At 36.5% G+C, this 60,544-nt stretch overlaps 3 protein-coding genes and 1 pseudogene across 8 annotated transcripts; 2 read left to right on the top strand and 2 right to left on the bottom strand.

Moving 5' to 3' along the window:
• Window positions 1-3,933: 3,933 nt before the first annotated feature.
• On the bottom strand, window positions 3,934-10,270 carry LOC136070322 (FT-interacting protein 3-like; annotated as a pseudogene).
• Window positions 10,271-16,657: 6,387 nt separating this feature from the next.
• LOC112012536 (ubiquitin carboxyl-terminal hydrolase 8-like) lies at window positions 16,658-45,551 on the top strand. Of its 3 annotated transcripts, XM_065780115.1 has the most exons (14): window positions 17,140-17,446; window positions 17,564-17,657; window positions 17,877-18,059; window positions 29,128-29,266; window positions 30,998-31,057; window positions 31,167-31,262; window positions 33,609-33,965; window positions 34,087-34,227; window positions 34,315-34,485; window positions 35,439-35,696; window positions 35,986-36,143; window positions 37,080-37,607; window positions 37,840-38,113; window positions 45,086-45,551. In XM_065780115.1, exons 3-14 carry the CDS (start codon window positions 18,037-18,039, stop codon window positions 45,200-45,202), a joined length of 2,322 nt encoding a protein of 773 aa, XP_065636187.1. In that variant the 5' UTR covers window positions 17,140-17,446; window positions 17,564-17,657; window positions 17,877-18,036; the 3' UTR covers window positions 45,203-45,551. The 3 variants fall into 3 exon arrangements, with proteins under 3 accessions (XP_065636184.1, XP_065636187.1, XP_065636186.1); XM_065780112.1 differs by lacking the exons at window positions 17,140-17,446; window positions 17,564-17,657 and adding an exon at window positions 16,658-17,110; XM_065780114.1 differs by lacking the exons at window positions 17,140-17,446; window positions 17,564-17,657; window positions 17,877-18,059 and adding an exon at window positions 26,548-26,600.
• Window positions 45,552-45,675: 124 nt separating this feature from the next.
• LOC112012018 (dihydroneopterin aldolase 2) lies at window positions 45,676-51,082 on the top strand. Of its 2 annotated transcripts, XM_065780116.1 has the most exons (6): window positions 45,676-46,025; window positions 46,438-46,708; window positions 46,833-46,915; window positions 48,935-49,007; window positions 49,969-50,173; window positions 50,730-51,082. In XM_065780116.1, exons 4-6 carry the CDS (start codon window positions 48,989-48,991, stop codon window positions 50,932-50,934), a joined length of 429 nt encoding a protein of 142 aa, XP_065636188.1. In that variant the 5' UTR covers window positions 45,676-46,025; window positions 46,438-46,708; window positions 46,833-46,915; window positions 48,935-48,988; the 3' UTR covers window positions 50,935-51,082. The 2 variants fall into 2 exon arrangements, with proteins under 2 accessions (XP_065636188.1, XP_023900144.2); XM_024044376.2 differs by lacking the exons at window positions 45,676-46,025; window positions 46,438-46,708; window positions 46,833-46,915 and having other exon boundaries at window positions 48,802-49,007.
• A 1,064-nt stretch (window positions 51,083-52,146) lies between these two features.
• Window positions 52,147-56,252, bottom strand: LOC111990977 (uncharacterized). Of its 3 annotated transcripts, none has more exons than XM_065780110.1 (7): window positions 56,153-56,252; window positions 55,415-55,591; window positions 55,064-55,155; window positions 54,452-54,619; window positions 53,395-53,505; window positions 52,728-52,794; window positions 52,147-52,655 (listed from the first exon to the last, which is right to left on the bottom strand). In XM_065780110.1, the coding sequence occupies exons 2-7, from the start codon at window positions 55,533-55,535 to the stop codon at window positions 52,363-52,365; spliced, it is 852 nt and encodes a 283-aa protein (XP_065636182.1). In that variant the 5' UTR covers window positions 55,536-55,591; window positions 56,153-56,252; the 3' UTR covers window positions 52,147-52,362. The 3 variants fall into 3 exon arrangements, with proteins under 3 accessions (XP_065636182.1, XP_023878523.2, XP_065636183.1); XM_024022755.2 differs by having other exon boundaries at window positions 55,064-55,146; XM_065780111.1 differs by lacking the exon at window positions 56,153-56,252 and adding an exon at window positions 56,080-56,094.
• Between the last annotated feature and the right edge of the window lie 4,292 nt (window positions 56,253-60,544).

Genomic DNA, 60,544 nt, shown 5'->3' with positions numbered 1-60,544 from the left:
GACGTAGTAAATTGGAAGTTTCTTCCCAAAACTCTGACTAAAGTTGGCATCCCACAAAATTTATTGAATGGATTGAGGCTTGCATTACCTCTCCCCATTTTCCAGTTGTCATTAATTTCTCTCTGGTGGGCTACATAAAAGGGAGAAGAGGCTTGAGGCAAGGTGATCCATTGTCACCATATCTTTTTTTATCATAGCTATGCAAGTATTTTAAAACTGATGAGCAAGGTGGCTGAAATGAAGGTTCCATCCTAGATGTGAGAAAGTAGCCCTATCTCACTTGTGTTCTGCAAAAGATTTGATGTTTTTTGCAGTTGCTAAAGAAGGAACTGTTCAAGCTATTTAGCAAAGTCGAATTTGATTTTCATGTCATTGAAGACCAAATCAAGACATTGATTTTCAAAGAAAATCATAGGAATACGTCAAGGTATAGATTGCTAGAAAAAAAATTGTGGGTTTGACTTTGAAGCAATTAATATGGAATTCAAATTCAAATTCTGACTTCTTGTGTAATCTGCATTATAAATATAGTTTCTATTGTAATGTATTATCAAGAAAAGTGAACAAGAAAATGTAGCCATTTTTGGCTCTTGTTTCACGGTTGTGGGCCACAGGGCCGAACCACGTGAACTATCTTGTTTCCTCTTTCTTTTTTCTCTATCACTTTATCAAAAAATTTTACATATTATTAGAGTGGGTCGATCTTACTTGAATCTTGTCAATTACATTGTCAATCTTCCTTTATTTTTCTACCTCCCCTTTCTTCCTAATTTTAATAGGAAATAGTTTTGCTTCCTTGTGCATATTAGTAATTTTATCTATACATTTCTTTTTTCTTTTTTTGTTTTTTTGTAAACCGGAATTTCATTAAAAACTAAGAATTACAAAGTCTAGGGTGTACAACACTCCAAGCATCAGCTAAAAGCTGGTACAAAATACAAGGAGGAGGACTAGGTTGCAAAACAAGGGAATTTGAATTATGAGTTCCTTCCTTGGCCAAAATATCTGCACAATGATTCCCCTCACGGTGAATGTGGTCAATACGGTGACGAGACTGATTGCTAGAGAAAATCATTAGATTAGTTAATAAGTCAAGCAATTGGTTGCAAAAGATAATTTTGGGATTGAAGCAATCAATATGTAATTCAGATTCAAAGTATTGCTAACTTTTGTATGTAATTTCTATAATAAATATAAATTCCACATTAATGTATTATTAAGAAAATTGAATCAGAAAATGTAACCATTTGAGCTTGTCCCAATGGATGGAGCCATGCAAGCCACAAGGCTGAAACATGTAAAATGCTAAGGGTAAAGTGTCGTTCTCTAATGTGCCCAAGGTGCTGAAGACTAATTTTGGGAATTTTAAAGTTGGGTAAATTATAAGTTTGGTCCTTAACCTTTACACCAAATGCCAATTTAGTTCCTAACGTTTTAAATGTGTCAGTCTAGTCCCTAATCTTTTGGTATTGTGTCAAAATAGTCCTTAACATTAAATGATTAATGGAAAATGCTTACATGACTAACGGTTAAAATAAAAAAATTATTTTTATGCCAAATCAGATGATGCCATTTTGAATATTTTTAAAGAACAGTTTATGTTAAAATTGGGATTTCAAAACTAGTTTATGTTAATAAATCATTCACTCAAATCTTTACTTGAGCCTTGTGAAGAAATCGCAACTTTTTATGGACATCTATTTGGTTGCTGAGAAACTTAAGAAAAACAATGGAAACTACGATCTTGAATATTTGTTTTGTGATTTTTCCATGTTTTCAAAAATTGAAGGTTTTCTTCTACTGTGCCGGAGATAACTGAGCTATAGATCTAGAATATGATTGCATTAGGTTCAAATTGAAGTAATATTGTTCAGTCAATTTAATGATAGGGTTAAATGTATGGAATAAATCTATTAATTATAATCATTTTTCATTGTTGATTAACCAAACCCCAACTCCCAAGTGTTCTACACTCAAAAGGAGAAAATCAAGCCAAAGAAAGTGAAGCACAAAACCTTGCTGATTCCTTCTTTTCTTACAAGTTTGATTGCCAAAACCAGCAAGAACCAACAAGTTATTCCAAAGCTTGAAGAATTTCTTGGTGACTCATAGTCTAATTGGAAAGCAATTGAGAGGTCCACATTCTCGACATTGATGCTTTAGAATTCAGATGATCATAGGTCGCTTGTATGGAGTACAACGATTTTGAGACCCCAATTTTAACAAAAACTTTTTTTTTTAAATAAAATTTTATTCCAAGTAACTGTACGCATGTCATCTAATGTGGCATAATAATAATTTTATTATTTTGACTGTTAGTCATCTCAATATTTTCCATTCATCACTTAATGACATTGTTCAGTTAGTTTAATGATAGGGATAAATGTATGGAATAAATCTATTAATTATAATCATTTTTCATTGTTGATTAACCAAACCCCAACTCCCAAGTGTTCTACACTCAGAAGGAGAAAATCAAGCCAAAGAAAGGGAAGCACAAAACCTTGCCGATTCCTTCTTTTCTTACAAGTTTGATTGCCAAAACCAACAAGAACCAACAAGTTATTCCAAAGCTTGGAGACTTTCTTGGTGACTCATAGTCTAATTGGAAAGCAATTGAGAGGTCCTCATTCTTGACATTGATGCTTTAGAATTCAGATGATCATAGGTCGCTTGTATGGAGTACAACGATTTTGAGACCCCAATTTTAACAAAAACTTTTTTTTTTTTTTAAATAAAATTTTATTCCAAGTAACTGTACGCATGTCATCTAATGTAGCATAATAATAATTTTATTATTTTGACTGTTAGTCATCTCAGTATTTTCCATTAATCACTTAATGACAAGAACTATTTTGACACAACACTAAAATGTTAAGGATTAAATTGACGCATTTAAAACATTAGGGACCAAATTGACATTCGATGTAAAGGTTAAGGACCAAACTTATAATTTACCCTTTAAAGTTTAAAGCTGGCTCTATTCTTGCGAAATAATTAGGATGGCCCCTTATCTCTAGTAAATTGACTAATAAAGATTGCAAGTTGTTGATAAATGAGATAACTGCCAAAATCAATTCTTGGCTTGCTAATAAATTATCATTTACTGGCAAATTACAGCTTAATCACTCTGTTTACCATCAATTTTATCATATGTTGCATAGTTGCGCTCACTGTTTTGTCATTTGCTGGCATTAATCGTGAATGATTCATAAGGCCTTTCAAAACTGGCTTCTCAAAATGTTACAAAGTGGTCGTACCTTGCAACTGTATTTATTACAAGAATGAAAATCAAATGAATAGATGACAGATGAAGTGAGGACAAGAAAATTGTGAGCTTAAAGGTCATATATTGCAAAGAGCATCTTTCATGTTTCTTTTTATTGATTATTCCATGCTCAAATTACAAGAGAATTAAGTACTAATAATGCCATTCGTGGCTTTGCAATGCAAATGCATCAACCAGATTGGTTTGGTGCTGAAAACGTTATAAAGCTTTTTATCAAACGAATTATTCAATTGTCACAAATAAAACACCTAAAAACTACATTGAACACCTACAAACATGCATTCTCCCTGAAATTTTCCATTTAATAGCATCTTTATTTTCCTCTGGATTGAGAAGTTGTGGAAGGACATCTAACTACAGATGGATAAACTAATAGAAGCCAGGGGAAGATCTTGCAACTTGGATAGCGAACTGCTAACAAGGACTCAGTATGCCATCTCTCTCCGCAATATTCAGGTCCATTTTTACCTGCNATTCAAGCAGCAGCCCACATTAGTTAAATACTACACTCAAAATGAATAAACAATAGCATGACTATTTAAAGCATAATATTTGGAAGTGCAATACAAAATCCATAAAAAAATAAAAGAAAGCACAATACCCACCACCAAAGAAAGAACATAATATTTCCATAAATCGTGCTTACTCCAATACTAAATCCATTAAAAATAAAGTGAAATGGAACATCCCAACATTAGTAGAAAATATTTGAGTTCTCAAAACATGCTACCAGTTTTTGCAGACATCCTCCTCAAGAAGTTTTGGGGAACTGGAGGAAAGTTGACATGAAGTCTTGGATGCATTAGCACATGAGTACCTGTAAGAACAATCATATAGTGGAATGGAGTCATATATGTCACTCTGCAAACAATCAAAGAGAAACACACAAAGGTAGCTGTAGCTCTAGGATCTCACAAACTCAACAGAGACTGCAACCTCTCCCCTTGAGTTGCCAAGTCACCCAGCACTGTTTGCATCCTCACAGCAATGATCCTCAATCGATCATATCTCCCTTTAAGAACTTCACCTGTCTTCCTAGATGGTAATGGATCAAACTCTTCATCCAGTTCATCTTCATTTGTTGTATTAGCATGCATCCACATGAGGAGGAAGTCTTGGTCTCTTTCTATAACGCCAACGCCCAGTTAAGAAAAGGCAGATAAATATTCCAGGTAATATTACTTATGAAAAGCAAACCACTAATAGGAATATTATGTAAATCAAAATAGTAGTAGCAGGATTTGCCCAATTGCGTATCTTTTTAAACCAATTGATTATAGCAAGAAAACTAGTCAAGAATGTTATGACTCTATCATAATTTGCTTTGCTTCTCCTAGGAATGGCAACGGGTCGGGTTTAGGCCGGGTTTTTGTATACCCAGACCCAACCCGCAGGCCAAGACTCGTGGCTCGGATTCGGCCCGTTTAGTAAACGGATTTTTTTCCGAGGCCCAGACCCGCCCCCGCAGGCCCCCGTTAAGCCTAACCAGAAAGAAAGCTTTTTTGAAACAAGCCCCAAACTCAACATCAAACCCACGGCCAAACAAACAATCCCAAAAATCCCTTCTTTTCAAATCTCCACACTCACACCGAAATAATTTTTTTTTAAAAAAAAAATCCCATTTTTCAATCCTCAAACCTAGAAATAACCAAACCAGCGGAGGAGATTTCAGATCAAACAAAAAATAAATATAAAGAAAAAGATTAAAAAAAAAAGAAAGAAATGGAGAGAGAAGAGAGTCTTAGCCCTAAGTTGGAGATCAGAGAGAGAGAGAGAGCTGAAGGTCTTTAGCCTTGGGTTTTAGAGGCGTGGCTCAGAGTGAGGTCGAGGAGTGACTGTGAGGCTGAGGCATGGCTCAGAGTGACTATGAGGCCGAGGCATGGCTCAGAGTGAGGCCGAGGAGTGACTCAAAGTGAGGCCGAGGCGTGGTTGCATGCTCGTGCGTGGTTGCGTGAGTGACAGAGAGATTAAGGGCGTGCGTGAATGACAGAGAGAGAGATTGAGGGTTAGGGAGATGCAAATGGGTACTGGGTTAGTGAATTAAGGAGTTAGGGTTTACAAGTTACAACTACATATATATATATATATATATATTAGGGGTGGTTTTAGTAATTGCATGGTAACTGGGTCATATCCGAGTTGGGTTTCGGGTTTTTTTTATAAAACCCAGACCTAACCCGGACCTACTTTGGTTTTTTTTTTTTAAAAACCCATACTCGACCCTATTCTTTATCGGGCCGGGTCGGGCCGGGTATCCACGGGTCGGATCTAAATTGTCATTCCTAGCTTCTCCTTATGCTACACGTTTGTGATCCAACATCTAGCATGTATTCAATGACCTCCTTCTTTAATGGTGGCTCAGAATTGCTTAACGTCAAAGAGATCAAGTAAACAACTTGTCGCCTAAAAGCGTTAAGTTGATATATTGATAGTGGGCTTAAGTAGTGCATCTTAGGAAGCAGTGGTTGCAAATAAGTATTAATTGTATTAATCAAAGAAAATCTTACAGCCAATTAAACTTCTCCCATCTTTTTTTAACCTAGAAGCTTGTATGACTACAAGTGGATAAGAAAGTGTATAAACACAATTCATCTCAAGTGTGGATAGGCGAATCCTTACCCTCCCAATCCTTTGATGCCATGGCCCTCGAACAAAATCCACTCCTTGTAAATGACCATTATCAAAAACTCCAATTGAAATGACAGTACATGGATCATAAACATCCGAGTGTCTGCACCCACCGTGAGCCATATTTAGCCACACAATATGCATTTATGCGATTCTCCATTGGCTTCATTACTGACAACCCAAATAGCTTTCAAGATGCCCAAATGGTAAACACTAATGATAGGTCTCCATAATGGTTTTGCGGTTGGCCTAAGGTCATTGCTATATTAGGTGCACTCATCAAGAACTCAACTGGATACTAGTGATCCCTTTTGAACAGAGGTCGCAGAAGGCCCTTATTACACTAGGCACTCTCCACACTTTTTGTGGTTGGCTCGAACCTTCGCTAGAAGCCTGGCGACTCAATTCCTTCTCTTGAACTTGTAAGTTTCATCTTTCATCGGTTTTCTATTTAGTAGTTTGGTATGGAAACTTAATATCATTTCTCCCGTTAATATTTAGGTTTTAGAGATGGAGGCTAGGAGAAGAAGCAAGTTGAGATTAGAAAAGCTGCTACTCTTCGTGCTCAACAGTTAGGTGGGTTGTTGGTTTCTCTTGCGATAGTTGGCCAGAAAAGGAAACAACCGATGGACAAGGGCCAATCTAGTAAGAAGGTCCAAGGTCCTTATGACCGTCTGGATCAGGAGGAGATGTTNAAAAGGGATCACTAGTATCCAGTTGAGGAAGTCTTCTTGTTCAGGGGTAATCATCAGGCGAGCTTGGGCTAAAAAAAAAAAAAAAAAAAAACCAAGTTAACTTAGCAATGATGTAGCAAAACCGACGGTTAAAGTAACATGGCAAACAATTGGGAAACCGACGACTCACCAGACTTATCCATAATCCCCTAAGCATGGCCATAAGCCTCACCTATACTCTCCTACTCGTCGAGTTTACATACCCAATTAACCCCCTGGACAAAGAAAAACCTACTCTTCCATAGACGGTTAGAATCGGCCATGTCTGATACTCGCCTTAGTGGTGCCCAACAACACACGAAGTTATAAAATCCCTTCGATGCCAATATCTCTTGAGGCTTGTAGCAATAAAAAACTCCTCAAGAGAGAGGGCCCGACGGCCTCCACCCATCTGTCCCTACAACACTTCAGCCCCTATGAATATTCTCCAAGCATTGGGGGTTATCTGACAAACGGATATACCCAAGTGATCCGTTAACTTGCAATGAAGATAACCAAGAGACAACCTTAGCCCTGCAATGAAAGTTACCTCATAAAAACTGATGTCACTCAATTCCTCTATGTAACACCCCCCCCCCCTCCCTAAAAGCCTTCTAAATGGGGATGTCGTTGAGAATCTAGAAATGAGGGCAAAGTTTATCAAAAACCTCCTTCGTCATTTTTGGAGGAAAACCGTTTACTGACCAAATTCGAGGAAGGACAATTTTCCTATAGCCCCACCCTGATGGATTGGCAATACCCTCTTCCTCAAGGGGTGAATCTGCCAACAACTCTTTCTCAGAGCTAGATTGGTTATCTAATACAAATACGTATCCCTATGGGTAGACCTCATCATCGCTCGATTCCAAATGGACTGACAATAAACGCTTACTCGTCACTTTACTACTTCCTAACATTCCCTCACCTACAAGCGACAAATGGAAACTAAGATTCCACTCACACGTCTCCCAAACATAGAACTGACGACTACTTATCAAAATAAGGTAAGTAAAGTATATCAAAAAAGAAAACTTAGGTGATAGTAACAATGGCGGAGTGAGCGACTAATGGTAGGAACCAACGGTTCTTTAAGGCGACCAATGATAAACTAGTTGGGCCCAAAGATAAACTAACTAGACAATGTCAATACCGAAGGGTGAAGGTACCGATGGGATGACAAGGACGAACACTGACGAGGGTGACGAGCATGCCGTTAGGATGACAAGCATACCGACGAGTGAAGGTACCGATGGATAACAAGCACATCGACAGGTAAGGACGAACACCGACGAGGGTGACGAGCATGCCGATAGGATGACAAGCACACCAACGGGTAAAGACGAACATCGACTAGGAATGACAATGGGCCGGGTTCGAGGCAAGTTTCTTTATGCTCGAACTCGCCCTATAGGTCCATACTCGTTACCTGAATCTGGCCCGTACAACAAACATGTGTTTTTATGCCTACCCCGACATGACTAGTTAGGGCTCAATCCGTTGCCCAAATCATGGCCCAATAATATATATATATATATATATATATATATTGAAACCTATATTGTGGCCCAAACTAGAAAAAAAAATCATTTTTGCCTAGATTCAAGCCCTATGACGTCTAAATTCAAGCCCATATAATGTGGCATAAATGTCAAATCAGTCCAAATACCATTACAAACCTATTAATTATAAATCAATAAATCACCTATTAATTTTAAATCTATAAATCAATAAATCATAGCTAAGATCATCTGCTAAACATAAAAATAAAATAAATCCAACAAGTCCAATAAATAAGTCCAACATGTCCAAGAAGTTAATCGAACAAGTCCAACAAGTCCAAGAAATTAAAAAGCTATAAAATAAATCCCACAAGTTTAGGATAATTACAAACCAACAAGTTAATCCAACAAGTCCATGAAATTAAAAAGCTACTAAATTAATACAACAAGTCTAATCCTCTACAACTGTAACAAACTCCCATCCTCTTCATTAGGCTCCCCATTATCAAGAATTGATTGAAGTGTACAATCTCCCAGCATAGTTGAAGAACCTACAACAACAATGAATTAAAAAATGAAGTAAACTTCATCAAATAATAACTAGCAAATATGAAAATACAATTTTGATTTCATTTTATAAATACAAATTATACAATTGCTAACCTTTGATTTTACTACGTAACCAATTTTGAGCACACATCATTGCCTCTATAATTTTGGGATGAAGCTAACTATGGTGTGGACTTAACAGTCTCCCATTAGTGCTAAAGGCAGATTCTGAAACAACAATTGTGATATAAATGACTAAAATATTTCTTGCAATCCTATGTAAAGTAGGATACTTGAGACCATTATTTTTCCACCATGCCAAAATATTAAAGCCCTCATTCCTCTTCAACACTCCCTCATCAATAAAATGATCAAATTCCATTCTAGCACTCTCATGTTTCTTTGAAGTACTTGAACTATTGTTGACAAACAAATCAAAAGATGACATTGCCCCACTCAACCTATGTTTAATTTGTGCCACATCAATTGAAGTACTTGTAGGCATATGAGAACTTCTTTCGTTATCTACAGGGGACTCATCTACATCTTCATACTCATCAAGCAATTCATAATAAAGGTTCTTAATTTTTTTCAATCTCCTAATTAGAATTATTACCATAAATGTTAGGATAATAAAACTCCAACTACATCATCTTATATCTTGGATCCAAGATGGCAGCAATAACCATAACAATATTAACATTAGCCCAATAAGAATTAAATTTAGCAAGTATGCTTTCTACCATCCTACTTATCATCTTATTTAAAGACAAACTCCATTCATTCAATGCTATTTTCAATTCACACACCAAAGTAAAATATATATTAGTTGCAGGGCACTTACAACCAGAGAATAACTAAGTCACACTATAAAACAACTCCAATCTCCCACAAATGTCATTAGCTACCTCCCAATCATAATCATGTGATAAACAAATATAAGATGCTTCACATTTAGCCAAACGAGAGAAAACGTCTTTATAAATCAATGCAGTAGAAAGCATTAAGTAAGTTGAATTCCAGCGTGTCTTACAATCTAAGATCAACTCTTTGACGTGTATTTTCATCAAATTTCTACCTCCTTTTTGGTGAAATAGCCCAGTAAATCACACTATCACGAATCCTTTCAATACCATCACCAATAAGAGACAACTCAACTTTAACAATCAAATTCAAAATATGTGTAGCATACCTCATATGCAACATAGATCCACTTAACATAAAAGAACTAGTATCAAACTTGTTCAATAGAAGTCTTATCATGACATCATTAGTACTACAATTATTGTGGACAAGTTCCTATCAATGTTTCACTCTAAAAAACAATTAACAAGGACATCAGCAAAAACATTTTTTGNCTAAAAAAAAAAAAAAAAAAAAACCAAGTTAACTTAGCAATGATGTAGCAAAACCGACGGTTAAAGTAACATGGCAAACAATTGGGAAACCGACGACTCACCAGACTTATCCATAATCCCCTAAGCATGGCCATAAGCCTCACCTATACTCTCCTACTCGTCGAGTTTACATACCCAATTAACCCCCTGGACAAAGAAAAACCTACTCTTCCATAGACGGTTAGAATCGGCCATGTCTGATACTCGCCTTAGTGGTGCCCAACAACACACGAAGTTATAAAATCCCTTCGATGCCAATATCTCTTGAGGCTTGTAGCAATAAAAAACTCCTCAAGAGAGAGGGCCCGACGGCCTCCACCCATCTGTCCCTACAACACTTCAGCCCCTATGAATATTCTCCAAGCATTGGGGGTTATCTGACAAACGGATATACCCAAGTGATCCGTTAACTTGCAATGAAGATAACCAAGAGACAACCTTAGCCCTGCAATGAAAGTTACCTCATAAAAACTGATGTCACTCAATTCCTCTATGTAACACCCCCCCCCCTCCCTAAAAGCCTTCTAAATGGGGATGTCGTTGAGAATCTAGAAATGAGGGCAAAGTTTATCAAAAACCTCCTTCGTCATTTTTGGAGGAAAACCGTTTACTGACCAAATTCGAGGAAGGACAATTTTCCTATAGCCCCACCCTGATGGATTGGCAATACCCTCTTCCTCAAGGGGTGAATCTGCCAACAACTCTTTCTCAGAGCTAGATTGGTTATCTAATACAAATACGTATCCCTATGGGTAGACCTCATCATCGCTCGATTCCAAATGGACTGACAATAAACGCTTACTCGTCACTTTACTACTTCCTAACATTCCCTCACCTACAAGCGACAAATGGAAACTAAGATTCCACTCACACGTCTCCCAAACATAGAACTGACGACTACTTATCAAAATAAGGTAAGTAAAGTATATCAAAAAAGAAAACTTAGGTGATAGTAACAATGGCGGAGTGAGCGACTAATGGTAGGAACCAACGGTTCTTTAAGGCGACCAATGATAAACTAGTTGGGCCCAAAGATAAACTAACTAGACAATGTCAATACCGAAGGGTGAAGGTACCGATGGGATGACAAGGACGAACACTGACGAGGGTGACGAGCATGCCGTTAGGATGACAAGCATACCGACGAGTGAAGGTACCGATGGATAACAAGCACATCGACAGGTAAGGACGAACACCGACGAGGGTGACGAGCATGCCGATAGGATGACAAGCACACCAACGGGTAAAGACGAACATCGACTAGGAATGACAATGGGCCGGGTTCGAGGCAAGTTTCTTTATGCTCGAACTCGCCCTATAGGTCCATACTCGTTACCTGAATCTGGCCCGTACAACAAACATGTGTTTTTATGCCTACCCCGACATGACTAGTTAGGGCTCAATCCGTTGCCCAAATCATGGCCCAATAATATATATATATATATATATATATATATTGAAACCTATATTGTGGCCCAAACTAGAAAAAAAAATCATTTTTGCCTAGATTCAAGCCCTATGACGTCTAAATTCAAGCCCATATAATGTGGCATAAATGTCAAATCAGTCCAAATACCATTACAAACCTATTAATTATAAATCAATAAATCACCTATTAATTTAAATCTATAAATCAATAAATCATAGCTAAGATCATCTCAACGATGTCATTAACAAACCCAAAGTTATTAAAAAAAAAAAAAAATTGGACTAAAACAATGTGATAGGTGACCTAATCCCTCAGTTTTTAACACTGAATCGCGTTTAATCACAAGTTATTTTACTAAAAATAACATTTTATAAATTATTAAAAAATAAATAAATAACTAAGAAGCCCTTTTCATGCAATAAAATATAAATCGTAAACATAGAGCTTAAGGGATTAGATTGAGAGTTGTGAGCAACGAACCTGTGACGAACTTGAGGTTGGCGGTGACAAAGCTTAAGGGCTAACAGTGAGATTGAGTGATGGTTGGTGTTGACAAAGCTTGAGGGTGAGACTTAAGAGTGAGTGAGAGGGCGGCTGGGTTGGCTGAGTGAAATGAAAGGGAATTAGGGTTTATAAGTTTATATATGTATGTGTGTGTGTGTGTGGTTTTTTTTGGTAATTTACATTTAAGCGGGTCAGGTCTGGGTTCGAGTTTGGGCCAGGTATTACCAAAACCTAGACTGGACTCGGACCCACTTCAGGTTTTATTTTAAAAACCCAGACTCGACCCTATTGTTTATCGGGTCAGTAAGACCCGACCCATTAGGGTTGAGTGGGTACCCGTAGGTCAGGTAACAATTGTCATCCTTAACACCGACGAGGACGACGAATATATCGACGGGTAAGAACACTTGTCCTCCACGGTATATGTGTGTTCCCCACTCATGTATCTCAATATGGAAAGAATTTGCACTTCACATCTAAAGAGCTTACTACACGGTCGTATCTTCCCCGTATGGGAAAAAAAACCCTAAGATCTTGAGGCTTTAACCCCAAATCTTCTTTATAAGGAAAGATCCTACATTCAAGGGATCTTGGTGTGCCGTACACCACTATATAAGTACCAAGCTTCCTCTCCCTCAAGGTATGTGAAATTTCCTAACTTTCACACTATTTAGTTTTTGGAGATCCTTCTATCACTAACTTAACCATTGGATGGTCTTTGGTCGACATCCCACCAGTGCTATCTGTTGGTTCTTTGTTCTCTTATTCTTCAAGTACTATAATTAAAACGTGTGTGACGATCAACTCACTGGCGATTTTTGTGCTTCATTAATACCTACTAAAGATATCCTCATATTAATCTTACTAGCAAACTTGACTTGCTTTTGTTTAGCTTTTAATTCTTCAGGCATTTCAAGATTTTACCACTTATAATCTACTCCTTATAATCTTTTATCCATCATATGAGAAGGAAGGAAGTTTAAGAATCACATGAATAGGTATTGAGGTTCATTAACTCTCAATAGATAGATAGGTATTAAGAAGGTATTAGGACTTGTAGTTTCAATTTTTATTGAGCAGTCTTGTATCTTCAATAATACCACTTGTTATTCAAATCAAGGTCTTATTGAACACACTTAAAAACTAACACTTAGGCTGTGTTTGTTTCGGGTGAAAATCACTTTCGAAAATGCTTTTCTGTAAATGCGGTTATTTGGTTGCACATGGAAAATAAATTTTCCGGAAATGCTTTTCAGTTGACCGTGAGTCAAAGTGAAAATCACTTCCGTTTTTATTTTACCTTCAAATATCATTTTTCGAAACAACAGAGAGAGAGAGAGAGAGAGAGAGAGAGAGAGAGAGAGAGAGAGAGAGAGAGAGAGAGAGAGAGAGAGAGAGAGAGCGCGAGTCGCGAGCTCGAATCGCCGCCCCAAGCCCAGAGCAACTGCACGAGCACCCCTCCACGCGACAGTGAGAGAAAGCCCATCGCCGGCGACCCACGAGCCTTCGACTTCGTCGGCGACCCAGAGCCGTCGACCTTCGACCCAGACCCATCGCCACGAACCCATGAACCCATCGCCTTCGACCTTCGACCTAGACCCATCGCCACNTGTGGTGGTGGTGGAAAATAGTATTTCGAATGTTACCAAACACATGAAAATATTTTCTAGAACAATTTTCATAATGCAACTAAACACTTGAAAATATCCTTTCCGAAAATAGCATTTTTGGAAAATAAATATTTTCTGGAAAATATTTTATGGGAACCAAACACAGCCTTAAGTACATAAAAAGTGCGTTTTGCCTATAGGATATGTCAATCACATAAAATGATACCTTACAAATCTCAACTTAATATCAAACAATGGTTAACGACATGGATGGACCTTTTAACACAAATTGTATTATAAAGTTTTGCTCCAAACATGTTCAAAGCTTTTGGCTTCAATCCCCAATAAATAACATGTGCTCCTATCATGTACATTGCATATGATTCATTTGGTTGGTTGGGTTAAGTGAGTCATGTGTATTATACATGATAATGACTCATATTATCTTCCTATTAGGAGTTGAAATCAATGGCTTTAAACATGTTTAGAGCCAAACTTTTTTCAACTTATGATGAGTATGGTTACAACTTTGTGCTTTTTGCCTTTTGTCTTAACTTGATTTTCATAATATAATTTTAATTCTTTTTAGAAATAAGTTAACTTTTAACTTTTTTTTTTGTCTCACATTATGTAAATAAGTTACTGGAAATAAGCTGTTCTCAAATGGACACTTATTAATATAAAGATTAAAGTTTTTTTTTTGGGCTAGAAAATTATTTCTATATCTAAAGTTTGCATGAAGTTTGGTTTTCATCTCTAAATTTTAAAACATTTATTTTTCATCCTTAAACTATTCAAAGATTTCACCATTCATTCTTTAACTATTGTGTCATTCATATTTTAGCCCCTAAACTATTAAAAACAGCTCTTTAAAAAGTTTAGGAACTAAAAAACAAAATTTATAAAATTTTAGAGATGAAATGAAATACGGAATATTTTGTTTTTTTTTTAAAGAGAAAAAAAATTAGGGACAAAAATAATTCTTTAGCAAAAAAAAAAAAAAAAAATCTATAATTAAACATATAAACCTTCTATTTATTTATTTTTCCTCCAGGGACAATTAAGCTTGAAAGGCTGTACGACGCTTGGGTTTGTACTTGGCCACGACTACTAAATCAGAAGGTGGATCCAACAAATCTGGGACCCTCCTGCAATTCCATAACGGATACCGGTAATCCGACCCACCAAGAAGAACCATTTAGATCATCTCACCCTACTCTCTTCCCAAACGCGTGCACACTACCCCTTCTCCCTGTATCACCAATCAAAATGCAAAATCTATATTTTATTTTATTTTTTAATGGAAAAGTAAAATTTACACCCCTTAAAATTTTGAATTTGGAAGTATCAGGATCCGAATTTTACCATTTGAAATTTTATTTTGTTTGCATCAGCCATCAATAATCATTCCATTCATATTTTTCGTTAAGTGCCACATAAATTTACCTTGTATGTTTAGTTTTTTAAAAAAAAAAATTAGAATGATGTTATATCATTTTTGTATCCTAAAAAAAATTTAAAAGTTATTAAGTGGTAAAAGAGAAGTGTTACGTCTACAATATTTTTACAACAAACCATAAATGATAAGTTATTATTAGTTTTAATTTGAATTCACAACTTAAATTACTTTTTGCTCACCGATAACAATCTGTCACTTAAGATTTGTTGTGAAAATGTTGTAAAAATATTGCGGACATTTTATTTTTCTAATTAAAAATAACATGGCATAATGATATTATTTTATTAAATGAACTAAACACGCGTGATAAACTTATGCAACACTTAATCAAAAATATAGATGAAGGGTTTGCAGATGCAAATAGAATAAAACTTCAATGATGAAATTTATTTTGTTTGCATCAGCCATCAATAATCATTCCATTCATATTTTTCGTTAAGTGCCACATAAATTTACCTTGTATGTTTAGTTTTTTAAAAAAAAAAATTAGAATGATGTTATATCATTTTTGTATCCTAAAAAAAATTTAAAAGTTATTAAGTGGTAAAAGAGAAGTGTTACGTCTACAATATTTTTACAACAAACCATAAATGATAAGTTATTATTAGTTTTAATTTGAATTCACAACTTAAATTACTTTTTGCTCACCGATAACAATCTGTCACTTAAGATTTGTTGTGAAAATGTTGTAAAAATATTGCGGACATTTTATTTTTCTAATTAAAAATAACATGGCATAATGATATTATTTTATTAAATGAACTAAACACGCGTGATAAACTTATGCAACACTTAATCAAAAATATAGATGAAGGGTTTGCAGATGCAAATAGAATAAAACTTCAATGATGAAATTTATTTTGTTTGCATCAGCCATCAATAATCATTCCATTCATATTTTTCGTTAAGTGCCACATAAATTTACCTTGTATGTTTAGTTTTTTAAAAAAAAAAATTAGAATGATGTTATATCATTTTTGTATCCTAAAAAAAATTTAAAAGTTATTAAGTGGTAAAAGAGAAGTGTTACGTCTACAATATTTTTACAACAAACCATAAATGATAAGTTATTATTAGTTTTAATTTGAATTCACAACTTAAATTACTTTTTGCTCACCGATAACAATCTGTCACTTAAGATTTGTTGTGAAAATGTTGTAAAAATATTGCGGACATTTTATTTTTCTAATTAAAAATAACATGGCATAATGATATTATTTTATTAAATGAACTAAACACGCGTGATAAACTTATGCAACACTTAATCAAAAATATAGATGAAGGGTTTGCAGATGCAAATAGAATAAAACTTCAATGATGAAATTTAAATTCTAAAACTTCATGGTGTAGTTTGCAATTTAACATTTTATTAAATATAGATAAGATAGAATTTTAATCTCCATGATTCTCTCTAACTAAATTAACACACTAATCCAACTTTATACGAATCCTAAAATTCTTTATTTACTGACAAAAATTTTACTGGATAAGTTTACTAGAAGATACCGCATCCAATTTCCAACGCCAAAGTAAGTTAAATTTTAACGTACACCCCCCCCCAAAAAAAAAAAAAAAAAAAAGGGAACATTTTTGTGGGTGGGTGAGTGTGTGACTGGTGTGGCGTGGGGGTAAAAAGCAATAACGCATCGGTCACATAATGAGGCTATGACTCGTCGTCTCTACGAAAAGCTCCGACTCTTGTCATCGCATTCGCAGCGACTCTTCTTTTCATCCAGACCCACTCGCTTCCTCTCTTTAAAACTCCCTCACTTCTTCTCTCTCTCCTCCACGCTCCAACTCTGCAAGTCCCTCGCACGCGCCTTCGCTTCCAAAACCCTAGCTTTCTTCTCCTCCATGGACGACCCCTTCCTCTCCTCCCTCGACGATGACCCCTGGTCCGATGACTACCGCTTCCGCCCCCTCCGCACTCTTCCCGACGGCGACGACGACGACTACGACTTCGGCGCCTCCGCCTCCGCCTCCGCCTCCGATTCCGATTCCGCCATTGACAAGCTATACTTGGTTCCCTACAGGTATATTCTCTACTCGCTCGCCGAAAATGAAAGTCTCAAGGGTAGGTTTTGGATTCAGGATTTTGCTGAATTAGGGGGAATGATTGCTTCGTTTTCTTGTGCTTTAAGCAATGCAATTTGAGTATTACTGTTACTGCTTTTGCATTTGTACTCTCTCTATGTTGCTTTTTTTTTTTTTTTTGGGTCAATTTTGTGAAGGAAATTTAACTACTTTATATTATGGTGTATAAGCTCTACTTGGTTCCCCATAGGTTAGCTTTTGGATTTAGGAATTTGCTGAATTAGAGAAAAGAAAATGTTAGAGCTACAAACTTTTTTAGCGGTGAGTGGTTATCGGTAAGTAAATTTGTCTGTGGTGTGTTTTCTTATGGTTTTTGGTTTCTTGTGCTTTAAGCAATGAAATTTGAGTTGCTATTGATTGCTTTTGCATTTATAATTGTTTATGCTTTATAGGTTTACTCTCTAGGAGTAGCTTTTTATGTTAATTTGGTGAAGGAAATTCAACTGCTTGGTAATTGTGGTGTAGATGTATAAACTCTTTGAAAAGGTAATCAATAAACCAAGATTAATCTAAAAATTGTTCTTTTAATTATATATATATAGTCTTTATGCAATGTTCTTCTATTTTATTTCATTGTAATATTAAGAGAGAGCCTCCAGTGAAATAATGCATTTTGGAAAAGTTTTTGTTTTAACAATGCATTTAAGTAGGGAGCATGGCTTATTTATGTGGCCTCCTCAATTCAATTGTGTATTGAATATTCAGGTGGTGGAAGGAGGCTCAACGTGATGATGATAATGAAATAGGAGGTGTTTTATACTCTGCGTTATTGAATGATGATATTGAGTCAGAAATTGTACTGGATTTGAGGAAGAAAGAGGATTCTAGGAATGCTAAAAAGGAGTATGCCTTGCTCCCTCAACCAATGTGGTTATGGGCCCTCAAACGGTGAGCGTGCAAACATTTGCTTCTACATCCCTTTGATTTGTTCTTTTTCCAAAATGCATGTGGTCAAGAACTTGGTCTAATAATAAATAGCAATCATCAGGAGTGGACGCTATAGGTTGAAACTATTTCTTAAAAAAAAAAAAAAAAAACTTCATAGAATCTTTGGAAATTGTCTAAAAATCAAATTGAATTAACCAATTTTTAAACTTATCCCAAAAAAAAAAAAAAAAAAAAAAAAAAACTCACAAGAGATAATGCATTATGAGAATTTGATTTCTTTTGTTTCTGAAGTTCTTTATGAGCAGCTATCACGTGATTAAAATGGTTCTTACAGTATGGAATAATAATTTACAAGAAGATTGGGTGGAAAGTATTTGTTTAGATTTTAGATAGCTTTAATATATGTTGTAACTAAGTTGCAGAGTTGAAGTATTTTTTTTTGATGTCCCTCTATTCTTCCCCTTAAGAGTTCTGTTTAGTTTTTCTCCTTGTTTATTTTCTGAGAGGTTGGTATATTTTAAGTCTTGGTAGTTAATTAAGTGCCTAGAGTAAAGGTTTATTTTTGTAATTCAATAATGGAAAATTTTTGGCTCTAAACGTGCTTGTAACTATCTTGTTTCAACCTACTATGTGATAATTGAAGATACAATTAATATTTAGTTTTAGTCACATGACTTTTTTAATGTCATGACTTGTTTAAATAATACTCATGGATATTCTTATAATTTTCCACGTAGTGGGATGGAAAAGATAGCCCCAAACATGGTTGGAGCTAAAGCTTTCTCAATATCCAGTTTGCACAACACCCCTGGAACCCCTGCCTTCAGTCTACTGTCTAAACACTCAAAAGTAATAAGGACAGAATCCAAAATCCGATGACTTTTCAGAAAGGCATTCTGAGATTCTGAGATAAAACTGTGAACCACCCTTCGCATTCGATTAGCTAACACCTTAGCAATAATCTTGTACAACCCTCCCACCAAACTAATAGGCCGAAAGTCTTTGACATCAAGAGCATCATTTTTCTTAGGAATGAGAGCAAGGAAAGTAGCATTGAGACTCTTTTCAAACACTGCGTGAGCATGAAAATTATGAAACACATTCATAATATCAGTTTTCATCAAGCTCCAACAAGACTGAAAAAATGCCATTGTAAAACCATTCGGACCTGGCGCTTTATCACCATTGAAATCATGGACCACTCTAAAAACTTCATCCTCATCATAGGGTCTGTCCAGCCAACTGGCATCTTCCTCAGATAAGCTAGAAAAAACAACCTCATCCAAAAGAGGTCTGTGTACCTCATTTTCCGAGTATAACTGTCTATAAAAATGAGAGATTTACCCTCAATGATCCCCTGATCCGTGGATAACTCTCCATCCGCCATAAGTCTATCGATGGTATTGCTTATTCTATGAGAATTTGCAATACGGTGAAAAAATTTTGTGTTCCTGTCTCTCTCTTTAAGGAAAAGAGCCGTAGATTTCTGCTTCCAGCAGATTTCTTCCAACAAGGTTGTTTTTTCTAACTCTTGACGAATCCGATCATTTTCCAAACTCTCCTCCGCTGAAAGAACACGATCTTCCTCCATAACTTCCAACACATTGAGATCCTTCCACAAATTCTGCACCCTGAGACCTATATTACCAAACTCCTTCACATTCCATCTCTTCAAATCCAATTTCAACATCTTTAGTTTGTTTGCCAAAATAAAACTAGGAGAACCTTGGAAACGGTAGGAGTCCGACCAAGAACACACCCTTTCCAAAAAGCCCTCATCCTTTAACCCCATGTTCTTGAACCTAAAAGGTTTATTACCTCCAAGAAGATTCCCACCCTCCAGAAGAATAGGAAAATGATCTGAAAGCAACCTAGATAGTTGGCGTTGACAAACAGATGGAAATTTCTCCTCCCAATCAGCTGATAGAAGAAACCTGTCCAATCTAGAACTTGAAGCAACCTCTCTAGAATTAGACCAAGTGAAGTTCCCCCAACCAGAGGCAGATCAATAAGGCTAAGCTCTAAAATAAAAGCTGAAAACCTATGCACAGCTGAAGTAAAATTTGCGGAACCAGAATGTTCAAAAGGAAACCGCACCACATTAAAATCACCTCCCATACACCAAGGCACTTCCCACCAACTACAAACGCCAGATAACTCCTCCCATAAGAGACATCTGTCTCTATCACAATTGGGCCCATAAACACCAGAGAAAGCCCAAACAAACTGATCCACCACATTTTTTAATTTACAAGAGATTGAGAAGTGGCCCACCGCTTCCTCCAACTTCTCCACAACCCTATTGTCCCACATCAATAACACCCCACCTAAAGCACCCATAGAGCCTAAATAGAGCCAATCCACATGTTGACCTCCCCACAAACTGCAAATGACACCCCTATTAATTAACTCTATCTTAGTTTCTTGCAGGCAAACAATATCTGCTTTCCACTTATGGATCGAATTGCTAACCCGAAGCCGCTTCTCTTGCTCATTCAACCCTCCCACATTCCAAGAAACAATCTTAAATTCATTGATGCACAACAATAGCCCGATCCCTAATTACGCTCCTGCTCCTTTTTGACTCATTCTCCTCACCCCAAGAACTCAATAAATTCTTTAATTCACGATGCCCTTTATGCCCAGCCTTAACCATCTTCCTCTAAGAGGCTACATCCAACATCTTTTTTCTTCGAGCTTCTAAAGCTAAGAGCAAACTTGTAACTTGTTTTTCGAACCCCTCCAGTGAGGTCCCAACAGATTTCTGGAAAAGCTTTTATTCTATTAGTTACCCAAAGTGACAACTTGGAGTTGTCGACATCCACCGTACACCCTATCTCCTCAACCGTAGGTTTCTCCATAACCACTGAGTTATCCACTGCCAGATGTGCCACTTCAAGTGATTCACCTAAATGATCCCAATTCAACAAACCCACCTCAGAGTCCCAAGCTTCACCCTCTGACCCAAACTCAGGGGCAATAGAACCAATAACACTATCATACTCAGAAACCTAACTACTAATTTGTCCCTCGTTAACAAGAGAATCCATACCTGGATTAACTACACCCTCCGAAACAATTTGGTTTGACATGGAATTTGGAGAACAATATGCTGAGAGCGAGATAACAATTTTCCCCCCATCTCGAAATTCAATTATCCAATCATTGGACTTACCCCATGTTCTGCTCAAATCACCCACAAAATCACTAAGAGTAGGACCAAAATCTTGGAGTGCTTTGGTGAAAATCTGATTTGACTTCTCCAATCCCTCTGCTTGCTAAGAAGACCTTGTCGAATCAGTCTCAAAATTCCCCTCCTCCGACCCCATTCCTACCTCGTCACTCGTCGGTAAGCTACTACCCACCTTTTGATTGTAGAGTGGCGGCAAAACTGGCGGCTTGCTTGAGAGCATCTACAGAAGCCCAAAAACTGAGTCACATGTAGAGAAAGTGGGAGCCGCCGAAGACCCCATGCCAGGAACCACCTGGAGAGGCATCGAGAGAGGAGAGTCACATGCAATAGTAGTGTTCGCACAAGCAGAAATCGAAGACCTGATCCCTGAAACATGGCAATCCGATACGCTAGGTTGAGGAGAAGACTCACACAATTGGACATCGGTGTTGCAAGCAAGAGAGGACAGCGTAAATGAAGCCACTTTTGACTGAGTTTCACCGGATTTAAAGAAGGTGGGTTTAGAGCTAACACGTAGTGACTTAGGCTTAAGAGACAAAAGGGTCTGTTTGGATTAAACTTATTGTTGTTGAAACTGAAAACATTGTAGAAAAATAATTTTAAAATGTGTGAATAGTACCGTGGGACCCATTTTTAATATTTTTAAATGCATGAACAGTGCTGCTACAGTGAAAATTGTCTCTCGCACAGTACATCCATGTGATTGTACTATTCGTGCGCTGGAAAAAAAAAAAAAAAGGGACAGAAACACAGACGTGGGTTTGGAAAGCGTGGTATCCAAACTCACACAAAGCATTATGAAGCCCAGCTTGGGCTTTGGGTTTCCAAGCAGCGTGGGGCCTTGGCTCACTTCCTTTTGTTAACACAGTTTTAAAACTATGTAGCTTATTGTTACCACTGGGCTTCGCAGCAACCAGGCCCACCTCAATAACCTTAGAAGAAATAACCTGCCACTGCCCATCATTCCCATGTTCCACGTGCAAGGAGATATCCAAGGTCAACGAAATATAACCACTGTTACATGTAGTGCCGTTAATGACTGATGTGACAATTGCCCCATCACTATCCTTTTCAATCCCGGAATTCCCTCCCCAAGAAAAATCTGGATTCAAATTTTGAAAACCTGACATCATCTCCTTCCCTTTGTAAACAACACCTTTTGGGTTTTGCCAGAAATTCTCCAACACCCCCACCCAAGGTAGTCGAAGGCGTTAGGCAACCTTGAAGCGCTAAGGTCTTGTATTGCCCAAGGTGACGAGGCGCCAAAAAGGCGCTAGCCCGAGTGAAGCAAGGCGCTAAATATTAAATATAGTTTTTTTACATATATAGAGCTTAAATCATATATATTAATGTACTAAAAATTATAATAAAGTCTCTCTTACTTTGTTCCTAATGCATAGGATTTAGTCTATAAAACTAGTTTTTGTGTTGAATCCAATAGAGCCCAAAAAAAGAAGAAGCAGAGAAAGAGTATAGGAATAAAAATAAAAAGAGGAGAGTTGCTATTAGAGAGTAGAGGGGAAAAAACTGACAGAGGGGAGCTACGAGGGGAAGAAAAGAACAGAGAGAGCTGCTCTGAGTAAGAAAGGAGTAGAAAAAAAGAAGAAAGACAAAAACAAAAAAGAAAAGAGAGAAAAGAGGTCTGGAGAATGAGAAGTAAGAGTAAAAAAAGAGAGCTTTTTAAATTAAAATTACATGTAGGAAATAGGAATAAAATAATGTTATAAAATTTAAAAGTAGAAATAAAATCCGGCGAGGTAGGGTGCTGTTGGGCAACTGTCATACTGGGAAGGTCCATGTACTTATATGTATTATTTTATCATTTATTTGTGGTTCTAAAAAGTTAAGTCTGATGTGCTTTTTAAGTGGTTGCCAACTCAAACCCCACTAATGTTACTAAAAGACAAAATTGAGTAATAAAAAAAATTTTAAAAAAGCCAGTCATCTTGTTTTTAACGAAGCCAAGTCCTCTGCACTAGAAAGAAAACATAACCGATGGAAAGAAAACAAAGGCGACGGAGGCTCTCGCCTAGCGCCTGGAAAAAGTGTTCAAAGCGAGCGACTAATCGACAGAGGCGCCTTGTCTCAGTGACCTTGAGGCGCTTTTACGCCGCCATGCCTCGCCTGAGCGCCTAGGCGCTCGCCTGAAACGCTTTTGACTACACTGCCTCCACCAGCTTCATGGTGGTTCTTCTATATTGAACATGGAGATTCTGGCCAACCAGAAAAATACTCTTCCTCCAATGGACACCAAATCTTCTCCAGCCACTCCCTAAGTTCCCTTCTGGTATGACAGTGGAACCCCTCCGGCAGCCTTTGTCTAATTTAGAGAACAACAAAAAAGTGCCATGGGCATTGGAGCCCAACTGAAGGATAAGAGTTCTATCTCCTTCCCGAGCCGTTCTCGCAAACTGACCTGGCTGTTGCTTAGATGCCAACTACTCAACGTGGAACAAAATTCTCTTCGCACTCTCCTTACCCATACAGACAGAACGAGTGGTTTGCCTACCTCTTTCATAGATACATAAAGAGAAAAACGAATCCCCTTCCTCAACAGCAAACTCAAAAGTTGTAGATTCAATAAAAACAAAAGTAGAACCACCCATAACTTACAACTACTGATTATTTAGATACTAAACAAAACTTTTAAGTGTTGTTTATGACTTAAGCGTGGTTTAAGCGTTCTCCTGTTTTTGTTACAGTAGTGTGGTTTTTCCGATAAGTGGAGAAGATGGATTAGGTGTTGTATATCAACTGTTAAATTCTCTATTTTGATCAATGGTTGTCCTTTTGACTTTTTTGGGAGTTCTAGAGGACTAAGGCAAGGTGATCCGTTATCCCCTTTTTTCTTTGATATTGTCATGGAGGCTTTGAGTTGTATGTTGGACGCAGCTAGTGTGGCATGTCAGTTTTCGGGCTTCTCAGTGGGGAATGCAACTGGTTCCTTGTTGACGGTGTCTCATTTGTTGTTTGCGGATGATACTCTTGTTTTCTGTGATGCTGACAGCAATCATATAACAGTTCTGCGTGGGATTCTCTCTAGATTTGAGAAGGTGTTAGGGCTAAAAATTAATTTGGATAAGTTTGAATTGGTTCCAGTTGGGGATGTGCCTAATATGCATGAGCTAATGGAGATTTTGGGCTGTAGAGAGTCAACTCTTGCGCTGAAATATCTTGGTCTTCCGTTGGGTGCTTCCTTTAAAGATAAGACGGTTTGGAATTCTATCTTGGAGAAGATGGAGAGAAGGCTAGCTGGATGGAAGAGATTGTATTTATCTAAGGGGGGAAATGTTACCCTTATTAAGAGTACTCTCTCTAGCCTGCCTACTTATTTTCTTTCCATTTTCCCTATTCCAGTTAAGGTGGCCAAGCGGATGGAGGATTTACAAAGAGACTTTCTTTGGAATGGTATTGGTGACGAACGTAAACTTCACTTAGTTGGTCGAAGGTATGTAGGCCAGTGAAGAATGGAGGGCTAGGCATTTAGTGCTTGAGAAGGTTTAACTCTGCCTTATTAGCCAAATGGTTGTGGCGTTATAGTGTGGAGAATGATGCCCTTTGGAGAAGGGTCATTGGGGCGAAGAATGAGTGGGGTGGTTGGTGTACAAAATCCGTGTCTAGAGCATATGGTGTTTGTTTGTGGAAGTCCATTAGAAGAGGTTGGCTGAATTTTTCTAAGTTACTTTGGTATGATGTGGGTGATGGTTCTCGTGTGAAGTTTTGGGATGATGTGTGGTGTAGGGATCGTCCTCTTAAGGAGGCGTATCCAGATTTATATAATATTAGTAGGACAAGGGATGCTTCAGTCTTTGAGGTTATGTGCTTTGCAAATGGGAGAATTTTTTGGGACCTACATTTTCGCCGCCTAGTGAATGATCAAGAGTCACAATCTTTGGATTCGTATGGTTTTGATCTATTCCATTAAGGTGCGAGGTGTTGGTCCTGACAAACTTTGTTAGAAGTCGGCCAGCAGTAGGGGTTTCGTGGTGAGTGGGTATTATCACTCCCTATCCCCCTCTACCGCCACTTCCTTCTCGTGGAAAATGATGTGGCAATCGAAGGTTCCCCCTGGGTAGCTTTTTTCTCTTGGACTACGGCTTTAGGCAAGATTCTAACTATTGATAACCTTTGGAAGAGACATCTTGTTGTCCTTGAGTGGTGTTTTATGTGCAAAAGGTGTGGGGAATCTGTAGATCATCTCCTCCTTCACTGTCCTTTGGCTTATGAGATGTGGAGTATGGTCTTTTGCTTGTTTGGTATTTGTTGGGTGATGCCGCAAAGGGTAGTGGATTTGTTGGATTGTTGGTCATGTAACTTCAGGTGTCATTGTAATATAGTTATATGAAGGATGGTGCCGCATTGTTTGATGTGGTGTATTTGGCGGGAACGAAATTTCAGAAGTTTTGAGGGTCACGAACGGTCCATTCTTGAGTTTAAGTCTTTTTTCTTTTTTACTACTCGAATGGTGTGTAGTTATACTATCTTTTTCTTGTTTTTCTCTTCCTGTTTTGTTTGATTAGTGTAATTTGGTTTCTTGATGTTTTTGCCTGTCTAGTACATTTCCTATGTACGGGGCTGTGTTCTTCTTTAATATATATTTTCCGTTACTTTACAAAAAAAAAAATTTGGGGTTTGCCAAGTCATTTAGAATTAGGTTTCCTTAGTCGATTGGAATTAGAATTAGGGTCTAGTAGTCTATATTAGCATAGCATTGTTCTCTCTATCGAGATATATTCCTAATGGCCTGGTGCTAACTTTAGGCAACCCTAGGTGCTGACTCCTAAGGATTTTTTTTTTCTTGCTTGTTGCTGACTCCTAGATTGCCTATCTTTCATTTTATGTCCTTCAATTTTATTGTTGGATTGTTTTAGTTTTATCTTGTGTCAACCAATAAAAAAAAAGGGTGAATTTGTCATAACAAGTTGGGAAGTCAATGTTGTTTCTCCAAAACTTGGGGTGTTTTTTCACTAGTTCTTCTCATCTGTAAACTAGTGTACTTTGTGCTGCCTTTGCTTGATGTGTGTGTGTGTGTTGGGGGGGGGGGGTGGAGGGAGGTTGTGATGAATAATAATAATTTTTTATGGCGAATCTCTGTATACAAGAAATATACTAGAAAGAAAAAAAATGTCAAGACATGGAACAACTATCAATGAAAGTAAGAAAAAAAATGTCAAGACATGGAACAACTATCAATGAAAGTAAGCAAAGAGAGAGAAGAGAAAGTGGACAACAAAGAGGGAGGCAACTTTAATTCTCTTGAAAGTGTTAATCTCTTAAAGTTGCTTGAGCACCATTTAAGGGACTAGGCGTGGCTAAACTATGTCCCAGACTATGTTAAGCAGCATGTGGTAAGCGGGTCACTTGTTTGCTTCTGGTATGATGTATAGCGTGGAGTTTTTTCTTTGCAAGAACAAATTTTGAGTTTGTTTTCTTAGCTATAGATGTGGATTTTTTGTTGCTTCATATATGAGTAGATTCAAGATTGGAGGGAGGAGTGCAGGGCTGAAATCTTATTTTGTAAGTGATTCTTAGGATTGAGAATTGGAGTTAGTAGCTAAGTTCTTTTGACCTTCTATACACTCATTTTCCATTTGGTGACAGGAGGATAAGATAGGGTACTAGGGTGGGGCATATCATGTATTGAAAAATATGATGTTTGTAACTACTATGCAGCTTTGAGACAAAATTGGGAATTTTGGTTTTCATGGAGAAATATATGGAGGATAAGGGTTTTGTGAATTGTTGCATTTTTTGGGGGTTTGGATTGCGGCATTGTGAAGAATCAACATTAGAAAATCTTTGACAGACTTGCTTTGTTGAGGAGTGCTCTTTTGAGCCTTCCAACATATTACCTTTATTTACCGTCCCCATGCATGCGGAGAATAGGCTGGAAAGGATTCAGAGAAATTTCTTATCCACCTAGGAGGCAAGTTTAAGTTTTTGTTGGTGGCATGGGATAGGGTTTGTACACTTGTTGAGGTGGTTGGATTGGATTTTAATTTTTAGGAAAATAAGGAACTTTAACAAAGCTTTATTGGTGATATGGTTGTGGCATTTTGGCGAAGAAGTCTCACACTTGTGGTGTTGGGTGATAGAATCTAAGTGTCAGGAGGAAAAGAGGGGGTGGGGGGGTGGGGTACAAGAGTTGGTAAAGGAACTCACAAGCGTATCCTGTGGCAAAGTATCAAAGCAAGTTGGGATGGCTTCTTCCAACATGTGGTATTTCAGGTAGGTGATGGCAATTGTGTAAGGTTTTGGTTTGATCATTGGAGTGGGCACCCACCTCTGAGGGATCTATACCTGATTTTGTTTGAGTGCTTGGCGAATAAGGATGTGGTAGTCTTCGATGTCTTGAAATATCAGTCAGATGGGGTGGAAGGGATGTGGAATCTGCATTTTCATAGACTTTGATGATTAGGAGTTGGAGTCAGTGTATTCCTTCCTTGATCTCATTTATTCTCAGGCACCTAGGGGGGAGGGAGGTGATAGGATGAGTTGGTGCTTGAATGGGAGTGGTACTTTTGATGTTCAGTCTTATTACCAGGTTATTCGTGGCACTAATGCTTATTCAATTTCTGAATTCTTACTTTACCTCCCTTTAGTTCTTGATTCAGTTGTAATTGTTCCTTGTTTGATTGGGCTAGGACATGGGGTTGTACATTTTGTAATTCCATTTTTGAGTTCCAAAACTCTCTAGGACCTTCTATGTACTTTGAAATTTTTAAATACTTTGTGTTTATCATGTGAACACAAAGTAGTTCTCATTTTTAATAAAACTTCATGTTTATAACAACAATGCTTTTTACAGTGTTTATTGTACGTGTATCATGCTGTTGCTAACTTTCTATTTGAATTATTTTGGTTTGTTAGGTATTCGTGATTGCCTATGAGATCGGGGAGGAGAGATTTATATTATAAATTTATACCTTTTTTTTTTTCTTTCATCTTCAGTAGAATTATTATTATTATTCTTCTTCTTTCTTTATTTTTATTTTATTTTATTTCAAAATTTGCATAATATAGCAATGATATGACACAGGACATATTGAAGAACTTGTTTACGTGTGTTTGTGGTGGGTTTAGGGTTATGAGAACTTGTAGATCTAGGTTTAGAATTGTTTAAGAAGGATTATGGGATTGTACGAAAGAAGATAATAGAGGTTTTTATGGTGTTTTAGGGGCTGTATGAACAGTACTCATGAACGGTAATTTAGATAAAGAAAAGAAAAAAAGAAGAGAAGAGAGTAAGAGGAGAAAAGGAGGAAGAAAGAACCCACAAAGGTCAATGTGCCTCTATGCTCAAAATATTCAACAATTTTATTAATCAACTCTCCATCTCCTTTGAATATATTGAGCACAATATATTTTTGGTAAGCAATAATATTTATTCAAAAAACAATTGACAAGTACACAGGAAGTATAAAGCTGAGGTTATACAGTAGACTAGTATACCAAACCTAATAAATACTTGACTTGGCCCAAAGAAAATAAATCTAAAGTACTTAGGATCTCCTAGAAGATTCTAGACTCAACCAAATTACCAAATACCCTTAATTCACAGGAATTGCAGAAACTACAGATTTGTCCCTGGTTATAAAATTGACCATAGCTAATAAAATGAAAATCCAAATGAAAAACTGTATTAACCCTAAAAGACTCATACTTAGACCATTAGAAAACTTTTACTCTAATTGCACTTCACACGTGGACCCAATAAAATAATTCTTGAATAGGGGAAATTGCAAAATAAAAGCAAATCCGTCTTCCATGGCTGCATCATTATTTCTTCGGGAAAATTTCTCAACATCATTATCTTAATTTATCATTGAAATTTGTATGATATTTTGACATTGATTCATTCTACTTTTTTTGTAGGCATAATGATCTTAACGCAGCAGTATATCATGGCAGTCTCTGTGGTGATGGAGATTCTTTGCGGGATATTTTTCCTATACAAATTAGGCTTTTTGTTTTGTGGGAAATAAATTCATTAGTGGTGAAAATCAGCCAAAAGGTCAGTTTTGCGAAATATTCTTCTATTCTTGTTTCCACTGCCTTCCACCTTTTATAGTAGTCTTGTACCTGCCTTTTGGATTTTGGTTGGTGAATGATTGGATCCTTTCCCAAAGTTGGATAAACCTTGCTTTTCAGAGCTCATTATACTAGCTGTTGTTAATAAATATAATTTTCATTGGCGTACAAACTAGGTCTGCTTTTAAAAGCAGTGTGATTTAATTTCTTCATGATTCCACGGTTTCTTCCACCCCCATGATATGGCGTCTAGCTTTGTAGTCTAACATAGGAAGCTCTAGTAGAAGAGTGTTTTGGTATTGAAATTATTGAATCATGGGATCTTTTTAAACTTTTAAGTGAAATGGGTAGAGTTTTAGCCTGTTGCAGGCAGCAGATTAGATACTTTTTAAATGAAATGTAAGAGAGGAAGAAGAAAATAGAAATGTAACCAATCCTAAGCAATAGGAAAGAAGCCAATCACACATTATAGCAAAGTATATAAGTCGCAGGAAGATCTGCTGTGTTATTCTCGCTGCATTGATACATAGTCTTTGGAGGCTGATGTTACCTCTTTATTCTAATTATACTAGCAGTTGAATTTAGAAATTGTGTACTTGAAGATTCCACTGTGTAATCATATTCTAAGTAAGACAGATTGACCGCATCTTTGCTCTGTTAGCAACATACTCTAGAAAATTAACAAAACTAGATAGAGAGACCAATAATGCTTGTTTCTTATGGGACTAACATCACCCTCTTGAAACATCAGGGACAAAGCATTCAATGTAAACTTTAAGGACCAAAAATGTATTTTGGCCTTGTATTATTTTATTTTTTTTTCTTTCTTTAATATTTACATACAGGTCGGTTATCTCTAGTTCAAGTAGAATCTTTTTCTCTTTAACACCCACTAGGTTGTGTGTAACTTATTAATGAAAAATATTTTTCATGTTCATGGGTTGTGCTCCTGCTTCCAATGAATTCTTATTCATTAAAAATTGTTCATATAATTTTGGGCCTCATTATCAGTCTACAAAGAGTGAATGCAAGGGTCAATCAAGCAAGGATGAATTAGTCTATACAATACAACATATATACTGGCTGGATTAGTAGTAGCTTATTTCAAAGGTTTTGAATAGAGGTAATTAGGTGAAAGGTAGTCAAATTTGTGTGGATGGCCAGTTAACATATTAATAATTGCAACTTTGCAGTATATATATATATATATTTGGATTAATGGTAAAACAATGGGAATGATGCGGTTTGATGCATGTTTGTTAATATAAATATTATGGATGATTTAGAAGGTTGAACTTCTTGCTTGAAAATTTTCAAATTTTATTTAATAATCCATTCTCCTGTTTAGGTTTGCATTGGCCTATTTTCCTCTTTTAATATTCTTTATCAATAAAAAAATCCTCTATCTTTTTGTCCATATAAATAATCCTTTATCAATTAAAAAAATTTGACACTTATTTATTTGTGAACACTTTGTTTATTTTATTTTATTTTATATTCATCTCCATTAAGTCACTAAACCTTGCAATTTCTGATCTAGTGCATAGATTTTAGTTGCACCGGAACTATACATTGATTTTTTGCCTAATTGCAGGTGTAAGTTTACCCAATAATTCATTGATTTACCTTTCATTGTATGTCTTAACATTCTAATATCATCGGAGTATTATAAATAAAGTTCCTCTTGTTTTTGACATTAGACTGCATTTTTCAGGACAATGTACTTGAATTTTACAAGAGAGCTTGCAAAGTTTTCAGTTCCAAGTCTGCTCCTGTGAGTTCTCTCTCTTTTTATTTTGTGAATGTGTTGGTGGGATGGGGGGTGGGGTGTGATGGTGATTTAACTTAATGATATTTACTGGCTGTATCATTTGATTGCACAGTTAAATATTTGGGACTTCTCAGGTCAGACAACACAATTTTTCTTGGAAAACAAAATAAATTTGCTTAATGAATCTTCTGGACAAGCACAGAGAGAGGTAAGGTTAAATTATTTGGTTACTGCCATCTTGTTAAAATTTCATGTTCTGGTGCAGCCGTGGAAGATTAACTTGCTATTACTTGGCAAATTGGCCTATTCAAGAATTATTGTATGGGGTCCCATGTGAAGTCCAATTGAAGTGAATGTCGGGTGGTTTTAAAGGTCTAGGTATGAGTCTTTTAGGGTTAAAACAGTTTTTTTTTTTTTAGTTTTTTAATTTTTTATTTGGGCTTCAATTTTATTAGTTATAGTCAATATTATATTCAGGGGCAAATTTATACTTTTTGCAATTTCTGTGAAGTTAAGGGCATTTCGTAATTTAATTGAGTCCATAATATTCTAGGAGATCCTAAGTATCTTAGGTTTATTTTCTTTGGATCCAAGGTACAAGGAATTCTAATACTAGGACAAGTAAGAGTCTTTATATATAACCCTTGAATACCACTAGGGGTTGTGTTAGGCATTTGTGCTTAAGTTATGTGATTCAATGTAAGCATCACATGTTGTATGATATGCTTTTGCCATGTGGCTCACTATTAATGCGCTAAAATCAGTAAAGATAATTTAGTATGTGTGAAACTCTTACTAAAGTTTCAAGCCAAGAGCCTTGTAGTTCGATTGCATTCTCTCTATTGAGAGAACCTAGGTTCAAATCCGCCACCCCCTTTTATTTTAAGCAAAAATAGTATATTGCCTGTCAAAAGAAGAAAATCAATATAAGTTTCACTCATTATTTTAAATAATTTTAATCATGTATTAAATTTTTAAAATTTTTATAAACACCTAGTTTTACATGATGCTATTACACCAGGTAACTTAAGGTTTTTTTTAGTTTACATATGATCTTTTGCTAACATGTCACTGTCACAGGCATTGTACTAGTCTCTATAAATGTCAATCGTGGATAATTGTGTTCTTTTGTTATATAGAGGTTTAAAATTAGTTCTATTATTTGTACCTGTTTATGCCTTTTACTGTTTCTAAATAATCTTTTTGATTAAAAATGAGTATGTGTGTGTACCTACCATATTGGATCCCAAATTTTCAAGAATTGATGTAATGTTGAATCGAGTCTTGGATGTATTTTTTTGGGAGGGGGTGGTTTTCTTCCAATTTGGATTTTAACGTGCCTTAGTGTGTTTTGGATTTTACACCTCCATCAAGCATCCTGCTTTGCTTGTTTTCCTTCCCAAATATGTATTTGTGGGAAAAAAAAAAGATTACTAATTTCTGAATCAGGATCTTTAGGTTTTATTTCAAACCATTTTTTATTTTATTTTGATATATATATATATATATATTTGGGGTTTTTGTGGAGAAATTCTACTTGCTTTGTGTTTATTAATGTGTGGAATACTGATATCAGGGCAAGATTTTCGCTATAGACTAATCCTTTAGAAGATGAATACCTGATCTTATAGAGGCTTTCAAATGGTCTGGACATGATGTGGACCTTCTCTATTCTTTAGTTTTAGTAGTTGGCCTCCTCAGGACTCCGGAGGAGATCCTTCTTAAGAGTCATTTTGTGTAATTATCATTTAGCACCTTTTGCTTGTTTCTGCATCAAAAATATCAACAAATGCATATGTGAATACAGCACTTAATAGCTTATGGACTTGTTTAGTTGCACTTTGTTTGCTCCTTGATATCATAATGGTTATGGATGAGTATCTTGTGAGGAAAGGATCTAGACGCATTTGTATTTTCTGGGAGATGCTTTCTCATCACAACTGCTTATATTTTACAATCATATGGGGGAGAGCATTCTAATCTTGCTCAACTATAAAAAGAAAAAAGTGATCTACTTATCTTGTCTTTTGAGGTTTTTATTCCATTATGGGTGATCATGTTTGAATGGAACTGTTGGCAATTTTGTTATAATCTCAAACAGTATGGGCCCAAGGTTCAGAGTGTTCAATGCATGCATCAACAGTTAGTTTAAATGTGATAAAGTGCCCTCCATCACTCATTTTGATTTTGTATTAATAGGTCTTACAGATTATAAAAAATTACAAGACCAAAGAGTTAAATATACCAGTTGAAATAAGTTGATAATGTTTGATTATTTACAAATTACATTCTAAATTAGTAATCTTACTGGCAGTTTGCCACATTAATTTCATAGTTGCTTGTTATTTACCAGTTTAAAGCATAGGCTTGAAAAGAGTGTTAGATTGATTGCCTTAGAGCTTGGTCTATACCTATTCTCTTATGTAACTGTTGCAGTAAATATATTCTGTAAATATAAGTTTTAACACCATGTTTTAAATTTATTTAAGTTCTTCATGAAAATCCAATTGTTTAGTCAATATATTTTCTCATTTGTTGCATGTTGGGCATGCAGATTCTTCTTGAATTGCAAGTCTATGGGTTTTCAGATACTCTAAGGGGTATAGATGAGAGGAATAATGAGATGGCTCTAGTACAGTCCAAAATAGAAGGTCCCTTTTGCAATGGGTTTCTTAAGATGAATGGGAGCACTGACAAAGTAGGCTCTTTATTAACTTCAACTAGCTCTTCACAAAGTGCTGGTAGCTATAGGGGAGCTGCTTCCTTGGGCTTGACAGGATTACAAAATCTTGGGAATACTTGTTTCATGAACAGTGCCATCCAGTGCCTGGTGCATACCCCAGAGCTTGTTGATTATTTCCTTGGAGACTACCCAACAGAGATAAATTATGATAATCCATTGGGAATGAAAGTACGCGCATTTATATTTATGTTATATGCAGTCTTTTTATTTAGTTGCGTTGTCTTAAATTAGCATCTTTGCTTTTTTTCTGTACCTCTTGTTTCTTGTTAAGTATGTTCATCTTGTTCAGGGGGAGCTTGCTTTAGCATTTGGAGATTTATTAAGGAAGCTATGGGCTCCGGGAGCGAGGCCTGTGGCTCCAAGGATGTTCAAGTCAAAACTAGCTAATTTTGCTCCTCAATTCAGTGGCTATAATCAGCATGATTCCCAAGTTAGTGCAATTATTTTTCTTTAAATTATTTTTATTTGTGTCGTGTAAGGAATATTTCCATAATATTAGAAAATGTCTGTGATCTAGGAATTTCTTGCTTTTTTGTTGGATGGACTCCATGAAGATTTAAATCGTGTTAAATGCAAGCCGTATGTTGAAGCTAAGGGATTAGAGGACCGTCCAGATGAAGAAGTAGCAGAGGAATATTGGAAGAATCACCTTGCTCGTAATGACTCCATCATTGTTGATTCTTGCCAAGTGAGTTGTTATAGGAGGTTGCCATTTTGCATGGATTGGAAAATTCTGATTTCTAGTTATGTATAGTTTTTCATTTTTACATATGACAATACTCCTTTTGTTCCAAATTGTTGGTCCTCCCATTTTAGGATGTCCCAAAATGTAGGCTGCTTTGAATTTTTTTTTTGATAGGTAATAGATATTTTCATTAAAAAAAAGTACATCTCGTTCACGATGATGAATAGACTGTACTTGAAACAAATCAAATAGAAACAGAAACAGATTGCATGAAATAAATTTTGCAAATTTACCTTGTACTTATTTAAAAAGTCAACTATTGTTTCACTAGAGTTTAAGATGCCGTTTGGATTGGGCGTCTGAGTTTAGGCGTCTGCGTTTCTGTCCTTTTTTTTTTTTTTTTAGCGCATGAACAGTACCCTCACATGGATGTACTGTGCAGGAGACAATTTTCACTGTAGCACACTGTTTATGCACTGTAGCACACTGTTTATGCACTGTAGCATCACTGTTCATGCAATTAAAAATATTAAAAATAGGTTCCATGGTAGTTTTCAGTTTTCAGTTTCAGCAACAATAAGTTCAATCCAAACGGACCCTAAATCAATGAGGGTAGTTTTGGAAATATATATTTTTTAAATCAAAAGAAAAAGCATTAAATGATGCTCCCTTTAAAAGTTGGATTTTCTAAACATGACCAACAATATGGGACGGAGGTAGTACTTAATAGTACGGCATTCTTCTTACTTGGAAGTCTTTGATGCTATTATGATTAATGCCTTCTTATGGCTAAATGTGGAAAGTGGTTAGAGCTTTTAATTATTTTGTAGGATGAGATAGAGTTGCATCTGTTTTTAATTATTTGTTGTTGATTTTTTTTTTTAATAACGAGAAAGCTTAAAGGATAATCAACGCTTATTTTAAAATAATTGGCTTTGTTTTTTCTTACATTATAGGGTCAGTTTCGGTCAACGCTGATTTGCCCTCTTTGCAAGAAGGTTTCTGTCACATTTGATCCATTTATGTACCTTTCGCTGCCATTACCTTCAACAGTTATGCGGACTATGACGTTGACAGTCATGAGCGCTGATGTGATTACACTACCATCTATGTATACCATAACTGTACCAGATTGTGGGAAGCTCACGGATCTTATTGTGGCCTTAAGTGCTGTGTGTTCTTTAAGAGATGATGAAACCCTGTTAGTGGCCGAGGTTTGTTACTGCATATATATTTTTGAGTATTAGTGTGTGAGTTACCAACAAAAAATAGTCACCATTATGTCTATCCTGTGCACCCAGTATTGGTGTGGGATCTGCCACCAATTATTTAGATGACTTGAGTGAAATTCCTAGTGGCTTTAGTAGTGTAACTTAAGTTTTTCAAAGTGACATTGCAAAATCAGATGATATGGGGACCTATCACAGTGCCTGACCTCATTTGACCTTTGTGTTGTGTTGGTGGAAATTTCTTTGAACACTGACCTTGTGGAGTGAATTGTAGGTATATATGAATTGGAATTCGAATTGCTTTTTGAATTGGCTGGAGCCATCTGGTTCGATAGCCTTGATCAGAGATGATGACAAACTTGTTGCTTATCGGTTACCAAAAGATTGTGAGAAATCACCCCTGGTTGTCTTCAAGCATAAAAAAATTGACCAGTAAGTTAAGTTAAATTCTTATTATGGTTGTTGAGGCTTTTTATGGTTGCATTTGTATAACAAATTATGACTCCAATTTGATTTTTCTGCAATATTCTATATTCTGTGCCTTCTTTTCTTCCTTTCCTTTCATGTTTAAGAAATTGTGGCAAGTGTTATAACTCAATGAGTGACATCAGATAATGTGTGTGACAACTGAAACATCTGGAATGCATTAGATAGATTTCATTATGATAAGTCTCTCAAGTGCATTTCAAGACTATCTACTAGCCATATTTGAGATAAATTTACAATGTCCACTATTCATAATTTTGTTCAAAAATTATCAAATTAGTGGATAAATTAGGATGTTGATTGTAGAATTTTTGTAATTTATGTTGGATACTGTAAATGCTTTCATAGTTTAAACAAAAGGATGCGCCCTTATAGGTTGTAAGTATATAAGGATATGGCAAACAAATGATACATATTTACTCTCTCACTCTCTCTCTAGGAAACATTTTCTCTAAACATTCATATTTCAAATTAGATGTTATGATACATCAGTTGTTCTTGTATCTTACTGCTCAATATCTGCACACTGTCATCTTGGCAGCTTTCTATAATAATTATTCTTTTTAACAAATATAGTAGTTTTTCATTTGCAAGTGTTGTTAATCAATGAGCTGCACAATAGATTTTTTGGGTAATTGCTGAAATATTTGGAGGCTTTTAACTAACTGTTCCATGAGACATGTATCACAATCATGGTCATCAATGTCTTGCCATACGCATATAAATGTTTAGGTTCAACATGTTATATTTATAAGACAATAAGTAAGGTTGCTGCTATGTAAATTTGTGGGTTGTAAATTATGATAAATGAAATTACTTATGAAAGAAAACATTATGATACATGAAATTATCCGTATGGTTTGTTTGCTGTTGGCCTTATAGGTTTACATCAAAATGGAAGATGTTTGGTATTCCACTTGTAGCAAGGTTGCCTGATCTTTCTTGTGGATCTGATATTCGCAAAAAGTTTTTGAAATTACTCATTCCATTTTTAATGCCCGTTGAAGATGTATTAAATGACTACTATGATGAAGAGGGAAGTTCTGGCAATGAAGATTCTGAAATGTTGGATGCCACTAGCCCTACAGTTTTGGATACAGATGCCGGCTCAGACAGCGAAACATTGGATGAGACACACATGGGTACCGACTTCCAATTCCAGATAGGATCATCGTTTTCTGAGATAAAGATGGATGAGCCATTACAAGTTTCAGGTTTGGCAAAGGAGTTGGAGGTGCATGTTGTATGGTCAGATAAGATGATTGATAAGTACGATACGTGCATTCTCAGCTCATTTCCAGAGGTCTTTAAACCTCAGACATTCATGAAGAGGCCTCAAGAGTCTGTTTCTCTGTACAAATGCCTTGAAGCCTTCTTGAAGGAAGAACCTTTAGGACCAGAAGATATGTGGTTGGTGCTCATTCTCATTTTTCGTCTCTAAAATTTTTTTTGCTTGTTGCTGGTCATTCTTGACTTAATTTGATGAGTGGGAAAGAAAGTGTTTTTTAGAGCTTTAAGATGCTTGAATTGGTTTTGGTCCTTGTGCCATCACCATAGCTCTTTGACTAATGTTTTTCATATAAAAATCAAGTTGTCACTGTTTCATCTTGCATAATTACTTTGCAACTGTGTATATTTCTAGGTACTGCCCTAGCTGCAAGGAGCCTCGACAAGCAATAAAAAAGCTAGATCTTTGGAGATTGCCTGAGATTCTTGTTATTCATTTGAAGAGGTTCTCATACAACCGATATTTTAAGAACAAGCTAGAAACATTTGTTGACTTCCCAGTTGATGATCTAGATTTCTCAACCTACATTGCCCACAAGAATAGCCAGTTTTCTAGTCGCTACATGCTGTATGCAATTAGTAATCACTATGGAGGTCTGGGTGGCGGTCACTATACGGCATCTATTAATGTAAGTGGTGTTTCTTTTGGTGTAGGAATTTTCTCTTGATTGCCTGTTGCTACATACCTTTCACATTCTCTTGCACATAGAATCAGTATAATTTGGCATTCCCTCCTTGTTGACACCATCACCCTAATAGGGCTTTCTCATTAACAGGGTTCCTTCCAGCTTACTTAAAGTCTTAAGCTTTTCAAATATTTAGGAAATTGTTGTTTGGAATCAGTGTAATGTTCTAAATATGGGATTATTGGAGAAAATTTGGATGCTAGTCCAGAGTTACTTGACTTAAATAAATTCAATTTGATGTGGTATTCATCATAGTGGAGGACAGTCCCCTGTCCAATCTGTTATCCTGAAATGAAAGCTAATTTTGGCATGCTATCTATGCCATTACTTGAAATAAGTTGCAAGTTCCAGTGTTAAGGTGGAGTCGGCAACATTGTAAGTTCAGGGAGTACTGGTTTAATGGAGAGTCACAGATCTTTTTTTAGCTTGGTATCAAGCAATATATTATCAACTGTAATTTTGTGATGAAAATTTGTGTATGGAGGGTTGTCATAGATGGTAAGTGGTAACACCAAAAGTTGGTTCCATTATATAATTAAGGCTAAAATGCAAAACCCACCCTCAATGTTTCACCAAAATTCATTTCAGTTCTTTAACTTTGCTTTTGGTCATTTCAGTCCTTTAACTTTTAAGTTTATTTATTTATTTATTTTTATTTTGAGAAAGGACTTGAGTGATTTTATTAAGGTAAGTCAACTACATCCAATTGTAAAATCGAAACAATATGTGATGGGACATCTTCCATCCATACTTGAAAATTTGGTATGCGTAATGCATGTTTCGCCAAACTATGAGCTACACTATTGCTGTTTCTCTTAATGTGAGATTACAACAATCTTACATAATTATTTGCAAATACCTTAACATCTTCTATCAGTAAACCCGTTGGTGATAGACTATGCTCCTTTGACTTCAATTCTTGAATCAAACCAAGAGAGTCACCTTCAAGAATAGCACTTCGGAAACCCAGTTTATGCGCAAACAACAAAGCCTTCAGTGCTGCCAAAGCCTCTGTCTCGTCTGCCTTGTAAGCTTGAGTGAGTTTTTCCGAACAAGATGCCAAAACAGCTCCATTGTTGTCCCTGATTACACCACTCCAATACCGGACATATTTGAATCACTGAACACGGCACCATCAAAATTTATCTTCACAATCCAGCTTGCGGACATCTCCACCTCGATCCTCCATTACCGCTGTTCACTACTTGCACTTCTGGAACTTGCAAGTTTGCTCAGTATTGTGCCAGCATTACCTTCGATTGTTCTGCCACCTGATGCAGCGGATTGGCCTGAAGATTCAGTCGAGCCTTGTTTCTCTGATTCCACACATTCCAAGCCGTATATGCAAACAGCTCCAGGGACTTACCTTCCACAATCATCCATGATAGCAACTCCTTCACACCCGTGAACTCAAACGCATACCTGAAACTCCATGCTTCCTGATCAGCCCACACCACATCCAACTCTGGACATGACCATAATGCGTGCTTTGTTTCCTCCACAGCGTGCTTACACCTCTCACAGATCAGGTCCGCTACAATTTTCATTCGCATCAGCGCCTGTTTTGTTGGTAGTGCATTACAACAAGCTCGCCAAATAAAATTTTTGATTTTTGGTGGAGCTTGCATCTGCCAAATCTCTTTCCAGACCTGCTTGTCACGGATTGGGGGGGCTTGCAGGCTTACTTGTAACTCCAACTCCTCTTAAAGGAATCTGTAACCAGACCTGCAGGAGTAGTGTCCAGAGGTGGAGTAAGGCCAATATAAGGTGTCCTCTGTTACACTTTGGCTAAGGGGAATTTTCTTGATCAACTCAACATCCTCTACCACAAATAGACCGTCAACTAGCTCTTCAATCCATTGTCTTGTGATTGGATCAATAAGCGTATCCACAGTATGATTTTCAAAACTTTCTAAGGGACAAGTTGGCTGCTGTGTAGGGTGCTTTCTTGGCAGCCAGCGTTGCTGCCAAATATTAATTTTTTCTCCACTTCCAACCCTCCATATTGCCCCCCTTTGAATGATGTCTCTTCCTCTAAGGATACTCTTCCAAGTATAAGACCCCAACCTTGAATCGGCAGCCTCCATAATTTAAGAATTTGGGAAAAAACGTGCTTTAAATACTTTGTAAAACAGTGAGGTCTTATTATGCAAGAGTCGCCATGCCTGCTTTGCTAAAAAAGAGTCTTTGAACATGGCAAGATCTTGAAAATCCATACCACCAATAGTCTTAGATTTTGTCATGTCCTCCCATTTAACCCAATGTATTTTTCTATAGTCACCTCTTTGTCCTCACCAAAACTTCTTGATTAGGGCCTCAATGTCATTGCACAAACCCAACGACAATTTGAAACATCCCATAGTGTTAGTTGGGATGGCTTGAATAACTGCCTTAAAGAGCACTTCCCTTCTGGCTTGGGAAGTAATTTTGCTTCCCACCTTTGGAGTTTTTGCCATACCTTCTCCTTAATGTAATTAAAACTCTTTTTTTTTTCTTTGCCAACTAAAGAGGGCAGCCCAAGATATTTTTCATATTGCATGATTTTTGGAACACCCAAGGTCACCTTGATCCTGTGCTTCACTTCCTCCGGTATAGACTTGCTAAAGAACAAAGAGGTTTGACTCTTGTTTACTTTTTGTCTTGAGGCTTCCTCATACTTATCTAGTATGTCCATCACCTTGTCACACTCCTCCATTGTTGTCCTGCAACAAATAAAACTATCATCTGCAAAAAGCAGATGCGTTAGTTTTGGACCTCTCCTACAAAGGGAGTAGCCATGGATATCATCTTGTAATTCAACATTTTTAATTAAACTATTTAGCCATTCTGTACAAAGAAGAAAAATGAAATGGGAAAGTGGGTCACCTTGCCTAATCTCCCTTGTAGGAAAAATCATCCCACATGGTTCTCCATTTACCAAAACAGAATATGAGACTGTTTTCACACAACTTATTACAAGATTTATCAACCTCTCCCTAAAACCCATATTCCTCATAATCCCTTCTAAATAATACCAATCCACCTGGTCATAAACTTTACTCATATCCAGTTTTAGTGCCATATAAATATAAGTACCCCCCTTATACTATTGAATACTATGTAAAGTCTCAAAAGCCATTAAAATGTTGTCCGAAATTAATCTTTCCTCAATGAAGGCTGATTGGTGTTTTGTGATAATGGATGGAAGTATTTTTTTTTAAGGCGATTTGCAAGGACTTTGGAGTATATGTTGTAAAGCACATTACATAGGCTGATGGGAGGAAATTGGTGTGCATATTTAAGAGAGTTTATTTTCGGAATAAGTGTAATAAAAGTATGGTTTAGGGGAGTTGGTATGGTACTTGAGTTCAACCATGACAATATGGATGAAGTGACATCATGATTTACCGTGCTCCAAAAATGTTGGTAAAAGAGCGGAGGCATACCATTTGGTCCAGGTGCTTTGAGGGTGCCATTTGTTAGAGAGCACTAATTACTTCACATGCCTCAAACTCCCGGCATAGAGTTGCATTCATCTCCTCATCTATCATTGTGGGTACACACTCTAACATGCTTGTGGAGACACTACCCTCTGTTGAAGCAAAGAGAGACTTGTAATAGTTTACCATGACCTCACCTATCTCATCTGGTCTAGTTCTCCATACCCCACCCTCATCTCTAATTCCTTCTGTAGAATTTTTCCTGTATCTCTTTGTGGCACAACAATGGAAATACTTAGTATTTTTATCCCCTTGATTTGCCCATAGTACTCTTGAACGTTGAGCCCACATCATTGCTTCCCTATCTTGCAAAACCTCAATTTCTTTTTTGATTTGTCTAACCCGAAAATGGTTTCCCACTAACCATGGCTGTCCTTTCTTCTTTACCTAAAGCCTGTTTTAACCGATTCAACTCCAACCTTACATTACCAAAAACATTTTTTTCCCATCGACCCAACTCCTTCCCACACGTTTCCACTTTCCTCAAGATATCTCCCTCAACCTCGACCCCACTCCTACCACCCCAGGCCGAGTATACCACTTCCTCATAGTTTGAATTTGAAAGCCACATTTGTTCAAAACGAAAATTTTTTTTTTTTTTTTTTCTTTTCTGAATAGGTGGAATCAAACCAGAGAGCGAGATGAGAATTGGAACATGATCAGATGAACTACATGTTAAATGGTACACTCTTGAACCCGCAAACTTCATGAACCAGCTATTTGTGACCAAGCACCTATCAAGCCTCTCTCAAATTGAAATTCCATTTTCGAAGTGCTTGCTCCAAGACTATTTTGAGCCCACAAAACCCAAGTCCATGAATCCACGTTCATCGATCACCTCCGTAAATTGCTGCATCTGATAATGAGGTCTTCTTGCACCCCCAAGTTTCTCATCTTGTCTGATAATTTCATTAAAATCCCCATAACAAAGCCAAGGCTTCTCCAGCTGTGAGTTTAAAGCCCTTAGCTTGTTCCAAGCTTCATGCCTTCTTGCTGGTTCACCATAAAAACCCGTTAGTCTCCATTCATTCTCCGTATTTTTATCAATCACTGCATCAATATAGTACCTATCTGAACCTTCCACCATTAAAATTAATCGATGCTTTCCAATAAAGAGCTATTCCACCATCCCTTCCCACTCTTGGTACAACCCATCTATGATCAAAACCAATACTTCTTTGAACAAACTCTAGCCTTGCACCATCTGTAAGTGTCTCAGCTAAAAACACCACAGCGGGATCTTTTGCACATATGATTTCAACGAATTCCCTCCTTGTACACAAGTTCCCAAGCCCACGACAGTTCCATGCTAAACAACTCATTGCTGTTGGTGGGGTTGAACATCAGCTCCCGCCACTACTGAAGGTGTGTTTTCTTCCCTGAGAGCAGCCTGAAACCTTTTTGCTGACAATTCAAGTTTATCTGCCTCCGATCCTGCAACTCTTTTTTTCCTTGAAGGTTGAGAGGTTTCTGTAGTGTTTTCCCTGAGTTTTCTTTCTCTGCGTGTCCAGTTAAGGGTTGCATGGGTTCTTTTTGGATTGGGAACCCTAGCTTCATGAATATCACATGGCTTTTAAGTTGTGAGTTATCACTTAAATTGTAATGTGGCCTAGGGATTTTGGTAGTTTTCTTTTCCGACCCCAATAGTATAGCCGCACCAAACTCCTTTGCCAAACATAACTCCTCATTATTTGCTTCCAAAATAGTTTCGATATCATTAGGACTCTTTAATTCCTCCGTAATTTCCCCATTAAATTTGTTTTTTAAAGCCATATCCTCCCTACTAATTCCATCCACATCATTGCGCATTAATGAGGAAATATTTTCGACTTCAATGCTATCTTCACTGCTAACTGTTACTCCTTGTGACTGCTCCGACGCTTTCCCTCTACCAGAACCTGAATTCCGGCAAGAATCTCGGTTTACTGATGTACCTGAATTCACCTTCTTCTTCGCGGCATAGAACCTAGGGACCATGATTGCATTTTTTCTTGCAGCAACAAACAGGGGTGCTCTCAAGTGTGGCCACCATCATATATTTTTGGATTAGATGGTGCGAAGACCTCTCCCAATGCACTACAAATTTTCTTTGCCGTCTCAATTGTCATATATTTAATCAGAATTCCATGTACCTGAACCCATAGCTTAGACTTCTCAAATTTTATATCTTTCAGTGGGGACTCATTTTCATATCGACTCATTATCACTAGGTGTTTGTCAAAACTCCATGGTTCGCCTTCTAAAATTCTATTCACATCCTTCTTGTTGTCGAAGGTGAAAAGAATTTTGTGGTCTCCAAAACTCTGAATCTTAAAACCATTTCTGGCTCTCCATAGCGGGGTATAGGTCTTAGCTATAATCTCCATGTTGATGGCTTGTTTGGTTAAAAACTTTGCAACAATGGAGAAATTCTCAACTTTATCATCGTCAAGTAAACAACCACCTGGCCCCTCTCTATCTGAAAGAGTAAGCCGATTCCATGATTGAGCCAAATCATCCATCCTCACACTCGCTCAAAACTGTTTCCCAAACCCCCAAAAAATAACCCAACAAGCCTAGGAATAACAATGTTACTCCTAGGATACTAAAGCACCTTCGTGGAAGGGACACACTAATTCTATTGTGTAAAAGAAATTAGAGAGAAAACCCCACGTCTAAACACAGAGAAACACAAGTTAATTTTCTTAGTTGTTGATATAAGTTTATTCAATTAAGACTTTTTCATCAACTTTTGTTATATGTTATGGTGAATTTTCCAATTTTTTAAATTTTTCTTCAAGTTTTTTAAATTAAAAAAATTCAATTAATGATTGAAGAATATTTTTCAGATTTTTTTTTTTCCAAATTTCTTAACAAAAGTCCTTAATTGAATAAATCTGAAACTTAGGGGACTAAAATGAATGAAAGCAAAGTTAGAGGACTAAAATGAATTCTGAAGAAACTTAGAGGGTAAATTTTGCATTTTAGCCTATAATTAAATTGAAAATGCATTGATAACATATCATATGATGTATAATTAGTGTGCTAAACGTATGGTTTCCTGGTAGTGTTGTGGTTAATCTTCCTACATAATTGCTGAATTAATTTGTTGGTATCTGTATGAAGGTTGTGTGAGTGTGTATATATATATGTAGTCTTTTCTTTAATGTTTCATTTTTGTAGGAATGGTAACCCATCTTGTACCCCTTCCATCACATGTATATCCCCTTACAATTTTGACTTTGTTGATTTTTGTGAACTTGAAATGGGAGTGGCTTAAATGTCATAAAATAAAGATACAAGCTAAAAATTAGTGAGAATCTGGGGATTTTTAACTCAACAATTCTGTAAAGCACTTAGATTTTACATTGCTTGCAGGAACATCTTTATATCTTTTGTATTATTCTCATGATTTCTATATGCTATAGGTTCTCTAATTCTCTTTGTTCCTATGCAGCTTGGATATGGAATGTGGTATGAGTTTGATGATGAGAAGGTTAATCCTGTCAGTGAGGACAGGATAAAGACCTCTGCTGCTTATGTTCTTTTCTACAGGAGAGTCCCAGATGTATAATCCAACATAGTTGTACAGTTGCAACAATTTGCAAAACAGGATCGGGCAAGCATTACCTTCTTCTTTTTCCCCCAAACCATTTTGTAGTTATTTTTGGGAGCATCCTCATTTTGCTTACAGCTTGGAATTGGAGAGGATGCACATAGAGAAAATGAACAAAGGACAAAGGATTTTACTGTACAGCTTCAAATGGGCGCCATTGGACTAGGGTAGAATATTTCAACCTCTTTGTCGTTAAATGTACATATGCTTCATAGTTCATACAGAGGGAATTCTTGACAGACCCATCAATTTTAAGATGGAAGAGCTTCCCCACAAGTATATCACTTAATAAAATTTATTGGGTACATATTTTGTTTGCTGCATTTGTTTAAATTATAGTAGTTTAAAAATATTTAGTATAATGGGTTGACAATTGAAGTCTTGCACTGTACACCAAGCTATAGAAGTTACAGCAAATCATCCTGTGAAGCTGTTAGGGGCTTTCTACTTCGAAGCTACATTTCACATTAACCTTGCTACGGTGAACCAAATACATGTGCCGGCGATAAGCACAACAATGCAGGAAACATATTTTGTTTCCTGCATTTGTTTAAATTATAATAGTTTAAAAATATTTAGTATCATGGGTTGACAATTGAAGTCTTGGCACTGTACACCAAGCTATAGAAGTTACAGCAAATTATCCTTGTGAAGCTGTTGGGGGCTTTCTACTTCGAAGCTACATTTCACATTAACCTTGCTATGGTGAACCAAATTCATGTGCCGGCGATAAGCGCAACAATGCAAGCCATGTGATGACTTGATGGGGGTAACTTTCCAAGTAAGTCTCCTGCAGACTCAAATGAATGTTCATTGTTTGTTTACTGGAGGGAAAGGCTGATAAGACTGTACATAAACAAACACCTTTCGTCATTATTGATGGGAAAGGCTGACCAGAAAATGTATAGAATTGATTTTAGAGATGGGCTTTTAGACTTGGGAAAGGGTTTGATTCTGTAATATTGTAGCTTGTCAACCTACCTTAACACTGTTACGCCAAAACAAGCACAGCTTTAAAAAGGATGTAAATTGAATTTTGTCTAAAAATTCATTATAATTGAATCTCTTCCATTCCAAATTGGAGGAATTATAAAACATTGAGGTTTCTAAACCCCTTCAAGTTCATTTAATTCCTACCCTAAAAAGCATCCAATTGAATTTGATTAATATTAACATAAATAACTTTGCTCTAGTTTCATAGGAATGGAACTCGAAAATCTAGTTGAGCAGAAAGATGTGCAACTGATTTTATCAAATCACAAGCAACAAAATTGACAGCAAGGAGTCTAGTTTGTGCGAAGGGGCAACCTCCTATTCAAGCTCAATCTTGATGGAGTGTTGGAGGTGCGGGTGGTTTCTCAGAAGGTGAATGAATGCTCTGTATGGAGATTCTCTCCTTCAAGTCATGGCTTTAGTGTATTGATTAGAGCTCTCCAGTTTGATCACAAACATGGTCTGCATCAGGTTAGAGAAGAGTATGCATGCGGTGTCTTATTTAATATTTATGATGTTGAATTCTGATGCCCCTTGCTAAACGGTATCAACAAGTCTTGTTGTATTAATAACCACCATTGTTTTGGACTTCTAGGAGACACCAGGTTGAAATAAGGTTAGAATCACTGTCGGTGTGGACCTCATGCTCTTCAAAAATCTCCAAATTAATGTTCGTAGGTAAGATTTTGTCATCCAAAAACTTTTCTTGCGGGCCTGTCAAAGACATTCTTACTAAAGCTTGGATCCTAATAATAAATGAAGTAGAAATTAATGTAGTAGTAATAGGTAAGACCACATTTATGTTTGTCTTTAAGCATGAAGCTGATGTTTGTAGATTGTAGGCTTGGGACCAATGGCCTTGGTCAATAAAAATGTGAATTTTAATCGTCCGGACCTAAGCCTGAATTAAATTGACTTCTCTTACTCATAATTCTGTATCCAAGTCCATGTGACGGTGAAACAAACAATGGGCTCTGGCACTTTGAAGGGTACTAGTAGATCATGTAGCCAGCAAGAGGTATGGCTTTAAGATCAAATGGGCTCTCTTCAATGAATATTAATCATTTCCAACCATTCTCATGCAAATGTATAGAGATCTATATAAACATCAATGACTATTATACGTTTATGGAAGCGGTATACTTCCCAACTAAATCGAAAGTTGAGCTCTAGTGTTGAATGGTAGCACTGAGCCAATAAATTATTTGCATCAACCACTTGACCACCTTCCAAGTCCCCAATGACAAACAAAGTCTGCTAAGTAATAAGTACATTTTAGTTTAATGTCACTAAATTTGAAGAATTTTCAAACATAATTTCCATATAATAAGAATAAGGTATATACAAAACTTTTTATACTTTTGAGTTTTAATAAGGTAATCTTGTGTCGTGTTAAACCAATTTCTTAATTTTGATGCAAGTATTTATTACTCATGGCAACAATGAAGGTTTTGTTAGTTTTTATATTAAATGTGATACCACTTTCAATAAGAATTATTTTTCTCCATAAAAAAAGAATTATTTCTTTTTTAAATATAAGAATTCTATAGCATATTGAATTTTTAGTTTAAATTTTTTTTATTTTTTTTTATTTTAAGACAACTAGACGACTTTTTTTTTTTTCTTCTTCTTCTTCTTCATTTAAAGAACCTTATCATTTAAAAGATGGAGTACTATTTTGAATGAGTAAGATAATTCAAGAATAAAATATTTCAAAACGATAATTAACAAACTTAATTTGTAATTTATTGCATCACAATAACAAAATTTAAGTCTAGAAGTAAAATAATACTTTTTTCCTAGAATAAAACACATAAACATGAACAATTTGCATTTTTTACTAAAGAATTTTTTTAAAGTTAAGAAAATATAATAATGACCATATTTAGCTTATGTAAGAATTATAAAATGTATTTGATGCATATTTTAATTTTTTTTGACACATGCATATTTTAATTTAAGTATATATGTGTGTGAAACTTACTTTTGAAGACTTGAACCTAGTCCTTACTCTCCACACCTTACAAACACTTATACTTGTGGAGTGACCATCATACCAAGGGTGGGTGGTGATCTAATTATACGTACTTCAAAACTATACAAAATGTTGTGAACAAAAATAGGAATTTGGAAGCAATTTTTTGGTTTAAATGGAAAGAAATTAATGGATTGCTAAAATTTAATCATAATTATGACAAAAATGTTTATAATAATTAGGAAATTAATGTATTCCTAAACTTTTATTGTAATTAGGAAATATAATTATGACAAAAATGTTTATAATAAAATATATTTAATGTTTTGATAGTAAACATGACAAAAAATGGTTATTAACATTAAATAATATATTAAATCACTCTTAAATGAATTACTTTTGAATACTTCACTCATAAATGAATGATTATTTTCTTCTAAAAAAAATGAATGGTTATTTATTGTTGACACATAGAAAAGTTTTTTGACAGGCAACAATATCATAGCAAATAAATGAATATTATACCAAATAGATGAAAGGAGTTACAGAATATGATATGTGTCATTATGCATTAATCAAAGTTAACATTTTGTGTATCCACCAGTTTCAAGAATTCGTGAATGTGTTTAATATCAATTGTACATATTTGGAACAAATGTAATCCTCTAGTTACCTTTTTTATAACATAGATTGGTCTATAACTGTTTCTCTCACTTTCTCAGCACTGCAAAATTTTCCAGCGCCCGCTTTAGCAGTTATCGCGAGAATTTTTAGTCATGCAAAAACCCAGTAGCGGTAAAATTTCTTTCATAGTTTCTTGGATTTTTAAAATTTTTAATTTTATTGAATTGCTTCCTTCACATTTGATGCGAATCTCCGTTTACAAAGTTGTGATTTTTTGCTTGTTCTAGTTGTTAGAGTGAGTGTAGTCTTGTGAATTCTTGATAGTTTTTTTTTTTTTTGGGGAAAATATTTATTGCTTTGGGAACATTTAGCTTCAGGGTGTCATTAGGGTATAAAAAAAGAGAAAGAATTTAAAGAAAAGAGTGTTTAGAATTCTTAACTTTATATGGGTGTCAGAACAGTTTGGTTTGATAATTGAAAGTTCGGTTCTTTCATGCAAAGTGCTGTCTCAGAGGTGTTTCTATGTTGAAGTTCATAGTTCATGTTTAGTTTGATGTGCTTCCATTTGGCAAAATGAAATTTTCTTTTGTGATTTTTTTTTTTTTAAATTTCGTAATTTCGTTTTTTCTAACACTGTAGGGTCTTTTATTCTCCCTGTGAATCAAGTTCCCTTGATAAAATATATTTCATAGATTTTTATTTTTTAAGTTTGGAATGTTCTATGTGAGGTATACCATGATTCAGGATTAACTTCTTTTAGATATTGATGTTATGGTGCTGTCGATTTTGGTGAGTCATAGTTATAAACAATTATAGGTTGAATTTTACCTCTTCTATGATACATATGAACAGATTGATGAAACCAATACATATATGAACTGTGATGTTAAGACTATAGATGTCGAATTGCATCAAAAGAATGTGTAATTGAATGCTTTTTTTACCGATGTTATAATGTTTGATCATAAGAAATCAGTGTTGTTATAGGAAATCACTTTTTTTTTTCTTTTTTTTTTTAAGCATCTATGTAGTCCCCCTGAATTATACATGTTTAGTTTGGTGCTTCAAGTCATCATTCCATTCCACCCTTTCAAGTGTATGCCTAATGAGTAATGAATAATGACTCTGATAGGAGCAAGGATGGATGTTGTTGCAATAGCAAAGGGAGACAAACTCATATTGAGGGGGTTGAAGTTCCATGGGTATCATGGGGTGAAGCCAGAGGAAAGGACGCTGGGTCAGAAGTTCTTGGTGGATGTTGATGCCTGGTTGGACCTTCGGCAGGCTGGTAAATCTGATTGCTTGTCAGATACTATTAGTTATACTGATATTTACCGGTAAGCCATAATTCTACACCTTCATTTATAATACCTTGAACCGTAACTTGTCATACTCTCTCATTTTTCTTTTTCTTTTTTAATTTGCTTTGATTGGAAGAGTTTCATCTTAATTTTCGTAATTCAAAGAAACCAACTTCCTAATTATTCCCACTAAATGTAAATTTTTATGGAAACTGCAATAATAAGGCTGAGATCGTATATGATTAGCAAATATCTAACAAAACTAACCTGCATAATATAGGTGGTTTAATAGATATTAGTAATTGTAACCTATGATGAATCTTTTCATTCTATGAGCTATCTGTATGTAATGTGTCATGCCTCAAACCCAAAAGGGTCCAAAAAATGAGAAAACGAACCACCAAGAGAAACTATAGGGGATTTTTTTTTCCATCAAAGCAAAAACCCTCAAATGTATTGGAACGTTAATTTATTGGTGCTTTGGGGTTGTAGTTTTCCATGCAATAAACCTTTAATTGGTTTAGGCTGTGACATTATGCATGCTTTGTTTGATACGAGATCACATTTGATAGTTTGAATTGGTGAAATGCAGAATAGTTGAAGAAATTATTGAAGGGCCTGCTCAGAATCTTCTAGAGTCAGTGGCTCAACGCATTGCGTCTGCCACTTTTACAAAGCACCCCCAGATCTCTGCAATTCGTGTAAAAGTTGGAAAGCCTCATGTTACTGTTCCTGGTTCTGTTGACTACTTGGGTATTGAGATTCTCAGATATAGAAGTGTAGATGCATCAAACTGAACTCATTATTTATACACATTTTTCCTTTCTCCCCCCACTCCCTTTTTTGAGACCTAAAAAAATAGAGGGGGATGTTGCATGTGTTGCTTGTAATTTCTTGCCGAGTTTGAATTGGTGCTAGCAATTGATTTATGAGGTTGCAGTTCTTTCTTAGTGCTTACCTAAATTTTATGTGTTTTCTTTCATTCTTTGTTTACTTGGCCTCCACCTTGGAATTTATCTAGTCCCTTGTCTAGCAGTTCCTGGCACCAACATTTGGATCAGTTTTCTATAAGAGATCATATGTACGTGGGATTGGGAAATGTATCTAGTTTTTAACGGGATTGCGCTTTACATGAATGAAAATTGGTATTGTACTGGTATGCAGTTAATTATAACTCATTATCATTTGCATACAGCATAGAAAAGACACATATCCCGTATAAAAAAAAAAGAAAAAGAAAAAAAAAAGAAAGAGAAAAGATGCTCAATTAAGATTGCCAAAATATGGAAAAAAAAAAACCTTGTAGCTCAATAACATCGTTTAGTCTTCTTCAAGGAGAGAATCAAGTCCAAATCTCCCTCAATGGGGTAAAAAAAATGATTGCCGAAATATTTTAACTGTCTAGACTTAATTGTGCCGTAGAAAGATAACCAACGATGCATTATGAGAAATTTGTAGGCAGGAGGTGGATGCAGTGGATCATAACCTGTGGAGGTGTCCATGGGCTCACGATGTTTGGCCGGGCTGTTCTAGGAAGCTTCAGAAGAAGAGCCCCAATATTGATGGCTTTTCAGTTTAGCACAACCTGGCTTATAAAGAATGTGTAATTGCTAATATGATAGGTTTTTTTTTTTTAATTGAATACATGTGTTAACATTATAAAGTCGTGTGAAAAAAGATCTATACAAAAAATAGTCTACTACATTAACAATTATAATTCGAATAATAGCCATATCAGATATAATAAGAGTCATGTTGAAGCATTTTTAAACTTCCAAGCACTAAACTGGAACAAATAATTAAATTAAGTCTTCTATTATTTATAGTTTAAGGACCACAATCGTATTTCATACAATTCTCTTAAAAGTTATCACAGCTTTCATGTGATACCCAATTGCAATTTCAGCCAAGCTTTATGGACCCAGTCAACTGGTATCCAATTATTGGTTTACACGAACAAGAACTGTATTAGCCCAAGCAACAGAAAATGAGAGATAAAAACTCAGAAGTAGTATCAAAGGGCTTGGTAGATTTAAACTTTCATTCTTGAAACAGGACACAATTAAAATAAAAATGTTTCAATGTAAATATTATCTGACTGCAAAAAGTTTGCTTCAACACTTCTACAAGACAATTTCCACTGAAATGCAGACATAGGAAGACTCTTCTCTCAACACATCTACAGAACTTTCTTTTAGATTGTGGCACATGTTAGTAAAGCTGGTTCATGTAGCCATACCACTCGGTTCATGACTGTTGGCTTTGCCTTTGCCTTTGCCTTTGCGATTCCAGATAGAAGTCGTCTCAATAAGCTTATGAGGTACAAGCCGCCTTTCTCGCTTAGTAAGCTTGCGGAAGTTGTGGACTCTGAGTCTAGCTATCTCGGCCTCCTCTTCAGCAGTCATCTCCCTCACTACCACTGTTAGTCGGCACTCAGGTCTCTCTTTGACTCCACATTTTCCTTTAGCATGATAGGAAACTCTTTTTCTATAGAACCCCTTCCCAACAAATGCCTCAGCTGTATGAAAGAGAGTGCAAAATAAGCAAGCTAAAATAAAATGAAGAGAGAAATTTCACTTGCATCATTTACCAACAAGGAGACGGTCTAGATCCAATCCATGGTTATGAGTTGCATTTGCTCGGGCTGAGTGGATAACCTGCAGATAACAAATTCTTATCACGTAATGTAAATTGGCAATTCATTTAAAGAAAAAAAAAAAAGGTTCCTCCTTCTATGGTACCTCTAACACACCTTCAAGACTCAGGTACCAAGTTTCAGGATATTATCTTGTGAAAGTCATAAGCATTATGACATAAATCAAATAGGTTTATGTAATTTCAAAACCCCAGTACTAAATCAAGCAAAAAAACCCAAGTACTAAATCTTTTTTATTTTTTATTTTTTTTTAGTGAGTTACACATGCATTTGATCGGTCTTGAACTCAGTGCTCACAACCTCACTCTCCAGGTAGCACTTAGTAGGTTAGGAGGTGCCAGTCAGGGTAGAGCTCATTGGTATGTGCTAAATCATTTATATGATGATAAACAACTATTTGCATGACATCTTTAAGAAAGAATTACAAGGAAAACTAAGTGACACCTTAAAGAAAGAATTACAAGGAAAACTAAGTCCAGATCCTGGTACCAGAAAATGCACAATAACAAATAAAAAACAGAAAAAGAGTGAGACAGAGATTTATGAATGAAGATACTATAACCCTTTCTAATTGGTAATGTTGATAGAGTGCTTGTATAACCTGATACACAGTTTTTGCTGCTCGCTTTACTGTTACTTGCAACTGCAACAGTGCATCCTCAACTCGCATCCCACGAACTAATGCAGCAACCAAATTGACCTTTTTTGGACTCTGAAAATGCATTAAGTTAAGGGGCATATCAAACTTAAACAGAAGCCATTCAGGTGCAACTGAGTAAACACATATTCAATGGTCCATTCCAAGAAATCCTTTATGTTTAATGTCTAAACTGCACTAACAAAAATCTGATTCAACACACACATAAACTTTTATATCATCCTTTTCAAGCAACTAAAGTTTGGTTAAAAATGAAATAATAAAATTTCAACTGCTAGGATAATTAGCAGCTGACTATGATGCAGTAATAGGGATTACTTACATTTTCATAGGTTTTAACCCAATTATTTCTTTGATTTTTTGTTCCCCTTATTTAAATGCATCTCCCTTTTGTTCTCTGAATTCTTACAGTAATATCAGTTAAAAAAGAAGAAGCAAGAAAGATGTCATGTATAAGAATGTTCATAGTCATAGGTCTGTTACTTCATATGCTAAACCAGGGCTTTAGTATTGACCAAAACAACAAATAAATGCTACCATATCTCAATATGGGAATAACATATCTTGCAAAGTGTCCCAGGGCTTTGGCTTGGTGACATCAACGTGGAGTGTAATTGGGCCAGATCTTACGATGAAATCTTAGTAAGTTGTTTTTTTACAAGTAAATCTTAGTAAGTTGTTCTAAACCCCCTCTCTCATTACAATGGGAGATGTTTAGGCATTCACGGTAACTGAATCATAAAATTGTGCAGCATTTGAATGCTCAAAGCCATCGTGTTACATTTAGATTACTTTATCCACCAATTATAAGGTACAAAAATAATTATTTGTTTCTATCCTGATAAGTATTTATCGGAAAGACTGAATCAAAAGCAATATGATAATTTCAATGGCTCTAATAATCACATAAGACTGAAACCAAAATGAATTAGATATTCAATTGTCCCATAAATATTCCCAGAAGAGACTGACTGATGCAAAAAAATGTGGTACCTCATACCTGTTTAATGCCCTTCAATATAGCTTGAACTTTTGAAGGCTTAGAGACAACTTTCTGGTTCTGGTCTTCGTTTTTTCCACTATTTATTGCCAATACAGGAGTCAATGGAGATGGAATGGCTTTTTCCTCAGATGATTCTGCTAGTAACTTCCTCGAACTGGAAATTCCCTGGATCAGTAAGAGATTTAAATTAATAATGATCGTAAAAAGTATATACAAACACAAACATACAATCAATTAAGTTGAAGGAGAATGTTTGGCATCAACTCTTCTTGAGCCTAATAATTTCCACTGATAAAAAGAATTGCCAATACAATGAACAACAAATTCAGAGGTATTGTTCAAGATTGGTCCCATCAAGTAGGAAGCGCCTCAGGTACACACACATTGTGACAAAATTTACTTTAGAATTCTAGACAACGCAAATGTTTTACAATATATGCCCAGGTGTGTTGGAGGTGTGCCATGGTACACAGCTTCTCTTATAAAATATTCATGCTACATACGATAAAAACAAGAACTTTACTAAACTAGAGGACAAGTGAGGCACTCAAAAAGGAAAATGTTCAAGATTCAGGGGGAAACAATAAGGCAAGGATAAGTTAGCAATACCAATTGTTGAAAATACTGATAAAAGGGACTTGAGATGTTTGCAGAAGGGGGTCTCCATAGTCTCTGAAGATAAGTTAATTCACCTGCAAAAGCTGCCTGTGCTATTCAGTCCTCACATTTGAGTTGTAATATGCCAAAAAACACTGACAGCCATTGAAATAAATATGATTCCGAAGACAACAACAACAGGAAAAGAGATTTCAAGCACACAACTTGGTTGTAAATGACAGTTGCAACATTGAAAAAAGAAAAATTCTACTTAAACATTTTTCGTTACTAAAGGTTCAAATTTCAATTTAAACTTCATATATGACAAAAAAAAATTTCCACCCAGGAAAATCTGAGACTAACCTGGTGAAAAGGAAGATTCCAAGCGAGAAGAAGAAAAGTTGGCAGATAAATTGTAACTATGTTCCACTCTTTTCCCAACACGACTAAGTACAAAGTGTATGTGTCTCTGCCAGCCCACCATGACCACAAAAGCTAACTCAACTAACAAAATCTTCTGCTAGAAGAATATCAAATTATCTACAAGGAAAAAGTAGCACAATCAGACAGTCAAAATCAAGAGCACAACAATGCACAAAACACTAGTCATTCAATTTTTTACAAAAAATATCCAAATTTTCAATAACCCAATTGAAATGTTGGTCCATAATAGACTAACATTTCAGTTCAAATCAAATAGTTCATTTTAGGACCAACCCATTTGGAGAAACATAGTTTACATTAAAAAAACAGTACGAAACAAAAGTTGTGCATTTCTGAACATAAACCCTCCTAACCCTTAAACCCACAAGGGTTTATAAACTGAGTTTGTTCTTACGTTCACAAAAATATGCACTTTCTCACACAGATTTCAAGCTTCTCAAAAATTTAAAAGTACTATCAACAACTTCTCTGAAAAATCAAAAGCCAAAAGCAATTAAGCTCTTTCCTAAATCTAAACCTGGAAAAGGAATGAGTAATCAGCTCAAACTCACTCAAAGTCAGTACCATAAGAAAGTGATATTTACCCAGTAATTTTCTTTTCCTTATTTTCCTGGGGTTTCCCAAGAACCAAATAGAGAGTGAGCACGTGAGATTTACCTGAATGATCAGCAGTGAACCCTGAACAGTCCTCCTGAACTTTCGCAAAGAATGAAAAACTGCTAAGTCTAAAGGTTCCAGGCAGAATGGGTGGGTTTGAACGACCCGGAAACCCAACCATAAATGGGCTTATTGACGGGTCCGTCTGGGCCGGCCATATAATAATGAAACCCAACGCAACAAATATTGGAGAGGACTAGCAATTGTAAATTGAGCCAAAAATTTTAAAGCTTTATCTTGTAAAATTTAATAGTATTTTTTATTATTATCTGTCTTTAAACAATTGATATTTGGGAAAGTACTAAAAATATATTCTTGAGTCTTCTATCTCAATTTTCATTTTCTTAATTAGTATTAAGACAAAATGATTTTCTTGTATATTTTCATTAATTGTTGATACCATTTTATTTTTATAGATATAATTAGATTTAAACTTATGGTTGTTATTTCATGACAATTTTTTTTACCATCATATCAAAATCTTGATTGATTTCATTTTTGTGTAGGCGAGAATATAATTCATGTCTTTTATTCAGTGAACAAAGACCAAAAGAGCTTTTATTTATTTTTATTTTTTATAGCTATGATTGCTACATCTTAAGCTAGCTATTAAGATAGCATGGTGCTTCCTACGAAAAATCAATCACATTCTTTGCTTCCTTTGTGCAATGAGCTACTTGTTTGCCTCTCGAGAGGAGTTTTAATTGTAAAATAATCCTTCTCAACCAAGTTGAGACTTAATCAATTGAGCTATCAAAAACCATTATTGATATCAATTTTATTAGTATTATTCATTATAATCACTAAAATGTAATTTGTACAATATACAGAAAAGCTTCACATAAATATATATGACTTGGTTATTACTATAAATCTAACAATTGAAAAATTAATTAATTAATTAATTAAATTCTCTCTCTCTCTCTCTCTCTCTCTCTCTCTCTCTCTCTCTATAATAATAATAATAATAATAATAATAATAATAAAAAAAAAAAAAAAAAAATCCACCCAAAAAAATTTAAGACTAACCTGGTGAAAAAGAAGATTCCAAGCGAGAAGAAGAAAAGTTGGCAGATAAATTGTAACTATGTTCCACTCTTTTCCCAACACGACTAAGTACAAGGTGTATGTGTCTCTGCCAGCCCACCATGACCACAAAAGCTAATTCAACTAACAAAATCTTCGGCTAGAAGAATATCAAATTATCTACAAGGAAAAAGTAGCACAATTAGACCGTCAAAATCAAGAGCACAACAATGCACAAAACACTAGTCGTTCAATTTTTTACAAAAAAATATCCAAATTTTCAATAACCCAATTGAATGTTGGTCCATAATAGACTACATTTCAGTTCAAATCAAATAGTTCATTTTAGGACCAACCCATTTGAAGAAACATAGTTTACATTAAAAAAACAATACAAAACAAAAGTTGTGCATTTCTGAACATAAACCCTCCTAACCCTTAAACCCACAAGGGTTTATAAACTGAGTTTGTTCTTACATTCACAAAAATATGCACTTTCTCACACAGATTTCAAGCTTCTCAAAAATTTAAAAGTACTATCAACAACTTCTCTGAACAATCAAAAGCCCAAAGCAATTAAACTCCTTCCTAAATCTAAACCTGGAAAAGGAATGAGTAATCAGCTCAAAGTCAGTACCATAAGAAAGTGATATTTACCCAGGGCCGGCCCTTAGGCGAGTTAGGCAATTGTCTCTAGTCTCCACTGTTCAGTCTCCAGCTGGACCGCCTCAGCCTCTCTCTGATGCTCTGCTCTCCGCCTCTCTCAAGTCTCAACTGCTCACCTCACCTCAGGAATCAGGTATAAAATTATAAATATTTGGGCACAGGCACAGGCACAGGGCACTCCATTTTATTTGTTAAGAACTTAAGATAACTTTGTTTATTTGGGCCCTACCTGGCTGGTTTTGTAACTTTGTTTATCCCTTATCAGTTTATCATTATGGCTGCCTGGACCCTCCCTGGACTGGGCGTTAAGTTTGGGCCCTCAAGGTTTTTTTTTTTTTCCCCCCCCCCCCCTCTTGGCTTTACTAGCTCTTCTTTTATAGTTTTCATCTTCCTATCTCTTGCTTCCATCTGTTGATTGTCTATTCGCCTTTCTTCTGGTCGTCCATCCCATCAGAGGCCTTATCGGTACTCAAGTGGCTCACTCTGACCAACTTTATCCTGCCAAGGGGTTACCTCCCCATTAATGCGGCCAAGAGGGTTAGTTGAGTGCATTAAATGCGAGGTGACAGCTTACTTTGGGGTTAGCCACTCCCTGAAATCACTTTTGTCAGGCCGAGGACAAGGTATCCTCGGCGTGGATCCAGGAGAATAGGCTTCCCTCCTTCTCCTCAGAAATAGTTGCGCTCCTCGGCATGGGCCTTGGGCCCGCTATAAGATGGGCCGAGGCTATCAGGCCCACGGACCCCACAATAGCCCCTCAAAACTCTGCTGCACGTTCCCTCGAACGGGGAGGAGGGTTTGATACATGCGGATCCATTGGACGAATGGCCTCACTTCAGTTTATGCTGATGCTGGCGGCTTCTTGACTGCCCGATGCGCGTTTTTAGCGTTTCGAGAATTAATGGGTGCCCACATTAAATTTTTGGCGGCACCACGTTTCCCACCTTCAACGGCATGATCTTCTGCCTTTATGAGCAAGCGGTTTCATTTGGAGAAATTAAGGGAGAGTATAAATACCTGTTTGACTTGCCTGGTTTCATCATTTTCGCGCTTATCATTATTGATGCATATAGTTTGAACTTGGTTCGACTGGCACACTATCTGAAGAGTATCGTCATACCTCTGTAAGTTTTCTTTTCTAGTGACCCCAAATTTCCTTGATTTCACTCTTCCTTTCTTTTTTAGAGCTTTTAGTTGTCTTTGGGGAATGGGTAAGTTTAAGGAGTTGGTCGAGTCCGATGAGATGATGAACAAATTCATTGTTGACTATGGAATACCCGATAATGTGAACTTGAAATACTGCGAAGAAGGAGAGTGGTACCTTAAGAGGAGAGAGGGTGAGGTCGTAATTCCAATAGTTGCTTTTGTAGAAGGAGGGATGAGAATCCCTATGAGGCCGGTGACCCTCAATTACCTTAGGCATTTCCGCCTGGCCCCACTCAGTGTGCTGTGAATGTGTTTAGGATACTAGGGTGTGTAGATACCCTGAATGAGAAAATGGGGCTGAGACTGACTCACCATGATGTTAATTGGTGTTATAACTTCATCACCTGAGGGGTAAGACGTATTACATGAAGACAAGGGACGATAGGGTTCGTCTTATCCAGTGTCTTCCTGACTCAATAAGGGGTTGAACCAAGATTTCCTCATAGTGTCGGGAGAATGGCACGACGGCTTTCATTGCCCAACCGTAGAGGGGAAGCCAGGTAGGGCGTCCGAAGTACAAGATAATTTAGGTTTCAGTGCCTTTGCGTTTTATATCTGTATACTCAATTTGGTTGACTAATCATAAGAATTTCACTTTTCTTTCACAGATCCATACGCCTTTGCACGTCACTTCCACCTGGTCAATAAAGCGGATTTGGAGACCGTTCTCAGGTCGGAACTTTTCTTGAACGAATCTGACAACCAAGTCAGAGCTGCTCATAAAATCCTCGGGTGTGACCCAGCTCAAACGTCATTCCCTGTTCCGCAGCACGTAATTAGAGCTCGTGATCCTCGGCTTACGCAGATTACCGTGGTGGAGAGCGGTTTCTCTTTTACTGGGGGTCTTACATACCTGAAGGTATTCCGCTATCAGGTCCCTTCATCCAGCAAGTAACGGTGGCCGAGAAAGGACCGCCTAAGAAAGCAAGGGAGGTGGTTGAATTGAGTTCCTCCGAGGACGAGTATAGTGTATTTGACTTAGCTGATCAGCCCGAGGATCCTCCGGTGACCTAGGGGATCCTCACTTATCCGAAGCGATTTCAGTCTTTAAGAGTTGGTACCCAGGCCGAGATGGGTTTAAAGAGGCAGCCCCAGACAAGTCTTCTTGACCTGCTCGAAGGCGGTTCCAAGAAGGATGTACCAGGGGAGTTACAGTCCCAGCCCCTAGCATCTCAGCCCCAGATTTCAACCATGCAAACCAGGTCGTCCTCCACCCTATAGTAGCTGCCCCTTCTACTGAGTCTCCTGATCTGAAAAGGAAAAAACTTCTAAGTGTAAGGATCCAATGGATGGGAGCAAATCTCATTCTTCGCCCGAGGAGGGTAAGACTCGTAGACCCCCAAGCAGTTGAAGCTCGGTGATCAAAAAAGGCAGAAGGTCATCCAGCACCCCAGGCTCAAGCATGGCTGCCTGCTACCATGCTCCATGACCAGCCCCTAATGGACAACGCGTCGATACGAGAGTCTCAAGGAGACGAAGGGCTCTCATAGCCCG

This window comes from Quercus suber, unplaced genomic scaffold (assembly GCF_002906115.3).
Source record: "Quercus suber isolate HL8 unplaced genomic scaffold, Cork oak 2.0 scaffold_225, whole genome shotgun sequence".
NCBI classification, from domain to species: domain Eukaryota; kingdom Viridiplantae; phylum Streptophyta; class Magnoliopsida; order Fagales; family Fagaceae; genus Quercus; species Quercus suber.
Note: the sequence above shows the minus strand (reverse complement) of the source record. Positions and strands in the feature narration are given on the sequence as shown.

Coding starts and splice junctions, on each gene's coding strand:
- LOC112012536 (XM_065780112.1), top strand. CDS start 16,743: ATGACTCGTCGTCTCTACGAAAAGCTCCGACTCTTGTCATCGCATTCG. Junction 34,228..34,314: donor ATAATCAGCATGATTCCCAA/GTTAGTGCAATT, acceptor TCTGTGATCTAG/GAATTTCTTGCTTTTTTGTT. Junction 37,608..37,839: donor TTAGGACCAGAAGATATGTG/GTTGGTGCTCAT, acceptor GTATATTTCTAG/GTACTGCCCTAGCTGCAAGG.
- LOC112012018 (XM_065780116.1), top strand. Junction 50,174..50,729: donor AGTTATACTGATATTTACCG/GTAAGCCATAAT, acceptor GGTGAAATGCAG/AATAGTTGAAGAAATTATTG.
- LOC111990977 (XM_065780110.1), bottom strand. CDS start 55,535: ATGGTGGGCTGGCAGAGACACATACACTTTGTACTTAGTCGTGTTGGG. Junction 53,506..54,451: donor TATTGAAGGGCATTAAACAG/GTATGAGGTACC, acceptor ATGCATTTTCAG/AGTCCAAAAAAGGTCAATTT. Junction 52,795..53,394: donor CAGCAAAAACTGTGTATCAG/GTTATACAAGCA, acceptor TGTTATCTGCAG/GTTATCCACTCAGCCCGAGC.